Source organism: Trichechus manatus, unplaced genomic scaffold (assembly GCF_000243295.1).
Source record: "Trichechus manatus latirostris isolate Lorelei unplaced genomic scaffold, TriManLat1.0 scaffold00009, whole genome shotgun sequence".
Lineage (NCBI taxonomy): Eukaryota > Metazoa > Chordata > Mammalia > Sirenia > Trichechidae > Trichechus > Trichechus manatus.
In genome coordinates, this window is record NW_004443945.1 from 14,760,517 (window position 1) to 14,832,605 (window position 72,089).

At 39.3% G+C, this 72,089-nt stretch overlaps 1 protein-coding gene across 1 annotated transcript; it reads right to left on the reverse strand.

The window, feature by feature from the left end:
• Window positions 1–6,950: 6,950 nt before the first annotated feature.
• Window positions 6,951–35,734, reverse strand: FZD6 (frizzled class receptor 6). The gene is made up of 7 exons (XM_004370711.1): window positions 35,633–35,734; window positions 34,248–34,590; window positions 20,823–21,019; window positions 15,899–16,913; window positions 11,170–11,318; window positions 9,264–9,692; window positions 6,951–8,100 (listed from the first exon to the last, which is right to left on the reverse strand). The coding sequence occupies exons 2-7, from the start codon at window positions 34,422–34,424 to the stop codon at window positions 7,908–7,910; spliced, it is 2,160 nt and encodes a 719-aa protein (XP_004370768.1). The 5' UTR covers window positions 34,425–34,590; window positions 35,633–35,734; the 3' UTR covers window positions 6,951–7,907.
• Window positions 35,735–72,089: the final 36,355 nt, after the last annotated feature.

Sequence of the window (72,089 nt, forward strand, 5' to 3'; positions counted from 1 at the left end):
GAACTTTACTATGCCACTTTCCATTACCTTCTAGCCTTGGGTCCCAATGTCTTTTGATCATTTTGGATTAACCTTTTAATCTTTGCTTTCCTGCTCTCTTTGTTGACACATTGCCATTGTGAGTTAGTGAAGGTTGGACTCTTCTGCACATGACAGATCACAGTGGCTACTGCTAAAACCTTTAGCATCGGAAATTTAAATCTTTGACGTGTGCTGTGGGCAGTGAAGTATTAAGGATTATGCTTTCCATGCAGAAAAGCAATGGCAGGATTTTTTGTGGTTATTAAAATTATATCTCTCATTTCCTGAGAGTACAAGTGCCTGTCTTGGCAATGTTAAAACTTTCCAATAGTAGTTATTGGAAACACTTGCTAGTGGGACATTTCTGAGAAGTGAGAGTAAGGAAGCATTAAAACTATGATTTTGATGATGGGTGGCAATTACAAGCTGTTTTGGGTCCTGATTTTTCAGGAAAGTCTAGAAGAGATTCCTTGAGAACCATGAATAGCATAGCAGTGATGTATTCCATTGGGTCTACTGGGTATTTTTGAAAGATGGCATTCCATAAAGTTCTGCTGAGGGTCTGTAACAGCCTTTCAAGTGAAATGCTGCTTTATCACATCCATACTGCTGTTTAGGTTTAGCTTCACAATCTTGCTACTGTTAATGTAAATATATTATGTAACTTAAATCAACTTTCTTGGTTAAAAGATGCTATGTAATTCTTATAAAAGTTTGTCACACCTTCTGAAATAGGCTCTTTTTGCATCAGAGTCTGGTCCCATAACAAGAAAAACTGCTGTTTGCTTTTGAATTGGGTATTTTTGGGGTTTGCTATTAAAAATGAATACTTTTGAAATTCAAGTTTACTGATTACAAATATTATACCCATGGTTAATAAATCATTTAGAATATAGGTGGAAAAAGATGTGAATGTTTATCCTAAAGAAATCACTTATTTAAAGTTTAAAGTCAGGAAAGATATGAGTCAGGGTTGTATCTTTTCACCACACTTATTTAATCTGTATGCGGAGCAAATAATCCGAGAAGCTGGACTATATGAAGAAGAACAGGGTATCAGGATTGGAGGAAGACTCATTAACTACCTGTGATATGCAGATGATACAACCTTGCTTGCTGAAAGTGAAGAGGACTTGAAGCACTTAACGATGAAGATCAAAGACCACAGCCTTCAGTATGGATTACACCTCAACATAAAGAAAGCAAAAATCCTCACAACTGGACCAATAAGCAACATCATGATAAATGGAGAAAAGATTGACGTTGTTAAGGATGATTTCATTTTAGTTGGATCCACAATCAACATCCATGGAAGCAGCAGTCAAGAAATCAAAGGATGCATTGCATTGGGCAAATCTGCTGCAAAAGACCTCTTTGAAGTGTTGAAAAGAAAAGATGTCACCTTGAAGGCTAAGGTGTTCCTGACCCAAGCCATGGTGTTTTCAATTGCTTCACATGCATGCAAAACCTGGACAATGAATAAGGAAGCCTGAAGAAGAATTGATGCCTTTGAATTATGGTGTTGGCGAAGAATATTGAATACACCATGGGCTGCCAAAGAACGAACAAATCTGTCTTGGAAGAAATACAATGAGAATGCTCCTTAGAAGCAAGGATGGTGAGACTATATCTCACATACTTTGGACATGTTATCAGGAGGGATCAGTCCCTGGAGAAGGATATCATGCTTGGTAAAGTAGAGGGTCATTGAAAAAGAGGAAGACCCTCAACGAGATGGACTGACACAGTGGCTGCAACAATGGGCTCAAGCATAACAATGATTCTGAGGTTGGCACAGGACTGGGCAGTCTTTTGATCTGTTGTGCACAGGGTTGCTATACGTCAGAAATAACTTGACGGCACCTGACAACAACAAATAAATCACTAACAAATCAAATATAGCAGTATATTAAATAATATATCATGATCAAGGAGAGTTATTCAAAGAAATCATGGATGGCATTATATTAGGAAATTTATTTAATATGTCATATTAGTAGACTAAAACATTGCTGGCCAGTTGCTCACTAAATCTATTCTTCTCCCTCCTAGGCACACCTAGACTACATTTCTCAGCCTCCCTTCAGTAGGATATGGATTTGTGACTGCTGTTGAAGTTGACCTTGATCCGCTAGCTGAAGTAGTGTTTGTCAGATTTTCCACTGTAAAGTTATTCTCCCCCCCTCCTCAAACACACACACACACATACAGTGTAATTTTTGGAAGGAAGCCACTATGCACTGCCCACACTTAAGGACTGAGTAGTAATGCTCCACCTTGAGGACAAGAGTATCTACAAAAATTATTCAGAATTCTGCACGGGAGATTTGTCCCTTCTCCTTCATTTATGTTTATTCCATAATTTATTTATGTCAGAATGGGCTCTTGGGGGTTTATTTTCTACTTTGGGTTATAATCCAGTATTACTTTATTTAGTTGCTCAAATTGCTCTAGCTTTGGCCACTGGAACTCTTTCAGTTGGCTCCTGTGTCCCTTTAACATACCCCCATCAAAATAATTTTTGTTTGTATGTTTGAGCACTTCCTTACTTTCTGGCACTGCAAAATGCTCTAGGCTCATCTTGTATATTTTCTGCCCCACTCCTAGAATCAGCCATTTGTCCTTTTATTGGAGAATGGTATTAGAAACCAAGATCTGGGTGCTATGTGTGCTTGTCGCTACTGAGATGTTGTTGCTTCTAGGAGCTCTCAGCTAACAGAAAAAGGAAATGCATGTGTGTAAACTAACCTATGTATATATGTTATTAGTTAAATATTTCGATATGTAATCATCTGGATCTATGTTAAGTGAAACAAGAATTCACATTCATGTCTCCAACTCTAATCCATTACCACATGGATCATTCTCTTCTCCTTCCCTTGCTTATCCATAAACTTGCACACTAACAGTGGGAAACTTGGTTCCAACATCTGCCATCTCTTTGCTTGTTTAATTCCAGTATACATGTAGCGCAGTATCAGAATAGGTAACCCATACTTCCGTGGGATACACCTTTATCAACTAGAGTACAATGCTTATATACAGTTCCTTTTCCCTTTAGTTTTACAAATTCCACTCATTTCCAAGTTACTTAGGTCAGCAAATTTTTTTTTCTAAATTGTATTTATTTTATTGTTGTTGTTGAGAATATACACAGCAAAACACATTAACAGTTTCTACAGGTACAATTTGGTGACATTGATTACATTCTTTGAGTTGTGCAACCATTCTCACCCTCCTTTTCTGAGTTGTTCCTCCTTCATTAACATAAAATCACTGCCATATAATCTTTTGAGTTGCTGTTGTCAATTTGATCCCATATAGGTAGTTCTTAAAAGAGCGTAATGCCCAAGGCAGACCTTTGTTACTGGTTAAGCTAAACTATTGTTTTGTTTAAGATGTCTTCAGGGGATATTTTTGGTTTAAGGTTCAGAGGTTACCTCAGGGCAATAGTTTCAGAGGTTCATCCAGCCTCTATGGCTCCAGAAAGTCTACCGTTCATGATAATTTTGAATTCTGTTCTACATTTTCCCCCTTTTGGTCAGGATTCTTCTATGGAATCTTTGATCAAAATGTTCAGTTATGGCAGCCAGGCACCATCCAGTTCTTCTGGTCTCATGGCAAAGGAGGCAGTTGTTCACTGAGGCAATTAGCCATACATTCCATATCCTCCTATTCCTGACTCTCCTTCTTTCTCTGCTCCAGGTGAATAGAGAGGTCAGCAACTTTTTCCACCATTCCCTTCAGTGAAGTTGTCTCACACATTTGTAATAGTTAGATTGTTTTATCACATTCTATATTCCAACCTGGGATTCCCTCACCTTCTAAATGATTTTTTTTTAATTTGCATACATTAAAGTTCACTGTTTGTGCTGTGAAGTTCAATGAGTTTTGACAAATGCATAATGCCACGTATCCACAATTACAGTATCATACATAATAGTTTCACTGCCCTAAAAAATCCCATGTACTTCACTTATTCACTGCTTCCACCCCTTCTCACGAACTCATTAAAACCACTAGTTTTGATTTTTCCAGACTGTCATATAAATTGGAATCATACAGTATGTAGCCTTTTCATATTGCCTTCTTTCACTTAGCCATATGCATTTAGGATTTATCATGCCTTTTTGTGGCATGATAGCACATTACTTTATTGCTGAATAATATTCCATTTTATAGATGTACTACAATGTTTATTCACCTAATGAAGGACATCTTGGTTGCTTTCACTTTGATATAGCTGCTATAAACATCTGCATGCAGGCTTTTACGTAGGCATAAGTTTTCAAACCACTTGGGTACATATCTAGGAATATGATTGCTGGGTTGTATAATAAGACTATGTTTAGCTTTGTAAAAAACTGCCAAATTGTATTCCAAAGTGGCCATACCATTTTGCATTCCCACTAGCAATAAATGAGACTTCCTGTTGCTCTGCATCCTCAGCAAAAATTGGTATTGTCAGGTTTTTTGGACTTTAGCCATTTTAATAGGTATGTAATAATATCTCACTGTTTTCCTTGTTGATATTTTTAAGTTACATGAGTTTTAAAAATCTGTGTCTTGTCCTTGTACTTGTGGATCTTTTGTCTTGTTTGATGTTTGTATCGATTCTTGTTCATGTTATATCGTCTTTTTGCGTGCTTAATTATGTTTGATTGTATACTGAATATTGTATTTGAAAACGTATTTGTAGAGTGTGTAGAATGACATTTTCTTCCTCCATAAAGGATTTTCATTTGCTTTTGCTTGGTGCCAGGGGGCACTACTAATCTAGAATTAAACCCATTGCCATTGATTCCCATTTTATGGTGACCCCATGTATTACAGAGTACATAGAACCGCTCCAACCGATTTTCTCGGCTGTAATTTTAACTGGTAGTCCCTGGGTGTTGCAAATGGTTAAGTGTTCAACTACTAGCCAAAAGTTGGTGGTTTGAACTCACCTAGAGGTACCTTGGAAGAAAGGCATGGTGATCTGCTTCCAAAAGGTCACAGCCTTGTAAACCCTTGAAGCAGTTCTACTCTGCACACATGGGACTGCCACGAGTTGGAATTGACTCGATGGCAACTAATAAAAGCAATCTTAACGGAAGATTTCCAGGTCTTTCTTCAGAGGGGTTCGAACCGCCAACCTTTAAATTAGTAGTCAATTGCAAACCATTTGTGCCACCCAGGAACAATCCAGAATTAATGTAATTTCCAGGTTTGAGATGTTATCAATCCACCCAGATAACCTGAAGCAGGGTTGTTTTACTTACAGTTCACACTTACTCTTAGGATACATCCCTTTGAGGTCCCAATTCTAAGTGTAGGTTAGTTTACCCAGACCTCTCTCTCCTTGTCCTCCAGCCTTTTGAAGCTTTTAATAAGACTGCTCTACCTCTCAGCTGCCTTTTCCCGATCAGCAAATGTTCCCTGGGCAAAAGTAGCTCCAAATTCTATTTCTGTGAATTTCTGCCTTCTTCCAGATCTTAGCCTGGCAATTCCTATCTTATTCATTGTTAAATGCTTTGGGTAAGATACTGTTTTATTTCATCTGTATTTTTTATATTTCTTTTTTTTGGAAGGTTTACAAAAATTACCTAATTCACTATCAGAAGCTAAAGGAGGGTCCTGAGTTTCCTTTGCTTCTCAACCCCCTAGGCCTCTCACTGGCTTAAAAAAGTTATGATAAATATGAAGTGTTGGTGAGGATGTGGAGAAACTGGAATCCTTGTGCATTGCTGATGGGAACGTAAAATGGTGCAGCCCCTATGGAGAAGTTTTGTGGTTCCTCAAAAAGTTAAACAGAATTACCATATGACCCAGGAATTCCACTCCCAGGTATATACCCAAAAGAATTGAAAACGGACTCAGATATGTGTGCAGCCATGTTCACTGCAGTATTATTTACAATAGCTAAAAGGTGGAAACAACCCAAGTGTCCATCGTCCAATGAATGGATAAACAAAAGGTGGTACATACATGCAATGGAGTATTACTCAGCCATAAAGAAGAATGAAATCCTGATACATGCTATGACATGGATGAACCTTCCAAATGTTATGCTCAGTGAAGTTAGACACAAAAGGACAAATACTGTATGATCAACTAATACGAAATCTAGAATAGACAAATGCAGAGACAAATATTTATTACCAGGGTCTGTGGCGAGGACAGAATAGGTGTTATTGCTGAGTGGGTACTGAGTTTCTGTTTGGGGTGATGTAAACTTTTGAAAATAGACAGTGGTGATGGTAGCACAACTTGGTGAAAGTAATCCATGTCACTGAATTCTACATTTAAAAATGGTTAAAATGCAAACTTTTTGTTATATGTATGTTACCATAATAAAATTTTAAAGATAGTTACGGTAAATATGGCTGTATAATTTATATTTTTGGAAAGAAATTATGATACATAAAAAAGAGTCTTGGCTGTCTAGTACTTTCCTGTTCAAAAGAAGCTTCTGGCTGCTTAGCCATGGAGCCACTGATCTGAGAAGTTATACCACTTCTTGGGCCAGGACCACTACACCTAACCATAGAATAATACTCCACAATCTCTTATACAAAGAATGTTTTATTACTGAAAAGATCACACAAAACAGTTTTTGTATACAAAGTTATCTGTTTAAAAATGTGGAAAAGTTACTATTTACAACATTTTCCATACAGTACATGATCATTTTTATGCTTTAACAGAATGCTAAAAAGAGAGAAAACCAAAAGCATTAGAAAATACCATTCAAGGAATAAAATTCAAGGAATAATATTTACTGGGCAACAAAATTAAGAAAATTATTTTAAAAATTTAACTATGTTGTATAAAGTACATCTTATTTTATCAGGACTACATTCGTCGCCCTATTTGAGTGGCACATTAATATTACTATCACATTTTTGAATGGTCACCAAAATCCTACTTAGCTGCAGAAATGAATTCTACATAATGTCTGGGAAAGATACTGTACAAAGTATTTATACTATTTGTAATGTTAAAAACAAAAGTTAAAAAAAAAAAGTATAAGTATAAGCAAACTGTAAATGGTCGTAATACAATCTCGGGTTGTCATGAACCATTAAAAAAGAAGAAATCAATTGCACTAAGCTTAGTTTATGAAAGACTAACATTTCATCTACTAATCCTTCAGGACATTATATTAAAAAAAATGCAGAAGGGTCAGTGAGCAGCATAATACAATCAACACTGGACACCTGAAGTAAGCACCTTATTTCAGTTATGTAATAATAGATCTTTGAGATTTCTAAAATAATGAGATATTATAAAATTCACACAATAAGACTTAAAGGTAGAATAAGTGTTCTTTTTTTTTAAGTTGAATTGCCATCATAACACCTTCTGGTGTGTCAACTATTTTTTATATTATAAAAGAATACTATTTTTCAATTTTCTTGGAAATTCAGTGTAAAAGCTACCAAAGTAGTGCTAAAATATCAGAATGATAATAAAATAATTTCCAGTATTTCTAAAAAAAGTTCAAATACATATAAACTTATTTTCAAATATATAAAAAAATACAAAGATAAGTTGTCAATATTTCAGCAAAGAAAAATCTTGATTTTTTTAATCATTACAGTGAAATAGCATAGTGCATCTTAAAATACTTTTAACAAGAGTAGAATCTTCATAAATAGAAAAAGAAGATTCCTTCTAAATCTCTCCTGCATGATTTAAAACATATTATTAACATGCACATTTCTATTTTTCAGGTATACTGCTGTCATTAACCTGTCTGTGAAATGAATCATGTTATCCTTGAAATCTATTTTTCTTCCAGTGTAACAGCAGGAATGTAGCTTCAAGTGCAAAATAAGAATGTAACAGTGAATCTTGTAAGACAGTGCATCGGTCACTTCCAGTGTAACATGAGTCCCCTTCTAAGCAGCGGGATAAACTGTGTTTGAACCATCTGGGTGACTGCCCGCACCCTGCTCTTTTCTAACTCCTGAAACCGAGTGAACAAGCAGTGATGTGGAACCTTTGAGGCTGCTGGGCTGGGAAGAACTGGGCACCTGCAAGTTGTTGGTCTGCACTGGGACAGTTTCAGTAAAATCACTTTTTGGACTTACCCTAGATAAAAGAAAGAAAGTTGACATATACACATACACAAGCACACCTATGAAGCCAGATGTCTTTATAACTGCTATCCACCTTTATCAAAGGATCATTAATGAAAACGCTTTATGTATACTCAAAAACTTCAAAATGCAAATAATATCAGATACAATTTTTGCTGACTGCAGAAACTTTATCAAGCACCACCATGCATGGGCTGAGCATAGTGTCTTGTGGGGAATACAATTAGTAAACAGGATTCCTGCCCTCAGTTTAGCAAATATTTTATTGATTTTCCACAATGGGTCAGACACCCATTCAAAGATGAGTAAGACCTCAGCTGTGCCTTCGAGGAGTGTACAAATCAAGTAGAGAAAAAAGCATGTATCTAGTTACAATCCACGTATGTGGAAGGTGTCATGGGGACACAGAGACAGTGCATTTAGCCTAGTTTGGAAGGGTTAGGTGAGATAACCCTTAACCCTGAGACCATAAAGTACTCAGCTGTCAGCATTCTGTTAATTAGATGTTTGCCAGTGTTCTGATCACCTTATGACTGTTTGGGCAAATTCATTCAAGATTATGTCAATATTCTCTCAGGTTTCGAAAATAAAAATATTTTATAATCATCTTTGCATAAAATGACAAATATCTTTTAGACAGTTTAATAATGTAGTACTAATGAAAACTTAGAGCCCTGGCGGCGCAGTGGTTAAAAGCTCGGCTGCTAACCAGAAGGTTGGCAGTTCACATCCATCAGCCGCTCCTTGGAAATCCTATGGGGCAGTTCTACTCTGTCCCATAGGGTCACTACCAGTCAGAATAGACTCGATGGCAATGGAAAACTGAAAACTTAATGGCTTGTATTTCAGATGAATCTTAAAAACATTCACCTAAATGTGCAAATGCCTCTTAACAATTACCATAGAAATGAACATTACTTCCCTACTTAAACAACGTGCATCAAGGCTCTTCTCAAAGCTGAGAATTAAACTACTACATAGCATATTTATAGGTAGGACCCAAATTTCCTAGAAAATGTGGAGTGTAAAAGTGTATAGACATGACATTTTCTGCTCATAAAATGCTTTCTTCCCAGATACGTTATGCTTTCATAAAAAATGTACTATGCAATATTCCAAATAGTGATGATTTTAGACAAGAAAATTAAATCTTACCTTCCTTCACTCCGCACACATTCAGATGCACTGCTCTTATCATTCACATTCGCTGCCTTGCCTTTTCTGTTGGCCTGCTCCCCAGAGAGTTTGGAGCTGGATGGTACTGGGGAGGAAGGTTCACCACAGTCCTGTTCTCTTAATTTGGGCGTGCTTGCCCCATCTGCTCCCATGTCTCTCACTGACGTTTCTAGTGAGGTTTGGATTTCTGTAAAAGTTTCTTGTCCTAAGTAATCGTGGTTAGTGACTGCTACTGTAGAAGTGCCATGATTTGCTGTAGCTCCTGTGCTGGTTCCCATGGATTTGGAAATGACTTTCAGCTTATGTGAAGTTGGTTTGTAGTGCTTCTTTTTGTGTTTAACTTTAGAATTGTGCTTTAAGAAAAACTCACATGACTCCTGTAGCACTCTTCGACTTTCACTGATTGGACTGTAAGAAAATCCAAGGGAAAGATTTACTTGATAAATACTGTTATAGTAGAAGCCACAGAAAGCAAAAACCAAAACCAAAACGCAAACAAGCTGCCATGGAGTTGATTCCAACTCATGGTGACCCCATGCATGCAAACTAGAACTGGACACCATAGGTTTTCAAGGCTGTGACCTTTTGGAAGTAGATCACCAGGCCTTTCTTCTGAGGTGCCTCTGAGTGGGTTTGAACTGCCAACCTTTTAGTTAGTAGTCATGCACTTAACCATCTGTACCACCAGAGATTCCATAAAGCATGTATCTTTGGCCAAAAATCATTATGCATTAAAGTTAGAAATTCTATACAGTTTATATTATTTATAAACTCTGAGTTTATAAATACTATGACATGTAAGTAGATTGCCATAAAGTGAAATCTTTTGTACATGTACTATTTGTTGCTTTTGTCTGTCAGCAAAAGTGTTAGACTGATGAGAAATTAAACATGCAAAATCAAATGATGAGGGCAAGGAAACACAAAGCAGCATAAACAGGGGGACTATCTGTAAGTATATCTATTTTAAAAAACATAAAAGTAAACTAATGGCAATCAAACTCTTCAGAAAGGCAACCAGAAGAGAAAGGATATAGAATACAATAATCTTTATTTAAATGTAACCGCTTTCTAACATTAAAGTAAGAAAGCTACACTGAAGTTAGTGTGGGCATATAAATACGAGCTAGACATGTAATAATAGAATGTATGAAAAAAATTAAAGCTCACTTTTTCTGCCCTCAAAAATTATTTGTGAAAAAGTCTACAGTTCTGAAATTTATACCACAAAAAAGTTCACTAATCAGACCAATGTGGAACAGTTTTTCAAAGTCTATAGTAATTTGTTGATAGTACACTGTACACCATGTATATAAATAACTAAAATGAATTATTTACTCATAAATGTAAATCTAGTACATTGTTCCAGAATATTCTGTGAATTTGAGTTTTTACCACTTTAGTAGGGCAAATAAGTGAAAGTTAGGTCAGAATAATGAGTAATAGAACTTAAATCTATTAGTCCTACAGGGTTGCTATGAGTAGAAAATCGACTTGATGGCAATGGGTATGGTATGGTATGTAGTAAATAATGATCATAACATCACTTACAGTGAATTGTACTTCATAGACATTCTTATATACTTGATCCCATTTAATCCTCATATTATTGATAAAATGAGAAAACTATTAAAAATGCCACACTCAAAATACTAAATTAAATGACAATAATAATAAACAGAATAGTATATGTCAAACACTGTTAAAACAAATGCCAAAATAAAGCATATCTCTCCATGAAAAAGATTTCCAAACATTAGGTAGCTCATGAAATTCAAGCAACAGCTGATACAATGAAACTCCAGTACAATGATGATTTGAATAGTTCCTTGGTATTTGATCTGTTTATATTTAAACAATGTCAGAAAATGTAATAGTTTCTTACTCTCTCTTGTGATTTCGTTTAAAAAACCCAGCCCATTCTGTGCATGTCTTTTTGCTTCCAACCCAGAAGACAGCAGAGATACCAACGATTAATGTCATCAGATATTTTATCATAAACAAAGCCAATTCCGGTCGAGCTGTTGTTTTTGCCTGCAAAAACAAAACAAAACATGAATAATATAAATTTCAGTGGTGGATTTAAAGCAGAGAGAAAAGTCTATACAGTCAATGTAAAAGTTCAACAAAAAGTATAAATCTTTGAAGTCTGTTTTATTGTAAGAGATTTGAAATAACTAATATAATAAATGGTGCTTTAAATGCAATACATTCTTTACTGAAGTTCTGAACAACCAGCAAAGAATCTTTATCTGTATATCAAAATATAGAGCTAGAAAGGGAAAGATATTGAAATACTGATTTCTTGGCATTTTCCCCGTAAAGTTAAATCACTATCTTAAAATCGCTAAACTACCTGCATCTAAATATTTACCAATTTTCCTTCATGATAATCTACCACACACAAAAATAAGTACATTTAGATTCATTATAACAACACATTATTTTAGATTTTGTTAAAAAAAACTTGGTTGGTTATAATAAAATAAATATCAGTGTCCCAAAAGTGTTAGAATGTGGAAATTTCATAAAAAATCATACTTTTTCTCCAAGTATAAACGTTTATATATTATTTTTTTAAACGTTGCACGAATGTCAAAGTACTATACATTATATACGATATCTTGCTTTTGGCACTTAAAATAGTATTTCTTGGAGACCATTTTATGTCAGAACAAACAGAACTCTTCACTCTTTTTAAAGGCTGCCTAATATTTCATCGCATGGATGAACCATAATTTATTTAACTATCCCTATTAATATTTGGGAGCCCTGGTGGTACAGTAGTTAAGAGCTCAGCTGCTAGTCAAAAGGCTGGCAGTTCAAATCCACCAGCCACTCCCTGGAAACCCCACGGGGCAGTTCTACTCTGTCCTATGGGGTCACTACGAGTCGGAATCGACTCAACGGCAACGGGCTGGCTTAGCGATATTTACTTCCAATCTCCTGCCATAGCAAATAATGTTGCAGAGACTATCTTTGCACATATGTCACTTCTCACACATTTATGAGTACATCTGTTGATAAAATACAAAGCGACGGGATATAGGTGCATTTTAAATCTAAGAGATATTGTCAAATTGCTCTCCACAGAAGGCTGTACTAATTGAAACGTTCAACAGCAAAGTCTGAAAAGGCCTATTTTGCCACACTTTCACCAACACAGTGGTTATAAAAGCTTTAGTTTTTTTCCATGTCCTAAGAATTTAATGTTACTATATTTTGAATTTCTTTTATTATAACATTTGTTCACGTTTAAGACAAGTCTCTTGATTTGCGTTTTTTGTGAACCCTCTTCATATTCTGTTCCCATTTTTATATCAGATTGCTGTTTTTTTTCTTATTGATCTGCTGGAACTCTTTATAAATTAAAGATGTTAGCCCTTCAACTATAAAGTAAGTTGCAAATAAATTTTCCCAGGTGGTTTTTTTTTTTTTATTATTATTATAGTGTTTTTTAAATGTTTAGTCAAGTTTAGCAATCTTTTATTTCATGGTTTCTGAGTTTTATATCATCTTATAAAGTCCTTCTCGATTTTAAGATTATAAAATTATTTTCTCATTTTATCCTCTAATACTTTATAGTTTTTTTTAACATAAAATATAATTTTTACGAACTGTAGATCTTAAAGGTTTTAACAGTATGTGTTTGCTTTTCCAGTCTGCCAATAAGACTGAGGAATCTGGGAGACATTTTAATATAGCAGGACTGCCTTAGGACATAGTTCTCTTATTAAGTATATAGTAAAAACAGACTGTGCATAGCTTGTAAGGCAAGTAAAACTATTATCCCCACATCAGTATAAAAACTAGGCTCCACTTTCTAGAATATAAATTATTACATAAAACAATTTAGCCCGCACATTCCTTGACTTGATACACTGTGATGATAGAATTACTCATTTAATGTAATGAATATTGTCTTAGTCATCTAGTGCTGCTGTAACAGAAATACCACAAGTGGATGGTTTTAACGAAGAGAAGTTTATTTCTTCATAGTCAAAGTAGGCTAAAAGTCCAAATTCAGGGCGTCAGCTCCAGGGGAAGGCTTTTTCCTCTCTGTCGGCCTTCTTCTCTTCAGGATTCCCCCGGACTAGAAGCTTTTCTGTGCAGGGACCCCTGTCCAAAGGACGCGCTCTGCTCCCGGCACTGCTTTCTTGATGGTATGAGGTCCCCCTGTCTCACTGCTCATTTCTGTCTTTTATATCTCAGAGATTGCCTCAGGACACAATCCAGTCTTGTAGATCAGGTCCTGCCTTACTAACACAACTGCCACCCATCCTCCCTCATTAACATCATAGAGGCAGGTTTACAACATACAGGAAAATCACACAGTACCAGGAATCATGGCCTAGCCAAACTGATACACACATTTTTTGGGGGACATAATTCAAACCATGACATTCCACCCTTTGGCCCCCAAAACATTACATCCTTGCAACATGGAAAACATATTCACCCCATCATATCATAGTAAAAGTCTTAACTGCAAGTCCAAAATCTAAAAATTCCTCTTCATCTGTGAAATCCAGAATACAAGTTATCTGCTTCCAAAGGTACAATGGCAGAACAGGCACAAGCTAGACATTTCCATTACAAATGGGAGAAACTAGAGGAAAAGAAGTGATAACAAGCACCAAAGCAAATCAGTAGAACACATTACATTAGCCCTCGAGGCTTTGAAAATAATCGTCTGTTCTCCGAGACAATTTACAAAATGGCCCTGCCCTCCAGACTACGTATTGGCCACAGTCTCTGGATTTTGAGTGGAGGCCCCTCGGCCCTGGGCTTCAGCTTGGCCTTTCAGGCCCACTGGGACAGCAACTGTTCCCTTGGCTTTAGGCGCACCATTCTCCCAGTCCATCTGAGTGGCATCTCCACCCTTAGAAGCACCAGAGGCCATTGCTCCACCCTTTGAAACCTCTGAGGTCAAGGCCATACCTTTTAAGACTGAGGCAGCTAGTCTTCTTGTGTCCCTTGTCTCTTCAGCTTCTGCTTCTATTTCCTGTGGCCTCTTGGCCCTCGGGCCTCATGCCTGCATTTGCCCTGCTGGGGCAAGTGTTCCAAAGCTCTGTAGCTCTACCGGTATAAGTGCCCGGAGGCACCCCACTCTGCCAGAAAGCCTCCTGCTCACAGGCATTCAGCTCTCTTGCTCCGTGGGTTGGCTCCAGCACCGTCTTGCACCAGTCTCCTGGTTCTGCTGCTGTTGGTTCTCTGCCACTGCTGCTTCTCTGCTGCTGTAGGTTCTCTGCTGCTGCTGGGTCCTCTGTCACTGCAGCACGTCTATCCATTTACAGTTTTAAAACCGCTTCCACATTTTAGGTATCTGTTAGAGCAGCACCCCACTCCCGGTACCAAATTCTGTCTTAGTCATCTAGTGCTGCTGTAACAGAAATACCACAAGTGGATGGTTTTAATGAAGAGAAGTTTATTTCTTCATAGTCAAAGTAGGCTAAAAGTCCAAATTCAGGGCGTCAGCTCCAGGGGAAGGCTTCTTCTCTCTGTCAGCCTTCTTCTCTTCAGGGTTCCCCTGGACTAGGAGCTTCTCGGCGCAGGGACCCCGGTCCAAAGGATGCGCCCTGCTCCTGGCACTGCTTTCTTGATGGTATGAGGTCCCCGTCTCACTGCTCACTTCTGTCTTTATATCTCAAGAGATTGCCTCAGGACACAATCCAGTCTTGTAGATCAGGTCCCGCCTTACTAACACAACTGCCACCCATCCTCCCTCATTAACATCATAGAGACAGGTTTACAACATACAGGAAAATCACACAGTACCAGGAATCATGGCCTAGCCAAATTGACACACACATTTTTTGGGGGGCATAATTCAAACCGTGACAAATATCATACATAAATATTCAAGAATAATGATTAAAAGTTATTTTTAAAAAACCCAAAATTTCTATAGATAAAACCACCACTAAAATGCTTTAAGATTTTATATTTTTAGAAATTGACTATTTCAATCTTAAAACACTACTTTAGTACTGACAAACATCAAACATATGAAACGTATTTTGCTTCAACTTTTTTTTAAGTTAAGAAATAAGAGGTTTAGGCAAAAATCAAGTTCTGTTTTTATAACAATGCAATAAATAATGCATAAGCTGCAAAAAATAAAGATAATATAGTAATTAATAATAATATATCTTCAGGTAGTTGGACTACAGAGAGAAAATACAACACTTGTGCCAGCATGGGTATTTTATCCAAATAAGGTTTTTTCTTATTTTAAAGAAATAAAAACAAGATCACACAAGACTTAAAAACAATCTCCAATTCAGCAGAAGTTACTTCTCTTTTTCTTCCTATGACAGTCCTTGTGATGTATCCTGGGACTCTGTTCTTCATTACTACCATGAATCTGTCTCTGCAACTCAATTTTTAAAAGAATAGCTAAAGGAAGCATTCTACAATTTTAACCGAAGCTCAAGCTTGAGGAGAAAACCCTTGAGACATTTCCTCAGTTTCAGCTGATTTATAGACTATGTCTGTTGGGTTTTTCTCACCTGAAATCTAATTTTACGTCCATGACTAATAACGGTATATATCTAGGGAACATTTTCTAAGTTAAAATTAAATAGTAAAATAATCCAAACGATAACTTTTACCTGATAAGGGCATGGGATATGGTACTGACGACAATGATCAGAAACCCAAGTTATCTCCCAGGTAATTCTATTCACTTGCTCGTAGACATAACATCCAAGAAGTGTCACTAATGGTACAAGATACAGGCCACTGAAGACTCCAATCCGAATCATAAATTTCTTTAGTTTCTCTTGGTTTCGGCCATCATGTTGTATAACTTGTCGAACATGATTTAAAGAAACAATTCCAGCTAAAAGAAGAGACAGCCCAACAAACACACAAAGACACAGTGGCAAGAGTACAAAATAGCGAGAAGCATCCAGGTCATAAAGGCCAACAAAGCAAACTCCACTGATATTGTCTCCTTCAACTTTGTTCATAGCAAGAAGCATAACAGTTAGAAAACCTGGTATTCCCCACGCGACAGCATGGAACCACACTGCTGTTTGTTCAATGGCTTCACAACTCCATTTTCTTCCTGCAGCTAAGAACCAAGTAATGGTAAGAATCACCCACCACACAGTGCCGGCCATTGTGAAAAAATACAAAAACATAAACAAAACAGTGCAAGCCTTATTCTGAGAGCCTAGAATAACTGTGTCACCAAGTTCTAGCTTCTCATCTGCCTTATTACAGGCTGTGCTATTGCCGAGCAAAAAGCCAGTAAAGTACATAAGAGATACAATGCTGTAACAGACAGAGTAATATATAATTGGTCTCTCCGGGTATCTAAACCTTTTAACATCAATTAAAAAAGTCAGAAATGTGAACAGAGTTGCACAAAGACAGAATATTGAAACGATCCCGATAAAACTTTTTGCAAACTCTAGCTCATCACTTTTAAAATACATGTTGGGACATGGAGGTGCACAATGGTCAAGGCCCAGAAACTTATAGCCTTGTTCCCCAGAGGTCTTGAGATGTCTTGGACACCAAAATCCAATGTCTCTTTGGACTTGTTCTGTTTTCTTCTGAGGGTCAAGCTTTGTGGGTAGACCAGAAGTTGCAGGAACTGTCTCATCACAGTACTGTAATCTGTAAAGATTATAAAAATTAAATACATGACAACAACATTTTTTACTGATTCACTATTTTAATGCTATGCTTTTCAACTGTAAAGTATTACCTTGTGCGTTCATAATTGATGGGAAGACAGACAAACCTAAGCAGATTACAGGTTAGAGTTGGCCCAGGAGAGTACAACTTCGTGAAGGCAAGGCAGATATACCTTTTGGGGGAAAAGTTTGACTATCATAATAAAGACAGAAAAAAGAGCAAGAGAAAAACAGAATAACAGAAAATGATAAGATTCCATAAACCCTTAAGTGGTATGGTGAACATGCACTGCTGTAGGAAAATAAAGAGTGAGAAAAGAGAAGTACAACAGGTCACAATGAGAGGGATTAATCTATTGGCAAACTATCAGAGAACAGCTTGACCTAGAGCTGAGAAGAGAGCTCGTTTGCCACAAAACTCCTCACACACAAAGGGTGCTCTGACAAGCTGAGGATCCCAGAGGCCACAAAGAATTAATGAACCTTTTACCTTACTTCCAAGGCAAAGGCACTGGGAGACAGGGGCACCCTTCTGAGAAGCCAAGAGTTCCATGTATGTCATAACCACAGAAATGAACAGTTTCTCAAATAACAAGAACGTTTATATGTTTCCACTACGTAGCTAAATATATGTTTTATTATGCTAAAACCTTTAAACAAGCCAGAATTAGAGTTTCAATCAGAAGCTTCTTATTTTGTTTTTCCAAAGTAAAGAAGATACTGTAGAGGCCTAGAAGTCTTACTTATAGAAATGAAGAAAGTAAAATTTCTCTGGTATAAAAATACCAGAATTATTCTTACGTGCAACTGACCACTTAACATTTTACTAAAGGGATGCTTGTGATTTTTCAACATAGAGATAATTTTTTAAAATGGACTGTACATCCCAATTATAGGAGAGACCAGTCCCTGGTGAAGGACATCATGCTTGGTAAGGCAGAGGGTCAGTGAAAAAAAGGAAGACACTCGATGAGATGGATTTCCACAGTGGCGAAACAATGGGCTCAAATATAACAACAATTGTGAGGATGGCGCAGCACCGGGCAGTGTTTCATTCTGTTGTACATGGGGTCACTATAAGTCAGAACCAACTCGATGGCACGTAACAACAACAACATCCCAATTTAATATATCAAACATTCTCAAACATGAAATGAATTTTATTTGGTTTAATTATAAGAAAAATGTATCCATGTATCAAAAGATCAAACTACAAAGATCAAAACTCCAAACGGGTGGGGAATTACAAATCAAGTGGCAGAGCAAAGTGCTGCAAGTTTTATAACCTCCCCTGCTTTGAAACTTAGTAGGCAATCCCATTAAAAAAGAGTAAGTATTCAGTAAATTAAAGTGTCATTTAAGATAAAATATACACCATGAAACAATAACAAGATTTTTGGAATCACAAAAATAACTAAACATGGTTATGTATTCTTTTTCTCCACATGCCTTATCACCTTCTAACAGAACTTATTTCATCTTCTCCCTCCCTCCACTAGAATGTAAGCCCACCAGGGCAGGAGTTTTTTTCTGCTGTATCCTTGGTGTCCAGAACAGTCCTGAAAACATAGTAAGGGTGCAATAAATATTTGCTGACAGAATCATCAGTTTTCTCTCCTCTCCTTTTGTTGTTATCATCCTTGATGACTTGACCATCCACATGGACAGCCCCTCAACATCCTGGCTTCTCAACTTCTTAACCTTCTCATCTCCGATGACTGTCCCTATCCCACTTTGGCCACCTATAATCACGGTCACACAATGAACCCCGCCACAACCTGTAACTGTACACTGCCTCCCAAAATCACTAACTCAAGAATCCTGCCCTTTGACCACAGTTCCTATCCTTGCAGCTGATTTAAAAATTGTGATTTTTTTTTTTTAATATTACTGGGATCGCCATTACCTTTTCTCAAAACATCAGTCCTTTCCTTTCTTCCTTTCACTCCTCGTCCACTTAGGTGCTTAATGTCTATCATTTTAGTAACACCCTTCCCGGTATCGTTAACTTTGTTGCCACTCCTTTGACTTGTCACTGAATCTATCTGGGAAAACCCCAACCATAGATGAACTATCTTCTTTCTCTGTACTTGCCCCCAAAAATCCTAGCACTGCTGGAGAGGGTCAATAGGTCAAATGAGATTCATTACAAATTCAGGATCACCTGATTTACATAAAAGGTTAGTCTCTCCAGTCTACTCACTTTCCCACCCTCTATATTACCACTGCCTTCAAACTTGCATCCTTCCTCCTTAGATTCCTACTACTTCACAATGAAAATAGAAATCATCAGATAGGAATTCTCACAGTAACTCTTACCAAACTTATAAGCCCGACCTACGTCTGTAACCATCCTATCCTCTTTCCCTCCTGCTACAGTGAAGGCTATCCATGGCCAATCCTTTATCTGTGCTTGGAACCTTATCTCCTTCTCAGAAAACTGCTACTACTGATTATTCTTTCTACCCCATATACACTTGCCTCTTCCTTATGATCTCCTTGTAGCCAGTAAGAGTAGTCAGTTCTTTCCCATTAAAAAAAAAAACTCCAACCTTCTCCTTCTGGCTACCACACATCTCTTCTTCTCTCTTAATAGTCATATTTTCTGCCAATTATCTATATAGCTTGCTTCACTTCCCACTCACTCCTTCACCCATTGCAATTTGTCCTCTGCCCCACCACTCTAGTGAAATAGTATGAGCTAATGTTCTTACTAGGAGCCCGGGTGGTACAATGGTTAAGCACTTGGCTGCTAACCAAAAGGCTGGTGGCAGTGGCTCCAAGGGAGAAAAGACCTGGCGATCTGCTCCTGTAAAAATTTCAGCCTAGGAAACCCTATAGGGAAGTTCTATTCTGTACTATAGGGTCGCTATGAGTCAGAATGGCCTCTACGGCACCTAACAACAACAATGTTCTTATTAGCCAGCAGCACCTGACACTTTCTCTTTGAATATCCTTTTCCTTTCTGGACACACATTTCCCATTACCCCTAGTAGTTCAGCTGTAACCCTGTGACTGACATCTTGCCAACAGGGATGTGAAGGGGAAAGATGTGATACATTCAAGAAAAGGTGCCAGTTCTCTACATTCCTGCTCTCCTATCCACATGGCTGCCAGAGCTGCAAGACAGAAGCAGCCTAGATTCCTAAGGTGAACTGCCAAAGACAGCTTGACCAACCCTCACCAGGCTGTGACATAAGAACCATGCTCTACACACAGGAGTCAACATGATCATCCCCAGCCTGTCCCCCAATCTCTATCTTCAAATACTTCAAGAGCTTCTCATTGCCCTTAGCATAAAAGCATACAGTACGAGGCCTTGAGTGGCCTGACTGCTGCTTCTCTCTTCTTTCTTGTCTTGCCCACAGTCTTACCAATATCACTCCAGTCACACTGGACTTTTAATTCCCTGAATATGCCAAGTTCTCTTCTACCACAGGGCCTCTGAACAAGCTACTCCCTCTGCCTAAAATGCTCTTTCCTCCCCTCAGTGCCTAGTTACTTCTGTTTTACCTTTGGACTTTAGCTAAATAGTTATCTCTTCAAGAAAACCTTCCCTTTCCCCCAGTTTAGGTCAAATGTACCATTACATGTTCTTATAGAACCATGCAATTCTCCTTTGTTGTATCTACCACAGTTGTAACTTTGCATTTATTAGTACAATTATTTGATTACTATCTGTCACTCCCACCACGCTGTAAGTTCCCTGAGAGAAAGAATCATGTCTGTTTCTGCTCACCATTGAGTCCCCAACAGTTATCACCATGGTGTCTGGCATATACCAGATATACAATAAACATTTGTTGAAGTAAGCCTCTTACTAGCATTTTGGAGATATAACCAGTATTAAAATACCATCAATAGCTTTTAGTCAAAAAACATAATTTACCTGTTACATTCAAGTTCCTCAGGCCATTGGATGTCAAAAGTGTCAATTATTTTTTTACAATCAGAATATACTTTCTCACAAAATTTACGGCAAGGTGGAACCACATGAATTTGTTCTGTGCAGCTTGGTACAAAAGCTTTACAAAGGAAAGTTTCAACATTTGGTGAACATTCCAGATTTGCAAGAGGAAGAAAATGCTATAAAGTAAAACAGCAAGATAAGGTTAGAAAATATTTTACTAATGAGGGAATGAAATTAATTCATTTATGTTTAAAGTATACTTTTCCACTATATTTCCAAAAGAATGTTTAAATTTCCCTCTCCATACAACCAAATTTTAAGAAGATAATTTTGTTTAGTCTGTTAGACTTATGAGCCCATCATACATAATGGAGTACTATTATTTTATCAATTACACAGTTTTCGAGAAGACATGCTAAATCAAAACAAATCAAAAGCATGATTTGCTTGCTAGCTGAAACAAATTATTCTAATATTCAATTTACATCTATATGCTGTAATACCTTAACACCAAACTAGGATTCTGGAAGACAAAGGAGTGTCTGGGACAGAAGGAACAGCATGAAAAAGGCACAAGGAGTGTGAGAACAAGGGGCATTCAGGGCAAGAAGCTCAGAGGTCAGAGAGGTGGAGTCAGGGACAGAGTAGAGAGATGAGACTGGAAAAGTAAGCTGGACATGATCATAAACAGTACAAATGACATGCTAAATCTCTTGGATTTTATCGTAAAGGAATGGGATACTATTGGAGAGTTTTAAGCAGGAAGTGACTTGAGAGTCTGACAGCTTGAGTTTGAATCCTGGCTCCACACTTACTAGCTGTGTAACTTTGGGTCAAGTTATTTAACTTCTCTGTGCCTTAGCTTCTTCATCTGTAAAATGAGAATAATAACAGTATTTGCCTCAAAAGATTGTTGCGAGGACTGAGTTAATAAATCTAACGCACTTAGAACTGTGTCTGGCATATAGTAAGCACTCAATAAATGTTAGTTATTGTGATGATTATACTTCAGAGAGTTCTGATAAATTCTGGGTAAACACGGTAGACTGACCACATATGTTTATCTCCTTTCCCTCCTCCTTACTCTGACAATAAAGATAAAAAAAGGTTCTAATTCATCAGGATAAAGTGAACAGGAGAGACTCCACTAGGTTAAGGATATAGATTTGGAAGTCATCAGTATAAAAACGATAATTGAAATAACTGAATGGAATTACCTAAGGAGAACATGCAAAGTACAAGAAAATGAAAATTCTAATTAGAGGGAAATGCACTGAACCTACATATTAACATCCTTTCTTTCCAAATGCCATTGAAATGAGAGAAAAGGTTTAACAATAAAAAACGAAATCCACAGCTGTACACACACACACCAAAAACAAAGGGGGTGGGGGTGGGGAGGAGGTATCATCAGTGAACTATAAACTGAGAAATTTCTGAAAGATAAAAAGAAGGGATGAGGTCTTCTGCTTTCAGCAATATGGCCAACTAAATATTAAAAAATGGTCTCCTGCCACAAAACATTCAGATTCTGGATAAATTATAACAAATACACTTTAAAATGCATTGCTGAGCACTGTACACACCTAATGAAATAGCTTTAAAATACATTTTGCAAAAAAATGACAAAAAGACAAGGAGAAATGAGCAATTCCATGATCATAATGAGAAGTTTCAACACATCTTCTTAGTAAATTAAAGGTCAAAAGCAGACAAAAAATTAATAATAGGAGATTTGATTAGAACACTACAATCAACAAGTCTGATTTAAAGGGCACATACAGAATCCCACACCCAACTATTAGAGAACTGCAGCCTTGGAGGATGTTGGGCCAGTGGAGAGTCCACCCTGTCCTGATGGGGAGGACCAAGTGACTGAGGAGGGAGGCCTGCGCAGTTGATGTACTATATCTCTCTCACATGAAAGATGCTCTGAGACCTGACCCTCTGCCCCTTAATAGGAACTGGTCGGAAAGCAAACAGCACAGCACTTTTCTCAATCTCCTCTATCCCACAGGCAGAGTGTCCTCCTCTGGGCCTGATGTGGGAAAACGGAGGCATGGGCAGGTGGCGCAATGGTTAAGTGCTCAGCTGCTAACCGAAAGGTCAGTGATGCGAACCAACCAGTGGTTCTACGGGAGAAAAGACCTGGCACTCTGCTCCCATAAAGATTACAGCCTAGGAAACCCTATGGGGCAGTTCTACTCTGTCATATAAGGTAACTATGAGTCAGAATTGACTCGACGGACACAACAATTTTTTTGCTTACTGTCCCAAATAAGCCTAGTTTCTAATTTTTTTGAGTGTCTGGTAATTAGACTCTGCAGTGGAGAAAATTAAAACAGACTGTGTTTAATTCTTCTAACTCAGAAGTCACTCTGTAACAGCATGACAGCACTTAAGAACTATTATTGTCCCATTCAATGGCAGGCAAAATGAAAAAAATACATGTACATTTGCTGTAGTAAAAAAATGTTCTTGAAGAGTAAACATGGCAAGTCATTTCCTTTCTTTAATTCTTCTAAAGTACCAACACTGGCTAATCCGATACTGTTGACGTTCATGCAATTTGCAGAATATAAATAAATCAGAGGTCAGGCAGGTAAATTTAAAAGTATATGACAATAGGGAGTAGTTGGGTAGCAGTTGCTACTTAAGTCCAACAGACTGTCATTTGGGAATGTAGACCCAGAATTGTCAGGTATTTCAATTGTTTGAAAGAAAACAATCTGGATTTTTATGTAAAATCTCCCAGTTTTTAAATTTTGTCAATTTAAGTTAAATATGTAAAACACTGTATGCACAGGACAAACGCGTTCAGGTCAGATCCACTGTGGGCCACCAATTTTCAAGTTCTGTTGCAGACTCTATTAATAGACTTAAAGAATTTTAGATTTGGAAGGGATCTGACAGAACTTTTAATGCAATTATTTTCAAAGTGTGTGTATAAATTCTGCCAAGGAACATTTCTTTAAATAATAGGTTACAGAGGAGCCTAATATAGTAAATAAATAAAAGCACAGCTGCTCTGGCTGAAAAGGAAGCCCTCCCTGTGGAACACCTCTCACTCTTTCTCTCCCCTACCATGACCTCAAAGCACCACCACAGATCAGTTTGAAAACCACTGACCAAACCCACAGACTACAAGTGAGAAAGGTGAAGTTGAGATATTAAATTTCTTACTGAAATTCAAACATCTAGCCTGAATTAGAATCCTGATGTCCTTATTCCTGATTCAATGCTATTTTTACTAGTACAAGCCCTGGTGGCACAGTGGTTAAGAGCTCAGCTGCTAACCAAAAGGTTGGCAGTTCCAATCCACCAGCCATTCCTTGGAAACCCTACGGGAGCAGTTCTAGCCTGTCCTATAGGTTGCTATGAGTTGGAATCGACTTGATGGCAACTTTTTTTTTTTTTTTTAATAGCTAATGACAATAAATCAAGAGTTTTGCTTTATGTAGCCCTTACTATAAGTTAGGCACTGTGCTTTTTCATATATCTTTACAACAACCCTGTGAGACAGATATTCTATCTCCACCTTGCAAACAAGGGAACTGAGGATCTGCGAGATTAAGCATTTTGAGTAGAGTTGCATAGCTAGTAAGTGGCGGAACCAGAATATGAACCTGGGTCTGTATCACTCCAGAGCACGGCCTCTTTAACCCTTACTCTATGCTGTCACCTACTCTCCCTGAAAACTACTCTTCCCCAAAGGGGAAGGAAAGATATCAAAAGAGGATCAGGAATCTTCTACATGAAAGAAATCCTTCAGTCTGAAAAAATAAGTGTTCGCAAGGCATGAAATCAATGACTGTAAGATCACTCAAGCTATGCTTATCACATTCCAGATGACGTCTGTACCTCTTGAAGCAGGTAGTTTTGGAACAAATAATTTTAGACCAAATAATAATACTTTAAATAACAGGTAGTCAGGTAATTATTGAACTCATCATCCCAATCAGTTGAAAACATAAACAGGATGAGCATTATTTCCCTAATCTTTTGAAGTAAAAATCTTTTATGCTCTTCTACAATATACCCTGGGTACCATTCTTAGAAACCAAACCTTGAAATGGAAAGACTGCTAACCTATCTCATTATGACATTTCTTATGCTCTTAATTTTATAGTCTGAATTCCATCATATTATTAAACTAGTATTTAGCATGATAAGTGCTATATAAACTGTGAATTAAGCAAAGATTCAAACTCCCTGGTCTCTTCAGTCTGTTCTCTTTCTTCTTCATTAGTGACAGATCTTCTCCAGTCTTCTCAGTAACCCAGTACCTTCATGATCTTGCTCACGAATTTCCCCTTTTCAAATTTAATTCCTAGAGATGGCTCAGAAACTCATGCAGTAACTAACCACAACATAAAGTGTCAGTTATGTTTTTGAAATTCTACCATTCAACAGTAACTAAAATAGTTCTCTTCTGATTACAGTTTTTGTGCTCAGAGAAATAAAAGGTGAGCTTCCTTAAGAAAATGGTCAGTCCCTGGCAGTAATTCAGTGGTAGTTACTACTAGTACTGGCAGGGATGAGGAAGATGATGACAATTAAGAAGGCAATTCACACCTCCATTCTGAAATTAGCCAGAGCAAAACAGTATATAAAAAACAAAAGGATAATAAGAAGAAAATACCTGGAGTTTTTTTTTATATACTCCTTCGTTGGAAATAATGCCAGCATTTTAATTCTGGTCCTAGCTCTGCCATTAACTACCTGCGCCACCTCTGGCAGATAATTTTCCATCTTTGAATCTCAAAGTATCCATCAGTAAAATGAGAACAATGAACTGCTGGATGATCTCTAAGGACACTTCTGGCTTTAAAAGTTTATGAAGAGGGTAGCAAAGACTTGATTGGCTGAGCTGGAGATTAATTTCAAAACAACTGTAGGAACAAGGTCCCTGGGTAGTGCCAATGGTTTGTGCTCAACTACTAACTAAAGGCTGGCCCTTAGAACCCACCCAGTGGCACTGCAAAAGAAAGGCCTGGTGATCTGCTTCCATAAAGATTAGAGCCAAGGAATTCTTATACAGCAGTCCTACTCTGTACACATGGACTTGCCATGAGTTGGTACTGACTCGATGTCAACAGGTTTACCATAATAGCATTTACCCAGGAAACTATAAATGATTGTTTGAATTGTTCTACTGCTAAGCACAGCTATTTAAAGAATACATTCATAAGCTCAGGAAATTACAATGAGTTGGGTTTGGGGTCCCACCAAGCTCTTTGTCAAAAGCCCATTTATTACCTCATCTCCAAAAGCCCACACTCCCAATTTCTGAAGCTACCAAGTTTGAATCTATAATCTCTGAGAAATATACCCACATCAGTATATCTTAGCTCCATCTAAAATTGTGTTCTTTCCTCCTTAATCAAGCACCCTAAAAGCCAATATAAATTAAGTGTCCTACAACTAGCATATAAGCCTTTTTTCCAAATTTGATTTTGACTTGACCCTCCCTGGACATGCTAGGATCCAACTCCAGTTATAGGTTGAGACATAAACATCTGTCATGTTTCTGAAGCATGAATCAGAATCTCACCAGTATATGGAAGCAAGCCACTTTACCAGTGAACAAGGCCAAGTTACTGCAAAGCATCTGATTCTCTGCTCAGGATTTTAGCTTTCTACTCATGGCAACATACAGAGTAATGAAGTGATAAAAGCTTATTTCTTGCTTTAAAATAGCACCAAAAATAAAGCCAAACTCTAGTGATGGTGACGAAAATTTAGAGGAAGTGAAGAAGTCTAAAAAGTGATTGGTCAAAAAGATTGACCTTAGCTAGACGGCCGACTCATTAAGAATCTAAAGAGATTTTTAAATGTTTTCCATTACATTTCCCAGAGCAAACAGTGTCAAAGTAGTTATGAAGGGTCTTGAGTAAATTCTTTAAGAATGTCACTGGACTACTGTATAAGAAAGAGGTACAAACTTTGCCACGTATTTTCATGAATGTGACCGATCTCAGGTAAGTTAGTTTCTTTAAAAAACGCAAAGCAGAGCCTAGAATACAAGCGAAGAAGAAAAAGCAGGAATTTGTCTATTTCCCTAATGGGAAAATAGTGGTTTTTGAAATATTTCTTGGCAGGGAGCATTAGAAATTTTTAATTATTTCTCTTAAAAGAGCTTTCCTTTGGAAATTAGACAAATATACATATTATCTTGTTGGTGCTACAAAAGAGTCTGTCCAGTGAAGAATCAATTAATTTCTTAATTTAAAAGCTGTAACTTTAAAAACTATGACTCTGGGAAAGCTACACATTCAGGTACACATTCAACAAACATCACTGAAGATATGACAAATGTAAAAACTAGAGTAATAAAGCTTCACTATCCGCATGCTACAGTCTCAAGGAAAGGAAATACCCACAGTCTTCCCATGGTCTGAAAGAACCACGTCCCTTTGTGGATAGGATCTCCCAAGGGCATAAGTGAAATACTCCAGACCATGGAATACCAAGGAGTGGCCTGCTAGGAACCAAGCACCTATCAGCAGTCTCCCAGGAGAAATATTGTCCTCTCTGCTCACTACAGGTCTACCCTTATTCTGCAGACCCGGAAGTAGTCAAAGATACTTTCCCTGCTACTCCAACAAAACATCAATAGCTTCCTTCAAGAATAGCTACAGATATTTTCTGATATTCTTCCCTGAAAGAAAAGAAGTTAATCACACTAAACATTTTCTTTCCTTGTCTAGAAAGTAAGGAGGAAAAGTGGTAATAGGAAGGGGTCCACTGGACCCTTCTAAACGCCGAAAAATGACAATGTTTAAAAATCACTCACTGCCCAAGGGCAAAGAGATTTTTTCTTAAAAGTTTGTCTATCCAGTTTGTTTGTTTATCCCTTTATTTTCAAATGAACAGAGAAATTTTAGTAGTACATATTAACAGGTGGAAGGGAAAAGGTTTTTTTTGGCTCCCTTCCCTTTAGCCTGTTTAAAAGTGGAAGACCACATGCTGTTCCAAACAATACATGACTTTGCTTTTGCCTCGAGCTCAATGAAGACAATTCAAAAAGAAAAATACAATATTCCTGTTTCCTTTTTCCCTACATCAGTCTCAGCATTTTCTGGATAAAATCAGTCTCTCAAGGGAGGTCAACCTCACAATTTGAGAAACAATGCTCTAGATATGGAACAAAAAGGAACATAATGGAAACCAGAATCCATTTGTTTTTCCACTTGGGAGAGTTAAACTGTACCACATCCTTTTTATTACAAAGCCAAGTTGCTATTCAGAATCATAAATTAACTCTTTGTAATACAAATAACTTCAGGTTCAGAAAATATAACAAGGCAAAAAACCACAGTCCAATATTTCAAGCACTGTCTGAAACAAAATTTCAGTTCAACTAAAGAACTAGGATATCTCAGCCAGATCTTTTTGGTTTGTGATAAAGAAACCTGACTTTAAAAAATTTATGTGGATTAAAAGCTTGTGAGCGGCCATCTAAGATATCCCACTGGTCTCACCCCGTCAGGATTAATGGAGGATGAAGAAAACCAAACACACAGAAAAACTAGTCCAAAGGACTAATGGACCACAAGTGCCACAGCCTCCCCCTGACTGAGTCCAGCACAATTAGGTGGTACCTGACTACCAACACTGACAGCTCTGACAGGGGTCACAATAGAGGGTCCCGGACAGAGCTAGAAAAAAAATGTAGAACAACATTCTAACTCACAAAAAAAGACCAGACTTACTGGCCTGACAGAGACTGTAGAAACCCTGAGAGTATGCCCCCCAGACACCCTTTTAGCTCAGTAATGAAGTCACTCCTAAGGTTCACCCTTCAGCCAAAGATTAGACAGGCCCATAAAATGAAACGAGAATAAAGGGGCACACCAGCCTAGAAGGCAGGAGGGGACAGGAAAGCTGTTAATAGGGAACCTAAGGTCGAGAAGGTAGTGTTGATATGTCATGGGGTTGGTAACCAGTGTCACAAAACAATATATATACCAATTGTTTAATGAGAAGCTAGTTTGTTCTGTAAACCTTCAACTAAAGGACAATTAAAAAAAAATTATGTGGAAAATAAATGACATACAACTCAGGTAACATATTAATGAGAATACACAATAATATTTATTATTTATTAGGTGCTATATTATTCTTAAGAACACTTTTAAGTACTTCAAACCAATGGTTGGCAAACAACAGTCCATGGGCTAAACCCAGCCCAGTGCCTTTTTTTGTAAAGTTAGTTGTATTGAAACAACTATGCTCATTTGTTTACATACTGTCTATGGCTACTTTCATGCTACAACTGCAGAGTTGAATAGCTGTGACAGGGACTGAATGGCCTGCAAAGCTGAAAATATTTAATGTTTGGTCCTTTACAGAAAAAGTGTGCCAACCCCTGCTCTAAACCAGTGGGTACCAATTTTAATTTTCATAAGAAACAACTGGATAGCTTGATAAACCATAGTTTCCTGGGTCTTCTCTCCAGAAAAGTTGTAGTAGGTTGGGGTGGGTTCCATGAGCTTGCATTTCTAATAAGCTCACTGGTCTATGAACTAAACTTTGAGAACCACTCTCTAAACCATTTCATACAATCACAGATAAATAACGACCACAAATGCCTAAACTGTATAAAATAGACTAGCATTCACATAAAACGAAAACTGAGGCATAAAGAGGAGTAAGACAGATCTCTTGACTTATACTGAATTCCTAAAACGACAACTGGTTGCTGTTATCAACAGGTAATTCTTCAGCCCCTCATCCTAACACCAATTCACAGTGAACAGTGGAAATTCAGTTTGGGTCCAGCAGGATCCAAATGCAGTTGGTCTGGAGGTATAAAACCCAATCTGTTCTTTAGAGAATCTGTAAAACACATTTTTAGTAAAAGTCAAATTATATGGACTATAAACTTAAGTAGTGAAGTACAATGTTTGAAAAAAATCTGATATATATAGTTTATTATCCCATATGGTCCTAATTTCTATATAATTCCATTTAAATATAAATGTTTAAAAATAAAATTCTTTAAATAAATTCTGACACACATGCATAGAGCTAATATGGGAAAGAGGATGAAGGTTGTCAACTGATATATCTCATTAGAACCAGGCTTGAGCAGAACCAAAAAATATGTTATATAAACTACCTAAAAATATTAGAATGTATGAAGGTAAGGATTTGGGGGGCAAAATTTCCTTGCTGATTTGTTAGGACAGGAACTACCACCTTTTTTCTTTATTCAGTCTTTATTAAACATTTGCAATGCTCAAAGGTACTATACTAGGCATTAGGGTTAGAGACAAATGAACACTATGCCTGCCTTCACCAAGCTCACAAACTAGTGAGACATGTGAATAACTGCAATAAAGCCTGATAAGAACAGTCATATATACTAAGTACTATAAAAGTATATGCATCTCTGGGTAGCACAAAAGGTGACTATTAACTGAAAGGTTGGCGGTTCTAATCCACCCAGCAGCACTGCAAAAGAAAGGCCTGGCAATCTGCTTCTGTAAAGATTACAGCCAAGAAAACCCTATGGAGCAGTTCTACTCTGTAACATACGGGGTCGCCATGAGTAAGCATCTACTTGATGCAAATGGGTATATGGGTATAAGAGTATACAGGAGTGAGTCGATTAAATATGCTTGGGAGAAAGGTGAAAGAAGGCTTCATGAAGCACAAAGATTGCTTTACCTGAGAATTGAAGGAATGGAACAGATGAAGAAGGGTAGTCAGAGGGCACACCAGGCAGACGGTCTAACTGTGCAAAGGTATGGAGGTGAGAGAGAGTGATATGGATTTGCATTCTATAAGTAGATCAGTATGGCTGAAGCAGAGTGTGCAATGTAGGAAGGGGCAAGGTGGGAGGCTGGCCAGGCAGGCAGGATCCCACAAGAACCTTGGGTCCACGCTGGAGTCTTTATTTTTCAAGCTTTAGGAAACTGGTGAAGAAGTCTAACCCTAAAGTAGACTGTGAAGGTTCACATTATAATAAAATCATTTTGGCACCAGAAGAGGGGAGAGACGCCAGGCACAGAGATTGGTAAAGATTTTATTTTTGATCTAAAAATTCTGACCAGATTTTGTACCCAAGGCACATATTAGAGTGGAAAAAAGTAGAAGAGCTTAATAGACGGGGGGAAAGTCACCCACTTCAATTTTTATCTAGATGACATTTGCACAGAAGTAGCAAAGACTGAAATGAACACATTCTGAACCTTAGGAAACATTTCCCTGCTTATCCAATAAAGTCAGGGGTCAAAAAAAAAAAAAAAAACAGAGATGACCTTATGGCCCATGTTGAGAGAGAAGACTGTGTTCAGATGATAGTGCTCAGATCTTGAGCAAATCGTAACTTCCCTGGAACTCAGTTTCTTCATCTATATAAGTGAGATGTTCAGGAGTTCTTAATCTGAGCCATAAATAGAAGTGTATTTCAATATAATCAGCCAATTATAATCCTATGCTTTTTTATATAATCCTATGTAAATCCTTTGTAATCCTATGCATTTATTTAATTTTAAACATTAAATTTAAAAATATTATTTTGAGAATGACTCAATGGCACAAAAGAGGTTAAGAAGCCCTGAATGATCTTTAGGGTCACTTCCAATTTTCGAATTAGAAGATTTTGGACATTTAATACAGGAACTAAAAAAAAAAAAAAATGCTGCTGGCTAAGGACAAATAGGGATGGAGCAACAGGGAGAGTACAATACTACAAATCAAAAAAATTATATATATAGGGATTAAAAGTCTGGCCTAAGTTGGTATTATTTTGCCTTTCCATTTTCCTGTCTGTCCTTTTCTCATTTTGTATATTTAGGTTAATGCTGGTATTAAACAACTGCTTGATGACTTTTCTTCTTTTGTATCCCTAACCCTACTGAAGTATGATATATTTATAGAATAAAACTTCTAAGCAGTAAAGGCTATGAGAATGCTTAGTATGAGTAAGATTATACAAAGAGAATAGTAATGTTAGCAGTCAGATAAAGGAGGTAAGAATAAATGCTTCTGGATAATTTCCAGACATAAAACCACCCGGGAAAGAAGTTAAGTGACTTAAAAAAAAATATATATATATGTGTGTGTGTGTGTTTATCTTAAAAATATATAAATATATATGTGCATGTATATGTGTATCTAGAGCCCTGGTTGCACAGTGGTTAAGAGCTCAACTGCTAACCAAAAGGTTGGCAGTTCAAATCCACCATCCACTCCTTGGAAACCCTATGGGGCACTTCTACTCTGTCCTATAGGGTCACTATGAGTCGGAATCGATGGCAGTGGATTTTCTGGTATGTGTATCTTAAACATACATACATATATATATTTTTAGTCAGAACAATTGGTTTTTAGAAGACATGTGTGAAATAAAAACTAGTTCTAACCATCCTACAATTACAGGCATTTAATAGCAGAGATGTCTCTCTCTCCTACCTTTATAATGGTATTCTATGATAAGGAACTCAGTCTAAATGATCTGAATTTATAAGATCAGTGTTAACATTCAAATTGAAATTGTATGTAGCTACTACTCAAAAAGAAAACCAGATTTTTTTTTTTAAAAAAAAACACATTTTAAAGAATACTGTAAGACATGAATTATAGAACATGTATTCACATGAGAGAAAGTGTGAATGGATAATTATTTCTTGAAGGTATTCCAACTACATACTTTGATCAGACTCAAACATCAACATGGTTCTGAATAATAAGTAAAGTCTTACCACAACATATGTTCACTGTTCAAAATGACATCCTGCACTGGTTTGAAAAGCCACCAAAAGATTTGGTGTTGTGTGCTGTTGACTCCAACTCATACTGACCCTACAGGACAGAGCAGAACTACCCCATAGGGTTTCCTAAGCTGTAATCTTTACGGCAGCAGGCTGCTACATCTTTCTCCCGAGGAGCGGCTGGTGGGTTCGAACCCTGACCTTTTGATTAGTAGCCGAGTACTGAACCACTGCACCACCAGGACTCCTTATACCAAAAGATTACAATGATATAATCCGTGATATCCTCTAAAAGGCCTACTTAGTCTTTAAAAGCCCTCCTATTATAGACAAGAGCCCACGGTGTAGTAGTCAGACAACTATTCAAATGAAAAACAATGAAAGACTTACAATGCTGCAAACCAAATCTAGTCAGTTTTTTAAGTGGTGTTTTTATTAGAATTTTAGGCATTTCACCTCTTATAAACTACCCGAGGGGAAAAAAGCCGTTACCACCCTTGAGCAGTTTTTCTGAAGAAAACTACAAAAACAACACATTTACCTCCTGCCTTTTACTGGACTTCTCAGCCTTACAGATCTGCAGGGGAGGGCAGGTTCCTGTCTCTACAAGTAGCTCTTTCTTCCCACACTTCCCTAACATCTGCATATCTCTAAACCAGAGCAGGTAACTGAGGTACCTAAGGCAATCTATAGTGTTACTTGCTCCTCCCCTGAGATACAGTTTAACAAGTATCTTAGAAAGAATACTCAAGTACTATGCTTAAAAACCAAAGTCACTTTTCACAAGAGACAGGGCTTTGAACCAGTTGGTTCTGGTTCGAACCCCTGCTGAAAATTTGCATTTCTAACAAATTCCCAGGCGATGCTAATGCTGCTGGTTAGGGACCCATTCTGAGAATCACTGGTAGAGCCGTGGTTCTCAAAATTTATTATACATAAGAATCACCTGGAAACCCTGGTGGCCTAGTGGTTAAGAGCTACGTTGCTAACCAAAAGGTCAGCAATTCAAATCTACCAGGCACTCTTTGGAAACTCTGTTGGGGCAGTTCTACTCTGTCCTATAGAGTCGCTATGAGTTGGAACTGACTCAATGGCAACAGGTTTAGTTTTGTTTAAGAATCACCTGGGGATCCTGCTAAATGTAGATTCTGATTCAGTATATCTGAGGTGGAAATGCAATTTCTCAGCAGGGTTTGAACTGGAACGAACGGGTTTGAAGCCCTATAAGAGACTCCGTATAGCCCCCAAATCTCCCAGTAATTTGCTTCAGAAAAGCCAAGTGAACATTACAACTACTTATAAGAAAATACGTAAATTTCTTCACTTTTAGTCAAGGCAAGATAAATTGTACGTTCAATGAATTTAGAAAAAATCAGAATTTGCATTTTTTTGGAGGAACAACCATAATAAATTCAACAAAACAAAAATATTTGCCAGGAGCAAGATACTTTAAAAATCATTCATAACTACGCTTTATAAAATGAGCTTTAACTAAATGGAGGTCTCAAATGTACACCAAATGTACGTTAGTAGAGAATTTCATTTTCAAAAGGGTTTATTCAAAATATGACTTATACACAACTTAAAGAAGTTTCTCACTATGTTAAAAAAGTCACATCTATAGTTTATTCCAGAACTGAACATAAATTATTTTTCTATAAAGGTCTGAAGAATTACTCACCTCCATTACCTTAGCAGCAGTACCCTGGTCATAATGACCCATCAGATTAGGGAAAAATGTCATATTGTAGGCCATTTTCATACACCTGGGAACAGTAATTGGTTCACAGGTGAAGAGACTGTGCCCTCTTGTGAGGGGCAGAAAAATACACGACAACAAAAATGTAAACATCTCCATTTTCTTCAAATTCCTGATTTTACCACATGGCTTGGATTAATCTTTATGTTCTCGGATTAATCTTTATGTTCTCAGAAGACTGCCATCCAAATACAAAATGTTCAGATTCCTCATTTCATCATTTTGAAAGAAGCTGTTTTCCTGAAATTTAGTTCTGGGTCAATTACTGTAAAAACAACCAAGAGGGTGTATCAGTAACATTTGTCAAAAACTCAAATATGGACATAAAAGAGCAGCTAAGATTTTCACCCTAGGTAACTAGCACTGGAAAAACGATGGAAAATTCCATCCTACCGAGATACTCTTCCACCTGCTTTGGCATAAAATACAGCACTTGCTGAGAAAGTACTATCTCTAGGGAGATTTGTTCTATGCTGTGAGGATCACAGTGTAAACAGGGGGCATAAGATGAGTGAAAGAAAGAAAAAGGAATACTGGGGATTAGGAATACGTGAAAAAAGGATGAACAGAATCAAAATCTAAGGGCCTCTATTGGAAATCATATTAAGCCTGAGAAAACCGAGGCCCAGGAAAATGTCTTAAGCCCTGAGGAATTCTTAGAGACTATTTAAAGGCTCTAAAAAGCCAGTTTTGGTGGCAGTCTTCTGGGGATATACTTTTCCTGTTTTTCAAAAGGACAATTAGAGGGAGACTTCCAGGATTTCTTCTGCGGAGAAGCGAAATGGTAGTTTTCATGAGCTCCAGTGTAGTGATCCCGCAGAAAGGGAAAATGAGCAAATCTGTCCTGGGAGGGTGACGCGGTTCCTCTGGGGTAGGAAGGCCGTGGGCCCAAATTACGAATACTACCCCCCCACCCCCACCCCGCACACACACACACGCACCTGGTCCTAGTCTTTCAGCGCTGGGGAGGGTAGGCCGCCCCACACCTGGGCACCTGTCCCGGGCCCAAAGCTGCGTCCCTGCCGCAGTCAGGGATCCAGCATCGCCTTTCAGGAGCTGGCTCCAACTTCGGAGGAAACTTCGGCGAGTGCCGACTGTCCTGCCGCCGCCTCTCTGGCACCTGTGGCTCCTCTTGCGCCGCCACCCCAGCTCGGACGGAGCTCCCAGCCGGCCCGCAGCCCCCCGGGCCCGGGCCTTCCTCCCTACCCTGGTCGCGGCCCCAGCTCACCCGCACCACTAGGGGCCCGGGCCGCCCCACACCCGCCCGACTGCCGCCACCGGTCCAGTAGGGACCGGAGGAGCCTCACCTCGGGCGGCAGTCGAAGGCCGCTCTCCTTCCCCGCCCCCGTCCAGCCTATCGTACCCGGCGGCCTCAGACGGTTTCGGGGAGTGTCCGGGACACGAGCCGCCGCCGGAGCCACTCGGGTCGCCAGAGCTGAGCGATCCCGCGAGACTGCGCCGCCAGGTCGGACGGGCAGGTCCCGGCTCGCGGCGGCGCCGGAACGTGCCCTCCACCCAGGCCCCGCCTCCGCTGCGCGGCAGGACCTGTGTGAATGGTGTCGGGAGTGCTGGAGGTCAGTCTACGCGACCGGGAGTTCCCCTCCACCTTTGCTGTTTGTTACGGTTCCTGAAGCACAAGGTTGTATCCTATCTCGCCCTCTGGGTCCGGAGGGGGTTAGCCTAGTAAGAATTTTAGAAGTTCTTGGTGGTCCTCAAAATAAAGCCTCCTATAAAAGAGCCCATTTCATTTCGGTTTTCAGGAGCTGGGAGTTCTTAAACAGGGCCGATTTGCTCTGTATAGTCACTTGCCCAAGTAGTCTGTGTTGGAAAGCAGAGGTAGACTTACCTTCCTGGGTAACTGTCCTCAAAAACCCTTTTATTAACTTGGGGATCTGATCACTAACTTACAGGAGCCTAGGTGTCACAATACTTAAGCGCTGGGCTGCTAACCGAAAGGTGGATGATTCCAACCCAAAATCCAGTCAGCAGGAGAAAGATGTGGCAGTCTGCTTCTGTAAAGAGTACAGCCTTGGAAACCCCAAGGGGCAGTTCTACCCTGTCCTATAGAGTCGCTATGAGTCGGAATTGACTCCACAGCAGTGGGTTTGTTTCGGGTTTTTGGAATCTCTACGGAAGCAGACTGCCACGTCTTTCTTCCGCAGAGGGGCTGGTGGGTTCCAACTGCTGACCTTTCGGTAAGTGCTGTTAAAACATGGGGGCAGGGGAGGGGGGTGGGGGACAGGGAAGTGGCATATAACTTAGTTTGTTGCCGGATGGGAGTGTTATGGGCTTTGGGAAGATTCAAGGTAGGGCTTACCAGAAGAGGCAATACTTGATTTGAATACTAAAAGATTACAAGTGAGGGGGATGACAGGGGAAGAAGGAGAGAGAGAAGGGAGGACGTTCAAACAGAACGGATAGTAGATGCAGTGAGGTCATGCTTTGAAGACTCCAGCAATAAAGGATATTTAAATGAAATCATACACTATGTAGCCTTTCGTGCCAGGCTTCTTCTATTTAGCATGTTTTCAAGGTTTATCTATGTCATAGCATTCCTTTTTATGCCTGAATAATATTCCATCTTATGGATATACCACATTTGTTTATCCATTCATCAGTTGTTGGACATTTGGCTAACACTTTTTGGCTATCATGGACAATGCTGCTATGAACATTCATGTACAAATTTTGTGGAACATATGTTTTCAATTTTCTTGGCTTTCGCGATGGGAGAAGAGAACATACTTTATTTAGCAGTTTGTTACCTTGATTTATGACTTTTAGCTATTTAGACATATAGTACTTTCCAAGGGGCCCTGGTGATGCAATGGTTAAGCACTCGGCTGTTAACAGAAAGGTTAGCGATTCAAATCCACCAGCGGCTTCACAGGAGAAAAGACCTAGCAATCTTCTCTCATAAAGATTATAGCCTAGAAACCCCCCTGGGGCAGTTCTCCTCTGTCCTGTAGGGTCTCTATGAGTCGGAATCAACTTGATGGCACCCAACAACAACAATAATAGTGCTCTCCTTTGTGCTGGTGCCTGGGTCTTGCACACATACTGGGGGCAGGCCTACTTGTGACAGCTGACCTGACGGTGAGGCATCAGGGATTCGAGGAGCAAAGAGCAGTAGGGTAGCCCCAGCTGGAGGAGGCTAGGCTAAGCTGAGGCATAGAACAGAACAGATGAAAAGAGAGCAACTTGTGAGGAAAGCGGTCACAACAGCTGCATAGGCCCTTTTCCTGCTGAAATCCTCTCTTAAACTCTTCTTTGCCTAGTCCTTGGAAGCTTTACCCAGGGCTCCAGTCCCTCAAAGTGACATTCATGAAGTTGATCATGCAATGACTTAATTTAGGGGAGTCTGTGAACATAGCATGAAGGATAGCCTTCATTTAAAAACTAAGTCTCAGTTGAAGTACATTCTTGTGGCTCCGTGCTCTAAAAGCTAATTGCTGTAGTGTTTGTGGCATGGTAATTAACCTTTTAATATGCTATGCTTGTATCCATTATGGCTGGCCAGAAATGATACACCTTCTAATTACTACCTCCAGTATTACTAAAACGCCAAAAATTTCAGTGCAGTAGTAACATGACACTGCAGGAAAGAGCCACATTTTTAAATGACAGTTTGATGTATAAGATGGCCTTTTTGGAGCTCTGGTATCATCATTTTCAAATAGATTCAGAATGCTAGATAAAAACAGCTTCAGCTCTACCAGCACTTTGAGTTACATTTTGTGTCTGTGAGTTTATCCTGCTTGGTTTTGTTTTTGGTGGCTTTAATACCAACCATCTGGTTGTCTTTAATATTTTACATCTTGTCATTTTTCTCTAGCAAAACAGCCATATTAAGTCAAATATTAGAAGTAGTATTTTTCCCTGAAGCTTTTAGCATATAAAAAATGCTTTCTTGCCTCAAATTTACTGATTTAGCCAATAATTACTTTCCTTTAACACGCAAAACCAGCTTCATACCTAATTGTGCATCACAGGCTAATGACTACATGTGATTTTTAAAAATGCCTTAAAAACAAATGAGATAAGTATGCATTATAGTGATAAGTGAAGGAAAACATGGAATTAAATTTTTAGAGACAGTGGAATTAGAGAAATATTACTATTTTTACAGTCTGATAGAAAAGAGTTTATTGAAGAGGTAGGATTTTGGGAGCTACTTGAAAAAAAAATTATTGAGAGATCTTGGTGTTCCAGACATGGTATGTGGATTGGGAAATAGCTTAGAGGTGGCAGTGGGATAATTTAATACAATGGATCTTGTGGATTGTGTCTTGAAGGACAGAGCCAGAGTTATCATGAAGTTAAAAGCTTAAGCTTCAGCGACCTTTCCAAGTCTCTATCTAATTTTATATTTGAAATGTTACATTTTTTTTTTAAAAAAGGTCCACCAAATTGTGTAAATATCAAGTCCCTCATAATCAAAATTCAATCTTCTTGAAAGAAGGAAAATAAAATAGTGGAGGCCAGGGAAATGGGGTAACTCAGGTGGGCTTTGAGACACTAACATTTAAAAGAGTTGAGTTGATTTTCTGTAGGAAAGGGGAAATGGCTGAACGGGAGGCTGCCGACTAATGTTTTTATTTATAAACCTTGTAGAACTAGTTAACTCTTGTATATATAACTTTCACAAAACTTCAAACTAACTGTCTTAGTTACTAGTTACTGTAAAAGAAATACCACAAGTGGATGGCTTTTACAAACAGCAGTTTATTCTCCAACAGTTTATGAGGCTAGAAGTCCAAATTCAGGGAGCCAGTTCTAAGCGAATGCTTTCTCTATCAGCTCTGAAGGAATTGTCTCTTCAGCTTCTGCTTCCTGGTTCCTTGGAGATCTCGATGTGTCTTGGCATCTATCTTACCCCGTCTCTCCTCCTAGCTTGCTTGTTTAATCTCTTTGATATCTCAGAAGAGATTGACTCAAAACATACCCTACACTCATCCTAACTCATTAACGTAACAAAGACAACCCATTCCCAAATGGGATTATAACCATAGGCATAGAGGTTAGAATTTACAACACATATTTTGGGGAGACACAGTTCAATACATAACACTAACTCCTTCCTTCCTTTGTTCCTTCGTTTGTTCCTTCCTTCCTTCTCCCTTCTCTCCCCCTTCCCTCCCTTCTTTCCTTGGAAATGGAGCACCTGGCAGTAACAGGGACATACAAGTTCTTTGTTGTGGTGATCTTCAAACCATGGTAAGTCCTACCAGTCTATCTCCCTCCATTCCTTCCTTCCATCTAGATACACTTGCTGCCATGGGACAGTTCATGGGAAAAGGAAATTCTTCTCCATCCCTACTCAGAAAGTACTAATGGATCCCTGAAAGATCACCACTTATTAAGGACTCAGCCTAGCCTATCACCCTCTTCATTAAAAATGCAGAATTCCTTTATTTTCCTCTCCTATGGGCTGGATTTTTTCCCCCATGACCCCATATTCTGAAAGTAGAAATACTCAAGGTAGATTCAGCCTTCAAATAAATCTACTAATGAACAACCAAAACCATAACAAATCAATTATTTTGTTTCTTTTTAAATGTAATTTTGAATTTCATTTTTAATTTTAAAAACTTTCATTTTTAATTTAAAAAATGGCTCTTACTTACAGGACTGTACATTTGCTCAAATTGAATAAATTATCATCTTAAGGATGGTATTTTACTAAAAAATGGAGAAAGATGATTTAAACAAGAATCTCATGAATAAATTATTTCTATTTTAGTATAAACTCCAGGCAGAATAAATGTTATATTTTAATTTGATTACTGAATCCATTATAGCATAAACAATAGTAATAGAATTACATGGGCAATTCAACAACTAGAGACATCTGAGATTGTAAAAGCCATTCTGTATGCATACTATAGTAATACAACAAATATGAAAGTCTCCCTATTTGCAGATGATACGATCCTATACATAGAGAACCCCAAAGATTCTACAAGAAAACTACTGGAACTAATAGAAAGATTGAGCAGAGCAGCAGGATACAATATCAACACAAATAAATCAGTTGGATTCCTATACACCAACAAAGAGAACATTGAAAAGGAAATCAGGAAAACAGTATCATTTATAATAGCCCCTAAAAAGATAAAATACTTAGGAATAAATCTAACTAGGACATAAAAGACCTATACAAAGAAAATTACAAAACACTGTTTATGTAGAGACCTACATAAATGGAAAAATATACCATGCTCACGGATAGGAAGACTCAACATTGTGAAAATGAAAATTCTACCCAAAGTGATCTACAGATATAATGCAATCCCAATCCAAATACCAACAATATTCTTTAACGAGATGAAAAAACTAATCACCAACTTTACATGGAAAGGAAAGAGGCCCCGGATAAGCAAAGCATTATTGAAGAAAAAGAACAAAGTAGGAGGACTCAAACTACCTAATCTCAGAAACCACTATAAAGCCACAATATTCAAAACAGCCTGGTACTGGTACAATGACAGACACATAGGCCAATAGAACAGAATTGAGAACCCAGACATAAATACTTCCACCTATGGTCAGCTGATCTTTGACAACGGACCAAAGAGTATTAAATGGGAAAAAAAGTCTTTTTAACAAATGGTGCCGGCAAAGCTGGAAGTCCATCTGTAAACAAATGAAACAGGACCCATACTTCACACCTACACAAAAATTAATTCAAAATGGATCAAAGACTTAAATATGAAACCTAAAATGATAAACATCATGAAAGAAAAAATAGGGACAATGCTAGGGGCCCTAACACGTGGCATAAATTCAGTACAAACTCTAACTAACAATGCACAAACACCAGAAGATTAACTAAATAACAGCGAGCTCCTAAAAATTAAACACTTATGCTCATCAAAAGACTTCACCAAAAGAGTAAAAAGAGAACCTACAGACTGGGAAAAATTTTTTGGCTACGACATATCTGACAAGGGTCTAATCTCTAAAATCTATAGTATATTTCAACACCTCAACAACTAAAAGAAATAATCCAATTAAAAAATGAGCAAAGGATGTGAACAGATACTTCACGAAGAAGATATTCAGGCAGCTAACAGACACATGAGGAAAAGCTTGAGCTCATTAGCCATTAGAGAAATGCAAATCAAAAGTACAATGAGATACTATCTCACCCCAACATTACTAGCATGAATCAAAAAAACAAAATAACAAATGTTGGAGAGGTTGTGGGGAGATTGGAACTCTTATGAACTGCTGGTAGGAATGTAAAATGATACAAACACTATGGAAAACAATATGGTGCCACCATAAAAAGCTAGAAATAGAAATACCATATAACAATCTAGTAATTCTACTCCTGGGAATGTATGCTAGAGAAATAAGAGCCGTCACAGGAATAGACATATGCACACCCATGTTCATTGCAGTGTTATTCACAATAGCAAAAAGATGGAAACAACCTAAGTGCCCATCAACAGATGAACAGATAAATTATGGTTCATACACACAGTGGAATACTATGCAACAATAAAGAACAACGATGAATCTTCGAAACGTCTTACAACATGGATGAGTCTGGAGGGCGTTATGCTGAGTGAAATAAGTCAATCACAAAAGGACAAATATTGTATGAGACCACTGTTATAAAAACCCAAGAAAAGGTTTACACACAGAAAAAAGTAATCTTTGATGGTTACGGGGTTGGGGGTGGGGGGAGAATCACTAGAGAGTAGATAAGTGGTAACTTGAAGTGAAGGGAAAGACAACACACAATATAGGGGAAGTCAGTGCAATTTGACCAAGGCAAAGTCACAGTACCTTCCTAGATACATCCAGACACCTTAAGGGACCAAGATACTAGGACCGAGGGCTGGGTACCATGGTCTTGGGAGACACCTAGGTCAATTGGGATAACATAGTTCATAATGAAAATGTTCTACATTTTACTTTGGTGAGTAGTGTCTGGGATCTTAAAAGCTTGCGATTGGCCATCTAAGATACATCTATTGGTCCCATTTGCTTGAAGCAAAGGATTATGAAGAAAACCAAAGACACAAGGAAAATATTAGTCCAAAGGACTAATGGACCACATGAACCACAGCCTCCACCATCCTGAGCCCACAAGAACTAGAAGTTGCCTGGCTTCCACCACTGACCACTCTGACAGGAATCACAATAGAGGGTCCTGGACAGAGTGGGAGAAAAACGTAGAACAGAATTCAAATTCACAAAAACAAAAAAAGAAAACACCAGACTTACTGGTCTGACAGAGACTGGAGGAACCCCTATGACTATGGCCCCGGGAAACTCTGCTAACTCAGAACTGAAGCCACTCCCAAAGTCTACCTTTCAGCCAAAGATTAGACAGGCCTATGAAACAAACAATAACACGTGTGAGGAAAGTGCTTCTTAGTTCATTTAAGTATACGATACCAAATGGGAAACACCTGCCCCAAAGCAAAGCCGAGAAGGCAGGAAGGGACAGGAAAACTGGACAAATGGACACGAGGAACCCAGGGTGTGAAGGGAACGAGGGAGAGTGCTGACACAATGTGGGGATTGCAACCAATGTCACAAAACAATTTGTGTATAAATTATTGAATGAGAAACTAATTTGTGTTGTAAACTTTCACCTAAAGCACAATAAAATTAAAAACAAAAATTAAACTCATGGGGTGTTTTCCTAAATAAATTGGTTCAAAACAAAAATGCGATTAGCAGGTCTAGTCTTGAGTAAGTGAGACCAGAATACGGTGGGAAGGGTAGAGGTGGAGATGAGAGAGAAATATACATTCCAAGGAAGTATAAGAAACTGTTAACATTGGGTCCCTTGTGGTTGATTGGAGTCAGTGGAGTGTAAGGCAGAGGCTGAGGTGCAAAGAGGATTCTTAACTATTTTCCCCATATTGAGCATACCCTGAAGGAAAATTGGAAAATCTTACAGTGTAGTATATTACAAGAACAAATGGCAAAAAAATAAAATAAAATAAAAAAACCCACAATGGCAGGGAAATTAGTGGTACTGCCTACTCTAATGGAAAAATTAGACAAGACAGAGGAAATTTTTAGAAAAGTGGATAGGTCTTGGTCACATTCATCCCGTTTGGCAAAGGAAGTTTTTGTTTAAGAGATCTCATGGCAAAAGGCTACCAGACTGTGCAGAAAATGTTGGAGTTGACATATTTGTTGGCTTTTTTCCTGCTGGGCTGGATTATGGCTGAAGTGTTGGCAGTCCATTGTATTTAACAAGAAAAACAGTGATTTGAGACCTTTTTTTGTAATTATTTTGAGCTGTAGGGAAACTATATCAGGGAGAAAAAAATACACATCTTGGACATTAGGCATGATTAATACATCTGCTTTTATTATGTTATATAGCATTTGATTCCCTGCTTAAGTCTTTTGCATAATCCCACCTCATATGTTTTTCTAAGCCTAATATATACACATTTCCAATGCTGGGTAGGATGAAAACTCTCCCACTGGCGAATTGATTCTCTTCTGGAAAAGGAGTATTTGTTCTACTTGCTCTCAGGCTTTTGATGATAATCTTTTAAAACATTTCTCCTAATCATAAGTTCTAAGCTTCGAGTATAATTGTGAGATTCCTCAGAAACATGCAGGAAGAAAAACGACTTTGACATGGGAGAAGTCTGGAAAATGTGAATGAGGTATTTGGTAACACTTTTCTCTGTAAAGAGAGCCTGGTGAACGGTATCGAGGGAATACTTATAATTACCACGTTTTGTGACTATAAGTATAGCCCCTGCAGACTCTCCTCCCCTTTAGGTCAAGTAGCAAGAGGCAGTATAGTGTGGCTAACAGCAAGGGTTGCAGCTTTAGACTTCATGGGTTTAAATCCCTGGCTGGACATTTACTATGTATCTTGGGTAAGTACCTTAAGCTCTCTCTGCATGGTTTCTATATTGGAAAAATTGGCAGGGGCCAATAGGAAAATAGTGCCTATGGAAGTTAGTTTTAAATTACTGAATGATCTCTCACAGCTGCCGCTGGAAACGGCAATGGCCCATAGAAACTGCTCATTAGCGTCTCTCCTCAAACGGTGCCCAGGGCATGAGCCTGCCATACCTTAATTAGGCCTCTGAAATTGATCCAAAATAGTAATACATTTTCTACTGGTTGTTATGAAACTTAAGGAATTAATGCATGTAAAGCATTAAGACTATTGCCTGGCAAGGAGTAAGGTGTTCAGTTAATGTGGGTTATTATTAAGTCCATTGAGAAAAATCCCTGGAGGCCTTTTGGAATACAGGCAGATGATGGTGGCACAAACTCTTCTGATTGGGAGGGACATCAGGCGTTGTCTACCTCTTCCCTTCATCCCAAGAGGTGCCTTTGAGAACCACACAACCTTTTATCATTGCCATGAGTTTACCCGCCAACTGGATGGTTCTTCTCGTCTCAGCTGAACTCACGCATCTGTGATCAGCACAGTCAGCTAGGTGGCTCCACTTCTGGAGGTTGCCTGGCTATTGGCTGGGCACTTCTGTTCTCCACATAGTCTCTCATCCTCCTTTAAGCTAGCTAGAGTTTGTGCACATGGTAGCCTCAGGGTTTCTATTGGAGTGAAACTATGCAGAGTGTCTTGAAAACTAGACTCAGAACTGGCATACTATTGCTTCTGCTAATTTTGGGGGAGCAAAACATGTCACAAGTCCAGCCCAGATTCAAAGACTGGGGGAACAGATGCCACCTCTCAATGGGAGATGATGCAAAGTCATCTTGCGAAGGGGAATGGGTAAAGGGAAGGAAATAACTGCAGCCACTTTTATAAACAGTCTTCCACACTACTCAGTTTAATAGTTTCTTCTACAGCATTTCCAACAGGTGGTTTTATAGCTGGAACACTTTCAAAGATGGGCAGGTCACTGTTTTACCAGGCAGTTCTCACTGCGGAATGTTCTTTTCTTTTATGCATCCATAGGGACAGACTCTCGCGGAAACTTTGAGTCATAGAACTGAAGGTCATCCAGGCAATGAGCTTTTTGAGAAGCTGCAGGAAGTTTGCAATTTCCACTGATTTGTCCCAGTTGTACCTTTTGGAGCAAAACAAAGTATTATGTATTTATTACTCATTGTTTTTAGGAGCATCTAATCAGGGCCTATTTGGACATGACATTACATGTACATACTCCCTTCCAGCCCCCATTCATTCATTCATTTATTCATGCATTCAACAAATATCTATTAAGCAGTTTCTGCGGGCCAGGCACTGGATGCTAAGATGAGAAACAGCATGGAGTTTCTAATCACTTAAATTTGACTCTAAATCTCTTTTTACCACCTATCAACTGTATGACTAGGGAAGTTATTTAACTTCTCTCATTTTCAATTTCCTCATCTGAAAAATGTGTATAATTATACCTATCTTACAGGGTGATTATGATAATTAAAGTGCCTAGCAATTAGTAGGCAGTCAGTTAATGGTAACATTGCAGTGCCCTGGTGGCTCAGTGGTTAAGTGTTTGAATGCTAACCAAAAGCTCAGCAATTCGAATCTACCAAATGCTCCTTGGAAACCACATGGGGCAGTTCTGCTCTGTCCTAAAGGGCGGCTATGAGTTGGAACTAACTCGATGGCAATGGGTTTGGTTTTTTTTTTGTTTTTGTTTTTGGTTTATCATCATCATTATTAACATTTTTATTAATATTATTAAGAGATAATTCCTGACCAGGATATATTTCCTGTGATCTGACTGTTTCCTGGGGGCGCAAATTACTGTCAATGTCTTGGCAGCACTTCCTTCTTTGTTGTTGTTAAGTGCTCTCCAGTCAGCTGCGACTCATAGTGACCCTATGTACAACAGAAGGAAACACTGCCTGGTCCTGCGCCATCCTCACAATCTTTGTTATGCTTGAGCCCATTGTTACAGCCACTGTGTCAATCCATCTCATTGAGGGTTTTCCTCTTTTTCGCTGACTCTCGAGTTTACCAAGCATGATGTCCTTCTCCAGGAACTGGTCCCTCCTGATAACATGCCCAAAGTACGTGAGATGAAGTCTCGCCATCCTTGCTTCTAAGGAGCAGTCTGGCTGTACTCCTTCCAAGACAGATTTGTTCATTCTTCTGGCAGCCTATGGTACATTCGGTGTTTTTTTTTTGCCAAAACCATAATTCAAAGGCATCAATTCTTCTTTGGGCTTCCTTACTCATTTTCCAGCTTTCACATGCATATGAGGCAACTGAAAATACCATGGCTTGGGTCAGGCGCACCTTGATCCTTAAAGTGACATCTTTGCTTTTTAACACTTTAAAAAGGTCTTTTGCAGCAAATTTGCCCAATACAATACTTCCTTTGATTTCTTGACTGCTGCTTCCATGGGCATTGACTGTAGATCCAAGTAAAGTGAAATCCTTGACAACTTCAGTTATTTTCTCCATTTATCATGATATTGCTTATTGGTACAGTTGTGAGGATTTTTATTTTCTTTATTTTGAGGTGTAATCCATACTGAAAGCTGTAGTCTTTGATCTTCATCAGTAAGTGCTTCAAGCCTTCTTCACTTTCAGCAAGCAAGGTTGTATCATCTGCATATTGCAGGTTGTTAGTCTTCCTCTAATCCCGATGCCACATTCTTCTTCATATAGTCCAGCTTCTTAGATTATTTGCTCAGCATACAGATTAAGTATGGTGAAAAGATTCAACCCTGGTGCATACCTTTTCTAATTCTAAACCGTGCAGTATCTCCTTGTTCTGTTTGAACGACTGCCTCTTGGTCTATGCACAGGTTCAGCATGAGCACAATTAAGTGTTCTGAAATTCCCATTCTTTGCAATGTTATCCATAATTTGTTATGATCCACACACAGTCGAATGCTTTTGCATAGTCAATAAAACACAGGTAAACATCTTTCTGATATTCTCTGCTTTCAGCCAAGATTCCATCTGACATCAGCAATGATATCCCTGGTTCCACATCCTCTTCTGAATCCAGCTTAACTTTCTGACAGTTCCCTGTTAATGTACTGCTGCAATCGTTTTTGAACTATCTTTAGCATAATTTTACTTGCATGTGATATTAATGATATTATTTGATAATTTCCGCATTCTATTGGATCACCTTTCTTTGGAATGGGCACAAATATGGATCTCTTCCAATCAGTTGGCCAGGTAGCTGTTTTCCAAATTTCCTGGCATAGATGAGTGAGTGCTTCCAGCGTTGCATCCATTTGTTGAAGCATCTCGATTGGTATTCCATCAATTTCTGGTGACTTGTTTTTCGCCAATGCCTTCAGTGCAGCTTGGACTTCTTCCTTCCTTCAGTGTCATTGGTTCTTGATCATGTGCTACCTCCTGAAATGGTTGAACTTCAACCAGTTCTTTTTGGTACAGTGACTTTGTATATCTCTTCCATCTTCTTTTGATGCTTCCCACGTCATTCAATATTTTGTCCATAGAATCCTTCAACATTGCAACTTGAAGCTTAAATTTTTTTTTCAGTTCTTTTAGCTTGAGAAATGCAGAATGTGTTCTTCCCTTTTGGTTTTCTAATTCCAGGTCTTTGCACATTTTATTATAATACTGTCTTAGTTATCTAGTGCTGCCATAACAGAAATACCACAAGTGGATGGTTTTAACGAAGAGAAGTTTATTTCCTCACAGTCAGAGCAGGCTAAAAGTCCACATTCAGGGCGTCAGTTCCAGGGGAAGGCTTTCTCTCTCTCGGCCTTCTCATAAGTGTTCCCCCAGACTAGGAGCTTCTTGGCGCAGGGACCCCAGCCCAAACGACTTGCTCTGCTCCCGGCCCTGCTTTCTTGATGGTATAAGGTCCCCCTGTCTCTCTGCTCACTTCTGTCTTTTATGTCTCAAAAGATTGCCTCAGGACACAATCCAGTCTTGTAAATCAGGTCCTGCCTTACTAACACAACTGCCACCCATCCTCCCTCATTAACATCATAGAGGCAGGTTTACAACATACAGGAAAATCACACAGTAACAGGAATCATGGCCTAGCCAAATTGATACACACATTTTTTGGAGGACATAATTCAAACCATGACAAATACTTTACTTTGTCTTTTCGAGCTGCCCTTTGAAATCTTCTGTTCAGTTCTTTTACTTTACTATTTCTTCCATTCGCTTTAGCTACTCTACGTTCAAGAGCAAGTTTAAGAGTCTCTTCTTACATCCATTTTGGTCTTTTCTTTTTTTCCTGTCTTTTTAATGACCTTTTGCTTTCTTCACGTCTGATGTCCCTGATGTCTTCCCACAACTCTTCTGGTATTCGATCATTAGTGTTAAATGTATCAAATCTATTCTTGAGATGGTCTCTAAATTCAGGTAGACTATACTCTATTTTTACGCAAATAATGTGTGCTTTCTTTTTGTTTGCCAACTGTGCCCACCCCTGCCACCCTGAGGTACTTTCATAAGCGGGCTATGCTAATTTTTTACAGCAACATGTAAAAACTTGGCATAGCTGTGCTTATGAAGATACCTCGTGGGAGGGGATGGCGCGTTTGGCAAACAGAAGGTGTGTGTTATCTGTGTAGAAGTACACTACTCAAGATGGTACTTTGGCTTTCATAGAATTGTTTTAATTTTATTTAGCTTCAGTTTGAATTTGCATATGAGAAATTGATGGTCTGTTCCTCAGTCAGCCCCTGGCCTTGTTCTGACTGAGTATATTGAACTTCTCCATTGTCTCTTGTAGTCAGTTTGACTCCTGTGTATTCCATCTGGTGATGTCCATGTGTATATTCGTCATTTATGTTGTTGAAGAAAGGTATTTCCAATGAATAAGTCATTGATCTTGCAAAATTCTATCATACGATCTTTGGTGTCCTTTCTACGACTAAGGCCGTAGTTTCCCTTCCTTCTTAGGATAAATAATATTCTACATAGACAATATAGTGTAGTGTAGTAGTTTGAATATGTGGCCTTTCTAGTCAGACATATCTGGGTTTGAATTATGACTCAGTCATTTACTACTCCATGATTTAAACTCTCCAAGTCTCCGTTTATAAATCTGCAAAATGTGAGGATTATATGAGAGAATGTACTTAAAACTCTTAGCATGATCTGACACTTGGTGAGTCCCAAATGGAATCTGTGAATTTTATTCAATGCATTTTCACTATGTACAGCATGGTGTCATGGAAAGAATCAGAAGAAAACTTGGGTTTTACTGCCCGCTCCATCAAATATTGGCAATAAGCACTTGGTCAAGTTGCTCCAGCTCTCAGAGTCTTGACTTCAATCTGTAAAGAAAAGGGATGGACTCTCCAGTCCTCAGGGTAACATACAGCTCCAATAGCCCATGATTTACTTCCTCCTGGTTGTTCTTTTACCAGAAATAGAATTATGCAGGAGTGTTGTGGTGACTGTAAAGAGTACAAGGAAATGGAAATTCCAGAGCATTTCCAAGACCAAATAATCCCATAAGTATGAGAGTCTCAAGTCTCCAAGAGTGTGCCAGGCCACCCTGCCCTTGGTGATCAAGTATGACTCTTCAGAAAGCCAATGTTAGAGGAAAATTGCCCTCTCTGTTCTGGCATCCTGCCTGAGTTTTCATGTGGTGCTAAATAGACTATGGATCTTCACAGCAGCTGTAACTGGAAGGAGAGGCAACTAAATACAGTCTGTTTTGGAAAGCAGTGATAACACTGCCAAATGTTACAAGCAAATGCTTAACAAGCTTTATTGCTTTTCTTATATTTCCCTTTCAATGTCCTCTGAAGTGTGGGAAAATAACTGGTTGACTACCTCTTCATCTGGGTCTTTTTAAGGTGCTTTCCTGTGATCTTCTTAAAGTTACTCTCTCTTACATATTACCAGTGCAGAAATAACTTAAAGTTGAAAGACAGCACTAACTAATGACCAAGTGCTAATTTCCTTTGACTTCTTTAAATATTGTTCACAGGTGGAAGGGAGCTTCCATGTTCTAGTGTCTTGGAATGCTTTACCGAAAAAAAAAATTGATCCAAGTTTTGCCAAATGATTTCCTTAAAGACGATCCCCTAGTCGTTAGGACTAGATTTAATATAAGAGGAAGAGGATTGCAGGACAACTGTGGGTCTTGTGATTTGTTTTACTTCATGTAAGAGCTCTCCCAAGGAGCCCTGGTGGTGCAGTGGTTAAAGTGCTCGGCTGCTAACCAACAGGTCCGTGGTTGGAACCCACCAGCCATTCCTTGGGAGAAAGATGTGGCAGTCTGCTTCTGTAAAGATTACAGCCTTGGAAACCCTATGGTGAAGTTCTACTCCATTATAGTCGCTATGAGTCGGAATTGAATCCACAGCAATGGGTTTTTTTTTTTTTTTTCTTTTTTTTGACTAAGAGCTCTCACTAATGTTAATAGTGTATCCATAGGAAAAATTCAGAGCAATACTCAACCTTGCCTGGCTTTGGTGAGAGGCCTGATGTGCCTATAGACATGTCATCACATGTTACTAACAGCAGCCACTGTAGCTGCCCACAGACCAATCTTGTTACTGTTGGACTGCATTCTGTTTAGGACTCAACATTCCTTTATATTCATCCTTTCCTCAAAAGGCTCCCTTGTAAGTTATCTAAGAAACGTACCATGTCCAACTTGACCAAGGCAAGGTCATGGAAGCTTCATAGGTACATCCAAACTCCCTGAGGGACTGAATTACTGGGCCGAGGGCTGGGGACCACAGTCTAGGGAGACATCTAGCTCAATTGGCATAATGTAGTTTATAAAGAAAATGTTCTACATCCTACTTTGGTGAGTAGCATCTGGGGTCTTAAAAGCTTGTAAGCGGCCATCTAAGATACTCTACTGGTCTCACCCCATCTGGAGCAAGGGAGAATGAAGAAAATCCAAGACACAAGAGAAAGATTAGTCCAAAGGACTAACGGACCACAACTACCACAGCCTCACCAGGCTGAGTCCAGCACAACTAGATGGTGCCCAGCTACCACCACCGACTGCTCTGACAGGGATCACAACAGAGGGTCCTGGATAGAGCTAGAGAAAAATGTAGAACAAAATTCTAACTCACAATAAAAGACCAGACTTACTGGTCTGACAGAGACTGGAGAAACCCTGAGAGTATGGTCCCCGGACACACTTTTAACTTAGGAGTGAAGTCACTCCTGAGGTTCACTCTTCAGCCAAAGATTAGACAGGCCCATAAAACAAAATGAGACTAAATGGGCACACCAGCCCAGTGTCAAGGACAAGAAGGCAGGGGAGGACAGGAAAGCTGGTAATGGGGAACCCAAGTTCGAGAAGGGAAGAGTGTTGACATGTCACGGGGTTGGCAACCAATGTCACAAAACAATATGTGTATTAATTGTTTAATGAGAAACTAATTTGCTTTGTAAACCTTCATCTGAAGTACAATAAAAAAAATAAAGAAATGTGCTATGTCTATCAATGTAGATAAGCAATGAATTTTTTTTTAAAACCCCCATGATAGAATCATTTTGCTCCCAGGTGCGTCTCATTAGCCCTGTTTCTGACTTGAACCAAGATAAGATGCTCCTTCAACACAGTTGCAAGGATGGTTATGTCTCGTGAAATTCCTATGATTTTCAGTTGGAATGTTGTTCTCTAAGTAGATGACAATTTATATTCTGTATCAGTATCGTTGGTGTAACAATTAGTCTTACGATGCTAATCTGCTCTTCTAAACCGCCCAAAGAACAGAAGAGATTTGGACAGAAAACATTATGTTTTATAATAAATTAAGTCTCTGCAATGTGTCAAATTTACTATGAAACATTTATAAACATTTGTAAGTCTTTCTTCAAGAATATGACAAGGAAAACTCAGACATAAACATACAGTGAAATGTGTTATGGCTAAAGCCTCTTAGTATGTTGTAGTGGTGTCAGAAAAATCACCGTTGGGAACAAAATAGTAAATAGCAAGAAAACTTATATCACTGTGTCAGGTCCAGCAGACATTATTTTGACATAATCATGAACTGCCATCTCATGTGATAATTTAGTAAATCTTCCGTAATAATATGGCCGTAATAGTATGGTGAGTAATTCAAATTAAAAAACCCATCTTTATTATCAGAAGAATAAAGAGACACTGATATCATTTGCCAGACAAAGTGACAAAGAATAATGTAGAAAGGAGGGAGAAAGAAAATGTTTAGCAAATATATTCACAGAGTTGTATCTAAAAGAGACATTGGGAGATAAACTGGATTCCATCTCTCCACAGACTTCCTGCACTGCATGCACACCTCCCCCCATCACCATCATCAAAAGCTTTGTAAACATTTATTTCAAATGATAATTACGATGAACATTTATTAGATATTTACCATGAATTCATTTGCTGAGTGCTTGTGTCATCTTTAGTTCTCCCAATGGCTCTATAATCCTAGGAGGTAGGTATTATTATTAGCATTGCCAGTTTTGCAGATGGTTTTCAGAGATTGAGTGACTTGTCCAAGGTGGCACAGTTAGTAAATGACAGACCAAGTCTGTCTGACATAGATTCTCTACTGGTCATTTACCTGTTTGCTTTTAGCTCCAATCTAGCCCTTCCAATACCTGCTCTGTATTGCAGGGTGCTAAATCTACACTGTCCAGTATGGCAATCACTAGCCACACGGGCTCTTCATTATAAATTAAATAAAATTAAAAGTTCAGTTCCTCACTCACACTAGCCACATTTCGAGTGCTCAATAGCCCACATGTGGTTAATGGCTATCATATTGAACAGCACAGATTATAGAACATTTCCATCTTTGCAGAAAGTTCTACCAAACAGCACTGAATTCTAGACTCTACATACTACATTTCCTTTCAACAAACTTCCAGTGCCAATGGGAAGCCCTGATGGGAATTAGGTGAAGGGGTGAAGCCATTGTTGTTCCTCTAACAACCTCTAGTAGCTACAGACTCCAATGTCCTTTGGCAGTTTCAGCAGTAGCAGCAGTGGGCCACAGCTGCTGGTGGGCAGTGGGTAGCAGCTGTAGCAGCTGCGGGTGCCAGTGATGTCAGTGGTTCTGGCAGTAGCAGAAAGCTTCGGCAGTGACTGTGATGAATGCATGATGGACCTGGTAACATCACTTTCTCCCTTTCTCCTTTTTTGCCTCTAGCCCAAGAAAATGGTAGCAGATTCCTGTGGTTACTAATCTCTCAGTTATCTCAATGTTCCCTTTTTGATACTTCAGCCCTTCCAGGACTTTTGTTAACAGTTCCCTCTACTTTAATCCCCTGTTTGAAATACTTATTGGGCTTCTAACTAGACTCTGACTCTGAGCCTAAGTTCTTAACTAGTAAACTGTGGTAGAAAGGAAATGAAAAGAGTTAGAATACAACTAAAACTGCAGTGGCACTACTCAAAATGTGAAGAAACAGCTGCAAACGTCCAATAATAATCGGAACATGGAATGTACAAAGTATGAATCTAGGAAAATTGGAAGTCGTCAAAAATGAAATGGAATGCATAAAGATTGATATCCTAGGCATTTGGGAGCTGAAATGGACTGGTATTGGACATTTTTAATCAGACAATCATATGGTCTACTCTGCTGGGAATGACAAATTGAAGAGGAATGGCGTTGCATTCATCATCAAAAGAACACTTCAAGATATATCCTGAAGTACAACGCTGTGAGTGATAAGATAATATCCATATGTGTCATGTAATGTATTACTTAATATGGCCCTTCCAGCCATGATCTTTGTGAGTCACACACAATGCTTGAGTGGGACTATGAAAATAAGGTTCATGGAACCTGGGATGGTTGGAGGGGTGTCAACTTGATTAGGCCATGATTCCCAATATGGTATGGTTGTCCTCCATTTTATGTGTTGTGTGTCCTGACCTCTACATGTTGATGAGACAGGACTGGTGTAAGGTGTGTCCTGGGTCGCAGCCTTGCAGTAGGGCATGACTCAAATCCCACCCTTACTCAGGTATGCTCTTCCCTGGGGTGTGGTCTCTATCTAAGATATATGTGTGGATGACCTGGTGAGGCTTTCGCTCTCGGCACCTGGGTCCCACATCTGGTTCTTGGAATTTGAGCCAGAGGCCTGCTGTCTGACCGGCCAGTTCTGGGGTCTGATGGCCTCCACAGCTCTGAGTGTTGGCCGGCGGCCTATCGTCTGACCTGACTCGCCAGCTTCCACAGCCTTGTGAGCCAGCAGCCTGTAGTCTGAACTGCTGGTTTGGGTTCATCAGTCCCTGCAGCCACATGGGTTGGGAGAAACCTACACCTGACCCACAGATTTGGGACTTACCAGCCTCCACAACCACGTGAGCCATTTCCATTACACGGTTTGTGATTTCTGTGAGGTGCTGCAATGAATTAAGGAACCCAAAGACTGGAGGGAGAGTACTGAGGGGAGAGGGAGTAGTTGATGTTGGAGAAGATGGAGTGGTACACCAGTTTGGAAAAGTTGGACATTTGGGACATCTTTAACCTCTGCCTCATAGGAACTAGCTTTGAGCTGACCCTTATAAAAGAAATTATTCATTTAATACGCCTACAAGAAGACCAGTTAATACAACTATTATTCAAATTTATGCAGCAACCGCTAAGGCCAAAGATGAAGAAATTAAAGATTTATAAAACTGATCAAACATACAATAAAGATGCATTGATAGTTACTGGTGATTGGAATGCGACAGCTGGAAACAAGAAGTATCGGTAGTTGGAAAATATGTCCTTGGTGATAGAAATGACACCAGAGATCACATGATAAAATTTTGCAAGACCAATAACTTATTCGTTGCAAATACCTTTTTTCAACAACATAAACAGCGACTATACACATGGATCTCACCGGATGGAAAACACAGGAATCAAATCAACTACATCTGTGGAAAGAGACAATGGAAAAACTCAATGTCATCGGTCAGAACAAGGCCAGGGGCTGACTGCAGGACAGACAATCAATTGCTCGTATGCAAGTTCAAGTTGAAGCTGAAGAAAATTAGAACAAGTCCATGAGAGCCAAAATACAACCCTCAGTATATCCCACCAGAATTTGGAGACTTTCTCAAGAATAGATTTGACGTATTGAACACTAATGACCAAAGACCAGACAAGTTGTGGAATGACATCAAGGACATCATACATAAAGAAAGCAAGAGATCATTAAGAAGGCAGGAAAGACCAAAATGGATGTCAGAAGAGACTCTGAAACTTACACTTGAATGTAGAGTAGCTAAAGAGAATGGAAGAAATGATAAAGTAAGAAAGCTGAACAGAAGATTTCCAAGGGTGGCTTGAAAAGACAAAGTAAAGTATTATAATGAAATGTTCAAAGACCTGGGGTTAGAAAACCAAAAGGGAAGAACACGCTCAGCATTTCTCAGGCTTTAAGAACTGAACAAAAACATTCAAGCCTCGAGTTGCAACATTGAAGGATTCTATGAGCAAAAAATTGAATGATGCAGGAAGCATCAAAAGATGGAAGGAATACACAGTCACTATACCAAAAAGAATTGGTCGACGTTCAACCATTTCAGGAAGTATTATATGATCAAGAACTGATAGTACTGAAGGAAGAAATCCAAGATGCATCGAAGGCATTAGCAAAAAACAAGCCTCCAGGAATTGGTGGAATATCAATTGAGATGTTTCAAAAACGGATGCAGCACTGAAGGTGCTCACTCGTCTATGCCAAGAAATTTGGAAAACAGCTACCTGGCCAACCAACTGGAAGAGATCTATATGTGTGCCCATTCCAAAGAAAGGTGCTCCAACAGAATGCAGAAATTATCAAACAATATCATTAATATCACATGCAAGTAAAATTTTGCTGAATGTAATTCAAAAACAGTTGCAGCAGTACATTGACAGGGAACTGTCAGAAATTCAAGTTGGATTCAGAAGAGGACGTGGAACAAGGGATATCATTGCTGATGTCAGATGGATCTTGACTGAAAGCAGAGAATACTAGAAATATGTTTACCTGTGTTTTATTGACTATGCAAAGGCGTTCAACTGTGTATGGATCATAACAAATTATGGATAACATTGCAAAGAATGGGAATTCCAGAACACTTAATTTTGCTCATGAGCAACCGGTACATAGACCAAGAGGCAGTCATTTGAAAAAACAAGGGGATACTGCATGGTTTAAATGCAGGAAAGGTGTGTGTTGGGGTTGTATTCTTTCACTATACTTATTCAATCTGTATGCTGAGCAAATAATCCGTTATAAACTGGACAATATGAAGAAGAATGCAGCATCAGGATTGGAGGAAGACTAATTAACAACCTGTGTTATGCAGATGACACAACCTTGCTTGCTGAAAGTGAAGAGGACTTGAAGCACTTACTGATGAAGATCAAAGGCTACAACCTTCAGTATGGATTGCACTTCAACATAAAGAAAACAAAAATCCTCACAACTAGACCAATAAGCAACATCATGATAAACGGAGAAAAGATTGAGGTTGTCAAGGATTTCATTTTACTTGGATCCACAATCAATGCCCATGGAAGCAGCAGTCAAGAAATCAAATGATGTAGTTCATTGGGCAAATCTGCTGCAAAAGATCTCCTTAAAGTGTTAAAAAGCAAAGATGTTGTTTTAAGCACTAAGGTGTGCCTGACCCAAGCCATGGTGTTTTCACTCACCTCATAGGCATGTGAAAGCTGGACAATGAATAAGGAAGACCAAAGAAGAATTGATGCCTTTGAATTATGGTTTTGGCGAAGAATATTGAATATACCATAGACTGCCGGAAGAACGAACAAATCTGTCTTGGAAGAAGTACAGCCAGAATGCTCCTTAGAAGCAAGGATGGTGAGATTTCGTTTCATATACTTTGGACATGTTATCAGGAGGGACCGGTCCCTGGAGAAGGACATCATGCTTGGTAGAATAGAGGGTCAGAGGAAAACCCTCAATGAGATAGCTTGACATAATGGCTGCAACAACAGGCTCAAGCATAACAACGATTGTGAGGATGGTGCAGGACTGAGCAGTGTTCCATTCTGTTGTACGAATGCTATGATTCAGAACTGACTTGACTGCATCTAATAACAACAACTAACTGAAAGGTTGGTGGTTCACACCCACCCAGTGGCACCATGAAAGAAAGGCCTGGTGATCTGCTTCCACAAAGATTACAGCCAAGAAAACCCTATGGAGAAGTTCTACCCTGTAACACATAAGGTAGCCATGAGTCAGAATTGACTTGACTTGACAACACAACAACAACATATCTCCCCTGTCTTCCTCACCCTGCAAAGATGACAGATTGCAATGTTTTGTGGAAAAGACCACCATCCCCTGGTTTTGGGAGGTCCCCTCCTTGAATTCCACATGGAGCCTTTGCTTACCCCAACGCAATAAATTTAGTTGTTTGTGGATCTGTTCATCTCCCCCGTTGTCATGGATTGAACTGTGTCCCCCAAAAATATATGTCAACTTGGCTAGGCCATAATTCCCAGTAGTGTATCATTGTCCTCCATTTTCTGATTTGATGTAAATCCTAACCTTTCTGTGTTAATGAAGCAGGATCAGTGTGGGGTGTATCTTGAGTCACAGCCTTACAAAACATTGTGACTCATATCACATCCTTACTCAAGCCACACGCTTGCTTGAGTCACACCTTTTATCTTACAAGAGATAAAAGGAGAGGGAAGCAAGCAGAGAGAGGACAGACCTCACTACCACCGAGAAAGAAGAGCCAGGAGCGGAGCATGTCCTTTGGACACGTGGTCTCTGTGCTGAGAACCTCCTAGACCCAGGGGAAGATTGATGTGAAGACACATGGTGCCCTCCGAGGAATGCTGGGCCCACAGATGTTGAAAGTAGATAAGGACCTTCCCCCTAGAGCCATCAGGTGGAGAAAGCCTTCCCCTAGAGCTGGGGCCCTGAATTCAGACTTCTAGCATCCTAAACTGTGAGAGAATAAATTTCTGCTTGTTAAAGCCATCCACTTGTGGTATTTCTGTTATAGCAGCACTAGATAACTAAGACATCCAGTAAATGGAGGATCCCTTGTGAGCAGGGGCAGTGACTTACACCTCCTTGTACCACTGGTTCCAAGCACAGGGCCTGGCAAATAGCAAGAGCTCAAAATATATTGGTTGAATGAATAGATACTAAAATTCATGGAACACATTCACTTACTGTGTATCAAAATGTTTTACATAGCAACATTTAACACAATAAATGCACACCAAGTACTTTACCTACATTAATTTTAATATGTGAGAGATACGTGTACTTGAAATATAATGCGCTGTGCTATTTATCATTCTGTTCATTTTAACCTCATCAGTTTTTCAGGGACTTCCAGCAGATGGCACCAATAAATACTGTCATGGAGGGACTGAATTAGAAATCAGTTGCTATTTTTCAACATGAACACTAACAATTTTTTTAAATGAATGAAATGTACTTGGTTCAATTAATAACAATAACTGGCATTTATGTGGCACTTTCCATTTAACGAAGTGCTTTCATATCGTTGTCTCATTTGGTCGGTGAGAAATTTCAAATGGTGTCAGTGCATTAAGGAAGTTTTATTACTTACTTTAGATTTTTGTGGATGCGTCATTTAGTCACAGTAGCAGGATAATTTATGCCAGTTAACGATAGTGCTATTATTTTATATTTGAAATGCACCAGTCTTTCCAAGACTAAATTTCTCTGTACAAAATTGGATCATGATTCTACACGTGAGAACTGAACAGGAACTCAGACCACTAATAATTTAGTGAGCTGCTGCTCTGGCTCATTAAACAGTAAAGATTTCTCTCATTTGTATGATGCACTAACACAGCATCATTTCATCTTCACAACAACACAATAACGTGAGTGAGACAAGTATTATTTCATGGATGAAGAGAACATGGTTTCCCTACTCTTCTTCGTTCTCATTCCTCATCCCTCCTCCTGGCCCCATCACTGCCCTTCCCAGCTTGGTTGACTCAGGCTTAATATCTCATAAATCTTAACAAAACTCCAGTGACCCACGAATGGCAATTAATATTAGTTTCACTTAGAAAATTACAAGGAAATACTTTAAAAGGTTAAAACTCATTTTTAAGGGCATGAAATTATCTGAAAATAAGTCCCCAGACAGAAACGTCTCTCTCTCCCCTCCCCTCCCAACTAAACAGAGTCATGAGCCAAGAAAAGTTGGTCTCCCATTCTTTTCCCATTCTCTGGGGACTGAAAATTCACTCATGTGAAGGAATTAGAGACATCATGTGCCAACTACCCTTGAAGCCATCGATATATGCTTTAAAAGAGGACACAGGGACAGGGCAATATCTAATATAAGGAATGAATTGGTAATGGTGGGACTTCCGACAGCTTAGAGAATATACAGTGCATTTCTAGATACTTCAGTAAAAATAGCTGAAGGTGGGTTAAGGCTCATAATTACTAACTCCTAATCCAATATAATTTTTATTAATTGATATTTAATTCACATACCATAAAATTCATCCTTTTAAAGTGTGCAATTCACTGGATTTTAGTATATTTACAAAGCTGTGCAACCATTACCACTATCTAATTCCAAAAGATTTTCATCACCTCAAAAACAAACCCCATACCCATTACTTGTCACTCCCAATCCACCATTCTTCCCAGCCCCTGGTAACCACTAACTACCCTGTGGGAACTGGTAACTAGTAAGTATTAATTACAAATTGTGATTGGAACATTGAAAGAGGAACAACTTGGAGGGAGGTTTTGAAACGGGGAAGAGCTGTGTTATGGACTGAATGGTGTCCTCCCAAAATACGTGTTGGAATCCTAACCCCTATACCTGTGGATGTAATCCCATTTGAGAATAGGGTTTTTGCTATGTTAAGACACACCATATCAGTGTAGGGTGTGTCTTAAGTCAATCACTTTTGAGATATAGGCACAGAAGAATGTGAGCATGAATGAGGGAAAAATAGATGCCATGTGGACATCTCCAAAGAACACTGAGAAGAATGCTAGAGAAGCTGAGACAAGAATCTTTACCCAGAGCAGACAGAGAACCTCCCCCTAGAGCCAGTGCCCTGAATTCGGACTTCCAGTCTCCTAAACTGTGAGAAAAAAAAAAAAAATCTGTTAATTAAAGTCACCCACTTGCATTTCTTTTATAGCAGCACTGAGAAACTAAGACAAGCTGGATGTGCTAAAGTACCTGAGGGATGACCAGTGTGGTTGCAACATATGAAGGAGGGAGAAGCAGCTGAAGGCAAAGAGAGAGGCAAAGGCCAGATTATGTAACCAAAAAACCAAACCCGCTGCCCTTGAGTAGATTCCAACTCATGATGACCCCATGTGTTATAGAGTAGAACTGCCCCACAGGGTTTTCTTGGCTCTAATCTTTATGGAAGCAGATCACCAGGCCTTTTTTCTGTGGTGCCACTAGGTGTGTTCGCGTCATCAACATTTAGATTAGTAGTTGAGCACAAACTGTTTGCGCCACCCAGGGACCTTTTAAATCATGTAATGCCTTGTGATACAATAGTGAGAGGGAGGAAGTGGGTGGGGACAAGGGAAAGGATAGCTAAGAGTTATTGAGCGCTTGCTATGTGCCAGGCACAGTTCTAAGAGTTTTACATTTATTAACTCACATAAAACTCTAGACAAGTGGCCTGTTATTGTAGGTCATAGTAAGGAGTTCTATCTATTTATTTATTTTATTCTGAGTGCAGTAGGAAACTATTGGGGAATTATAAACTGGGAGAGATAAAACCAAGTTTCAATCTTAAACAAAGACCTTGCTGTTGTGTTGAGGAAGGATTGGAGATGCAAAAGACTAGAAACAAGTTATTATATTCTCAACCATCCTTTTGCCCTTATTGTCCTAATTTGCAGAGTTTTTGTATATAAAGTGCGTTACAATAAATGGGTGAAATTATTACAGTAAGTTCATTACACATGCAGCAGGAGAGAAAAACAGAAGTAAAAATGTGGAAACTGCAACATAATATGATTTTTTTACCTTGTTTATCATATGAGGAGACCTAGTGGTGCAGTGATTAAAGTGCTCCACCGCTAACTGAAAAGGTCGGCGGCTCGAACCCACCGGCTGCTCCACCGGAGGAAGATGTGGCAGTCTGCTTCGGTAAAGATTTACAGCCTTGGAAACCCTATGGGGCAGTTCTACTCTGTCCTACAATGTCGCTGTGAATCAGACTTGAATTGACAGCAGTGAGTTTCAGCAGTGGGATATAGTCATATAAGAAGCCATGGTGGTGCAATGGTTAAGTGGTAGGCTGCTAACAGAGGGGTTGGTGGTTCAAATCACCCAGAAACTCTGCAGGAGAAAAGACCTAGTAATCTGCTCCCCTACAGATTACAGCCTAGAAAACCTTGTGGGACATTTTACCCTGTCACACGGGGCTTCTCTGAGTCGAAATCGTCTCAGCACCCAACAACAACAACGTAGAATCATATTAGGTCTCTGGATGGCGCAGTCTGTGCTTGCCTACTATCTGAAAAGTTGGTATAGGCAGTCCCCCAGGTTACAAACGTCTGACTTACGTACTACCTGTAGTTATGAACCAAACCCGTAAAGGCTATTACATTAAAAATTTGAGGTACATACAATGGTTTATAATAACAAACGGGAGCTACTTTACGATGCACATCAAAACATTATTACTACTATTACGGTATTACTATGTTAAAGATGTTTTAGTGTATCTGGTAGTGTTTTTTTAATGTTTTTTCAAGCATAAAAAGGTACACTATATCGACAAACATTTGACTAACTGACGTTAGATACGAACTGTACCTAATTTACATACAACTTCGACTTAAAGGCAGACTTAGGAACGGAACTCGTTAGGAATCCGGTTACTGCCCGTAGTTCTACCCACCCAGCAGCACCCTGAAAGAAAGACCTCGCCAGGTCCTGCTTCCATAAAGATTGCAGCCAAGAACACCCTACGGGGCAGTTCTACTCTGTAACACATGGGGTCACCGAGAGTTGAAATTGACTCAATAGCAACGAGTTTGGGGTTTTTGGATATAGTCACATGAGTGAAAAGTTTCTTTTGGGGTAAGAAGTCAAGTTAAAAAAAAAAAAAAAGATTATATGGACTCCTTAGCTCTATAGAATGGAACCTTACAGAACAGTAGTGAGGTTTACACTTACAGGCTCACTTGCAATAATTTTGCAAGTCAGAAAATAATTTTTAAAATGAGTTAGAGATGGTGTAACATGTCTACAATGGCAGAAGGGAATCAGGCTAAGGCAGTGTGCCCCACTTCCCTGAGTGTAATGACATCACTGCTGTCAGACAAGGCTGTTGGTGTGTACTAACCACTCCCCCGAGTCCTAGCAGACATGCTCTTCCTCAGAGAAATGTTAACTTTAATATCTAACGCTGGTTTTCTTACACATGCATGATCCAATTTCAAGAATTTAATTGGCATGTTCAAGTTAACATCAAGGTCTGTCTTCATGGAGATTTTATGGTTTACATTTTCCCCCCTACGCTCGATTTAGCAAATTAGCAACCTTGTAGTTGAGAGCAGGAAGCCCTAGTGGTATAGTGGTTAAGAGCTCAGCTGCTAACCAAAAGGTTGGCAGTTCGGATCCACCAATTGCTCCTTAGAAACCCTATGGGCAGTTCTACTCTGCCCTAGAGGGTCGCTATAGGGTTGCTATGAGTCGGAATTCACTTGACAGCAAGGGGTTTGGTTTTTGGGTTTAGTTGAGAGCGTGTCTACCATCTCTTTTTCCTCTCTACCTTACACAGTGAGTTTGTTTTTTAAGGCTTGAAGAAACATTCACGAGAAATGACTTTGAAGTTGATTTCTTTGGAGATGTGTGAGAATCTGAGGACTCCTTTCTTCTAGTTTGTGCTTCAAACTCTTAAGCATGCCAGGACCTTGTTTTCTCCTATTTAGCAGTCTTTTACTCGGCTCAGGTGGTCTTACTGTATCTAGTTGTGTTCACATTTGTAATTTTCTAGGATAAGATATTTCTATTGGGGGAGGCTAGTTAGCCTACGGAAAGATCACCATCAGCTTCAAGCCTGTTCCTTTTCCATCTGTTAGAAAAATGAATACTGATTTTGTTGTTTACAGAGTTAGCACCAGCCTTATTGTTCTGATTGGGAGGAGGGATGATGTCACTTCTTTGCTGAGTCTAGTAACTGTTCAGGAATGTATTGATATAATTTTCTACAGTGGGGTTTGTGTTTCCTTAATAAATGGCAGAGGTGTAGAGAGGCATCTTTGCCTAGACAAGCCTTTGCACTCGTAGGAAAATCTCTGCTTTTCCTTCTCCATTAGCCACTGAAATGTTCACAAACTCCCTTCCCCTTTCCTCGACTGTTTCTCAAACCCTGTAGCCCAGTGTCCCATGATGCATCAGTCAGGATTCAGTTACAGACAATAGAACAGTCTTTTGCTGGTTTTAGCAGAAAGGGATTTGATATAAAAAGTTAGGTGCTTATAAAATTTTTGGAAGGGCTGGAAGAGCAGGTTCTAGCCTAAGATAAGTGCTAGGATGATCTCTAGTACATCCCCTGTCCAGGGAACTGCTATAAAAGAAGACAAAAAAAATTGAGATCTTTGTCAAAGTTATTGCCACAAATTTGTTATTGATTAAATATATGGCTTAACAGAATTGCTTTATTATGTTGGTGTTGGGATAAAACCGTGACCTGTCTCTTAGACAGCAAAATGTAGTCGATAGATTAGCAGCATTGCATCCCCCCTCAGCTTGTTATAAATGCAAAATCTTGGGCCCCCACCCTAGACCTATTGAATTAGAAGATCTGGGGGGTGGAGCCCAGGATTCTGTGTTTTAACAAGTCTTCTAGGTGATTCTGATGCAGTGTGTGTGACCAACCATCTGGTTTGCCAGGACTGAAAGGCTTCCTAGGACACAGGACGTTGATTGCTAAACCCTGGAATGTCTCAGGCAAGCCAGGGTGAACTGGTCTCCTTAGATGTAGATAAGTTGGGAAATATAGTCTTAGGCCATCTGTGTAGGCACTTGTTGACAGTGGGGAAGGGAGAGTGATGATGTTTGTGATCATAGGTATGAAGCACAATATCATTATGCACTGTGGTTGTGAAGTTCTGCTCACTCTAAATAACTAGTTGTAATGGCAAAATGCTCATTTGTTGCAATTTTTTATACCCCATTGAAGAAGGAGGTGCCAAAATGCTATGAGCTGAATGACTTTAAAAGGTGGGATATGACAGATTGAGAACACATATGTTGCAGATGAAGTTTCACAGATCATACAGTCAGTTGTGCAAAAACATTTTTTCTGTAACTAAACTTAATTTTAGTCATAAACCCCCATTCTGCCCAAGCATAACTTAATCCTATCCATTTTAAAGACACTTCTGTCAAATCAGAGTTTTTTCACTCAATCAGATTTTTTTTTTTTTTTTTCAGGTAATTCAGGATTTCACCACCCTTTATTCTCTGGATTATGTCTAAGTTCTGGGGAGCTTTCACAGAGCCATGGTGTTGGAGGAGGAGGAGGCGTCTGTCCCTGCTGGCATCTACAGAGATGTGTATCTTCCCCATAGGAAATTTCTAGGACATCTGTATTCTCCATCTGGTCTCTGGTGGTTGGTCCAGGAAGGTCACCCTGTATCCCTGTCATCTCAATCTGAAAGCATATTCAGGCCTGTGGACCTCTCTCAGTGTGGTTTAAAGCTTAAAATTAATATTCTGTGCTGCCTTGACATTTGAACCAGGAGGGCTTTCAATAGCCTAACCCCAAATTCTCCTCCCCACTCTGCTGTGCAGATAAGGTCCCCTAGCCAAACAATCTCCTTTTCAAATGAACCAAATGCAGTTCCTCCTTATCCCTGAGTAGTGGGTTTCAATTCCTTGGCAGTCCATGAACTTATTCAAACAAGCCAATTCCATCCTCATGTGGGAAGTGGGGGCACTCCACCCTCTTAATACTAAAAAGCCTGCCTCCCACAGCCCTTGGTTGTTCATTCTTTTCCAGACTGCAGTGTCCAGGTGGCCCTGCATGGTGTGCAGTGTCCTCCTCCCCAAGGCTGTGAATATATGTGACTAATAAACTACTGTTGATTCATCTCGCCAGTGTCAGGAGTTGCATGTTCGGTCCTCCCCATAACCCTAGGACAGGAATCCTTCCGTTTTCAATGGGATGAAGAGGTAATGAAAACATTCAGCTACTTCCAAGCCCCTCTTAATGGAAGCGGAGGGATTGGGGACACACATTTTGGATGCTTACTCACACACTACTCTGGGGTCATAGGGAATCTCAGACATGCCAGGCTGCCATTTCTATTATGGATATCACACTATGCAGGTCTGGGGAAATGCCATGATGCTTGTTACCTCCTACATCTCAACCAAGGAGCAAGCACAGAACATCTCTACTTTTGAATCCCCAAATCCATCTGAAGTTTCTAGTGCCCTTCGTGAGGGTCTGGTGATGAGTCTTAGGGCACAAGGAACTGCTCAGGAACCTACAATATCCATTTGCTCCTAGCTTCCTTTCTGTTCCTCCCCTCACTCCACAATCCAAAGGATGCTTATCTCATCTGGGGTAAGAAACCTTGCTCTTGCATAACCACAAGTTATTCTCAATTATATTTATAGTATAAACTTTATGCCTTGGGTACTTCTTCAGGGATGTGGCAGAGACTGCCATTTTGTAACACTGTATCTATTCTCCTTTTCTACTTTACTAACAGAGTACTAATTTTGTTTCGGTCAGCAGGGTGCTCTACTAAAAGAATACATTTTTCAGGCAACTAGGCATGGCAGTGTTCCTAAATCCCGGCAAATGAAAACTAAACAGAAGTGTTATATGGGACGTCTGACATGGATGTGTAAGTGACCTGACTCAGTGGGAAGAGATACTCTTTGTCTTTCCCTGGCTCCTATTGCCTCGACTGTGGGTACAATGGTTGGAGCTCTAGCAACCATCTCATACCAGGAGGATGCAAGCTAGTACTAGGAGGGAACTGAAATACAGATGGAGCCTGGGCCTCTGATGACCATAGCAGCTCTAGACTATCTACTAGACTTCTTTTACAAGAAAGAGAAATAGATTTCTGCATTGTTTAAGCCTTTTTTATTTTCAGCTTTCTGTTAGTTATATGCAGCTTAATTAACTAGAACAAGGTCTTTGGTATTTGTTCTTGAAAATCCTTTTCTCTCAAGATATTTTTTCCATCATGAGTTTAAAAGATCTATATTGAAACTCAAAAACTAAAACGCATTTCCTTTTGTTGCATTTATATTGTTACAACCCTTTCCTGAGAGCCATGAGGAGGACATGCTGCCTGAGAGAATAGAGAGAAAGAAGCAAATGTTATATTTCAAAATCTTACATCCTCACACACAATATTTATCCAAGCAGTCACCATGCCTCAGATTAAAGCCTGGAATTTAGGTCTTTAAAGATCTAAGAGAAGCCATATAGACAAATGAAAAGTTATCAATACATCTGATGATGTCTGAAGGCAGCTCTACAGGAGTTTGTTTTAAAACATAAGCTACAAATAATGCATTCTGAACCGCCTCTCCCAGCTCCTACTCAACACCTGAGCATTTTCCCCCCAATGGTTACAGGAGTCAGCATCTGTATCTTATATTTTTTAATATCTCCTATTTGATGTCCTTAATTAACACTTGCTTATTGCTCTGGGGCTTGTCAGGTTGCTCCTTCAATGAATGGCACAAGTCACTAACTTCACAAATCATTATTGCTCCTCTTTGTTTACAACTATAGCAAATTCTATTCCTTCTTAAGAAAGGAATAGTTATTTAACCATGGTTAACTAAACGAGTTTCCTGAAATAGGTGTATTATCACAGGACTGTCTTTATTTCCCTCTTAATTTTATTTTCCTGCAAGACTGGGATTAATTTCATTACCTAATTTGGTGGTATAAACATTGATTTAGCTTGGCAATCTAGAGAAAGTAGAATCAATTCCAATAAAGTTTGATAAAAGGATTTATGTTTTATCTCCAAGAATACAATTCCCCCCTTTGAAAATCTACTCCCTTCCTTTCATTGTATATTCAAAAGCCATAATTTCAAGTTTTATATTATCAACTTAAAAAAATTAAGTTGCTTTTTTGATCGGGCACATGACCATGTTGACAAGGAGGACAGTCTTAATTTTTGTTTAATTAATTTGTTTGTACTCCACTCTGTTCCACAAAGAATACAGCATCACTCACAAAAATACACACAATGACACAAAATACAACTCAAATCCAAAACCAGGACCAAGGAAAATCAAAACTAGGTAAAAGAAAGCATAGCTATGTAAAACCCAGGAACCCGAGCCAACAATTGTTGTTTCCCCTTTGTCCCTGAGCTTCCTCAATGCCAAATCAAAAGGAAAGGCCCAGTAAGTCACATAATTCTCACTATTAGAGAAAAAAAGGAAGCAGACAACTTCCTCAAGAGGTGCATATTTTGTTCTGGCAAAAAATCTAAGAGAAATGTATCATTTGAAACTTTATAGGGGGCCCTAAGTTGCACAGTGGATAAAACCGTCAATAATATTTACAGAGTAACAAATTGTATGTAACTCACTTTTCCTTTACTTTATACCAAAGTCGAGGAAATAAAACGACTGAAATTCAGGGAGTGACTTCCAAAATTGGTATTCTAGGGAATGATGTTCTGAAGGGTATCAATAGGAGGGTCATTTTAAAGAAAATGTGTTCCATGCTCAAGTAAGTTTGGAACCTGCTGAGTTAATCAAAGTCAAGTAGGTTCTGCTGCTGTGGGATTTCTTGGAAACCTTGATGTGTTGATGTTCATTATGACTGCCCAAAAAGGGGGACACACCGTGCAGTGTTTCTAGAATTTATTTCATCACAGAAGCCTTTCTTCTGAGGGTCACCTATTAATAATCTTGAATTCTGTGATCCATAGTTTGTGAAGAAAGAGCCATGGTAAAAATAAACAAACCTATTGCCATCGAGTGGATTCTGACTCATGGCAAGCCCATGTGTTACAGAGTAGAACTGCTCTACAGGGTTTTCTTAGCTCTCATCTTCTTTTATCTGATTTTTCCTCAAATAAGTTGATGTCAAGTGCTTTACCTTCAATCTCACTAATTCTGACTTCCATTGCCTCAATTCTGCTTCTTTGACTTTCTACTGAGTTGTCTAATTCTGATATTTTATTGTTAATCTTCTGGATTTCTGTTTGCTGTCTCTCTGTGGATTCTTGCAGCCTGTTAAATTTGTCATTGTGCTCTTCTATAATCTTCTTAAGTTCCTTTAGTTCTTTGTCTGTGTGTTCCTTGGCTTGTTTTGCATTTTGTATGATCTCCTTCCTGATATTTTGAAGAGTTTTGTATATTAATCTTTTGTATTCTACCTCCAGTAATTCCAAGAAGTTTTCTTCTTCTGGAAGATTTCTTGACTCTTTGTTTTGGGAGCTTGCTGAAGCCTTCATGGTCTGCCTCTTTATGTGATTTGATATTGACTGTTGTCTCCAAGCCATCAATAAGTTATTATATTTATTTAGTGTTTGCTTACTGTGTCCTACTTTCTTGTTTTGTTTTGATATGCCCAAATTGGCTGCTCCTGGGAGCTAGTTTGATTATTGGCACCTTTGAAGCTCTAACGTCCTGTCACCAGGTGGTTAGATCTGTTACTAGGTATATAAGCCCAGGAGTCCGTTTACTTTTCTTGTATGGATTCAGCTCAGGTGTCCAGGTAGTGGGTCACCAAGTGTGTGGCGCAGGCTCTCACCTACAGTCCTAGAGGGGCAGGGGTGATTGGAGTAGGCACAGGTATCTGGCTACAGTAGGGGATCATGTGCTGAGCAAGGCAGGGGGTTGTCGGTTACCCCTGAGTGTCTGGGAGGAAAGCGTGTCCCTGTTCCCTAGAGTGTGTAGGTGGGTGGATTTTGCAGCCAGACTATGGGCACCCAATGCTGTTGGCTGTAAGGACTGGGAGGCACCAGTTATTCTTGGACCCCTGTCGCAGGTGGCTAGGTGGCGTGGGTGGAGCCACCAGTCCTCAGGCCCCTGACAGTGGGTAGGTGAGGACCTTGCTTAATGGGCAGAGTGGTCTCAAATGTCACAAACCTGCCACTCAACCATATAGCTAATATAGTTGAAGTTAGGCTTCAGGTATGTACCCTGTTGTACTGTGCCAATGAGGGTCTATGCTGTTGAAATGGGCCCACAGGTCTATGCAGAGGTGAAAGGCATTCAAAGTCTGTGGACCCCTTATGCCTTGGCCTAGAGAGCTGTGCCTGCCCTAAGTTCCTTGCTAAGAGGAGCTGACAGATTTTTTTTTTCCTGTTTGTTAATTTGTTCCCTCTTCAAGGCCAGGAGAATGGCTCAGGGTGTGTGACAAGTCCTACTTCTGGCCCAGGGGATGCAGCAATCACTGAAGCCAGCTCGGACCCTGTGCAAAGTGGGGAGGGAGCGGGTAAATGGGAGAGAGGTTCTTTCCAAACAAGGTGTTTTTTGATCCATGCAGTAGGTTAAACGCATGTACTCATCTTTTGCCGATTAAGCACCACTTTTCACTGGTTCTGGAGGCTTGAGTAGACTCTCCGCCGCTTGGTCTCTCCTGATGTGGAAAACGTGTCCTAAATGCCACTGCTTGCCTCATCACGCACACCAGCCAATCCAACCTTCAGGGTGCCGGTTCCCACCGGGTCAGGTCTGGCAACTCCTTGCTGCTTCTGAGCTGTCTCTCCCTCCCCATGCCACTCAGTCTGATTCCTCAACTTTGCCTTTGGTGTTCAGGGCTCCTGGATTGTCACATATAATCGATTCACTTATTTTTTCGGGTCTTTTGTTGTAAAAGGGACCACCGGAAGTGTTTGACCACTCTGCCATCTTGGCCCCACCTCTCCTGAGCCCTAATCTTTGCAGAAGCAAATCTCCAGACCTTTTGTGGCACTGCTGGGTGGGTTTGAAATACTAACCTTTAGATTAGTAGCGAGCAAACCACTTGCGCCACCCAGGTACCTGAGCCATGGTAAACTGATGGAAATACAATAATGAGAGGTCAGTGCAATCACATTAGTGGTTGAGGGCATGTGTGTTGGTGTTGGGCAGATTTGGGTCTACATCTTGTCTCTGGCACCTACTGGTCACATATACCACCATATGTCAAAAAATATATACTTACAGATATATAACTTTTATAAGAATACTTAATTCATTTAAAAAAAGAATTGGGGATTTATTTCTTACAAATTTATCATTGCTTTGCCAAGAGACAAAGTCTGGACTAAATGATCCAAGTTCCCCAAGTGACTTTTTTTCATTGTAGTACCTAATCTCTGTATCCTTAAAAAAGGGGGAGGGAAAGCAATACAACAATAAGTCAGTCTCTGTGCTAGGCCAGCTTCCCACTCTCTAGTGCAAGAGGAAAAAGATCTGACCCAGAATCACCAACCTGCTTGACTTGGCTCAGCTGATTTCCAACAAAGTTTCTATGAGATTATCACAAAATCAACTGGCTGACCGTGTTCCACATGACCCACTTTATCCCAAGCATCTCAACACTTTCTCTCTTTCCACTTCTCCTAACTCACTCTTCCTCACTCCTTTGCTGTCTGAACTCCATGTTCCTACTACCCTCAGCTTGTTCGGCGTTTTCCTGTCATCTGGAATTTTAACCAGAGAAAGTCAGATTGTGCCCTCAACGATGTAATACGGACGTGGGTCATGTTCTTGCGCTTGGGCTTCTGTTGTTTACTGATGCCCTAGGAGGCATCATCTTCCTTCACAGTTTTCATTTCAAGACATTTACAGAGAAATCTCAGGCTGTTTTTAGCTAGGTGGACAAAGCAGGAGTTTAGGAGGAATAGGTGGCATATCTTGGATAAATGATCTTTTGTCAAAATAAAAGAACTAAAGTTCTTACCTTGTTCTACTGGCCAAGCTGAGTATTCTCATATACTGTTTTGTTCTTTAAAATTGTAAATTTCCCACAGATAGCCACCATTTGTGAACAAACAAATAAAAAAGGACATGGAACAGAAAGTCCAATTAACTTATAACATCTAAAAACACCTCAGGAAAAGGTTGTTAGATATTTAATTCGAAATATAGATTTTATAGGACGGTGTCATAGTGTTTGATTAAAAAAACAACAACAACACGTCAGGATGTTCTCAGAGCTGTGATTATGGAACAGAGATTTGCAACCCTTATGTGATTATCCACCCCAGAGCAAATTGTGGTTTGACCTCAGCCTCCTTACCAACTACCTGATCAACAAATCTGCCTTCACTTCTATTCTAAACAGAAGGTCCATAGGGTTTGTCCATCTTTCTCTAAAGGATTATCATTTACTCTGTTATAAACTATCAAATATAAGAGGGGAGAAAGAGCACTATATTTATAGCTTATCTATTCTGTGTTGGAGTCCCTGGGTGGTAGAAGCAGTTAATATGCTCAGCTACTAACTGAAAGGTTGGTGGTTCGAGTCTACCCAGAGTAGCCTTGGAAAAAAGGTTTGGTGATCTACTTATGAAAAATCAGCCACTGAAAACCCTAAGAAGCACAGATCTCTCTGACACACTTGGGAGTACTATGAGTTGGAGTCAACTTAATGGCAACTGGTTTTCACTGGTATTCTGTGCCAGGCAATTTGATGTTTTATGTATGTTAGTTACCTCATTTAATCTTTAACACAAACCCATAAAATAACACCCCATCTTCCTTTTGACAACAAAGGAGAAAATTTAGGCTTAAAATAACTAGGTAACTCACCCAAAGCCATATGATCAGTAAGTAGTAGTGTCAGGATTTGAACCAGCATCTGTCCACTTCCAAAGCCAGTGTTCTTCCCTCTCCACCAGTGATTCTCAGTCCAGGCTTCCAATTAGAATCACTTTGGTCTCCATCCCATAATAGTTAAGTCAAAATTTCTGAGATTGGGCCT

Excerpts from the sequence above, each read along its gene's own strand:
- FZD6 (XM_004370711.1), bottom strand. The coding sequence starts at position 34,424 with ATGGAGATGTTTACATTTTTGTTGTCGTGTATTTTTCTGCCCCTCACA. Across the intron at positions 11,319-15,898 it reads ATATCCCATGCCCTTATCAG|GCAAAAACAACAGCTCGACC; the intron begins GTAAAAGTTATC and ends TTGTTTTTGCAG. Across the intron at positions 8,101-9,263 it reads TGTGTGCGGAGTGAAGGAAG|GGTAAGTCCAAAAAGTGATT; the intron begins GTAAGATTTAAT and ends TCTTTTATCTAG.